The sequence below is a fragment of the Syzygium oleosum genome, unplaced genomic scaffold, assembly GCF_021117445.2.
Source record: "Syzygium oleosum isolate NSW1041296 unplaced genomic scaffold, Sole_v2.1 Sole_v2.01, whole genome shotgun sequence".
Taxonomy (NCBI): domain Eukaryota; kingdom Viridiplantae; phylum Streptophyta; class Magnoliopsida; order Myrtales; family Myrtaceae; genus Syzygium; species Syzygium oleosum.
The window spans coordinates 31,494,757-31,566,597 of NW_026607485.1; the positions used below are offsets into that span (position 1 = coordinate 31,494,757).

The 71,841-nt window shown below is 39.8% G+C and overlaps 6 protein-coding genes, 1 long non-coding RNA gene and 1 pseudogene across 7 annotated transcripts; 2 read left to right on the forward strand and 6 right to left on the reverse strand.

The window, feature by feature from the left end:
* The first annotated feature begins 6,598 nt into the window (after positions 1-6,598).
* LOC115662136 (TMV resistance protein N-like) lies at positions 6,599-12,060 on the forward strand. The gene is made up of 3 exons (XM_030584318.2): positions 6,599-7,268; positions 10,778-11,266; positions 11,744-12,060. The coding sequence occupies exons 1-3, from the start codon at positions 6,799-6,801 to the stop codon at positions 11,817-11,819; spliced, it is 1,035 nt and encodes a 344-aa protein (XP_030440178.2). The 5' UTR covers positions 6,599-6,798; the 3' UTR covers positions 11,820-12,060.
* Positions 12,061-19,323: 7,263 nt separating this feature from the next.
* Positions 19,324-19,824, reverse strand: LOC115662138 (TMV resistance protein N-like). Its single transcript, XM_030584319.1, has one exon. The coding sequence runs from the start codon at positions 19,822-19,824 to the stop codon at positions 19,324-19,326; it is 501 nt and encodes a 166-aa protein (XP_030440179.1).
* A 9,931-nt stretch (positions 19,825-29,755) lies between these two features.
* Positions 29,756-35,096, reverse strand: LOC115662139 (disease resistance protein Roq1-like). The gene is made up of 6 exons (XM_056308870.1): positions 35,083-35,096; positions 34,690-34,997; positions 33,781-34,037; positions 33,057-33,684; positions 31,123-31,189; positions 29,756-29,993 (listed from the first exon to the last, which is right to left on the reverse strand). The coding sequence occupies exons 1-6, from the start codon at positions 35,094-35,096 to the stop codon at positions 29,756-29,758; spliced, it is 1,512 nt and encodes a 503-aa protein (XP_056164845.1).
* A 4,436-nt stretch (positions 35,097-39,532) lies between these two features.
* LOC115665053 (disease resistance protein RUN1-like) lies at positions 39,533-51,814 on the reverse strand (annotated as a pseudogene).
* On the forward strand, positions 42,687-42,994 carry LOC130140951 (uncharacterized). The gene is made up of 2 exons (XR_008818916.1): positions 42,687-42,849; positions 42,907-42,994. It is a non-coding gene; the product is annotated as an uncharacterized LOC130140951 (long non-coding RNA).
* Positions 51,815-60,337: 8,523 nt separating the features above from the next.
* LOC130137478 (uncharacterized) lies at positions 60,338-61,233 on the reverse strand (the record flags this gene model as incomplete). Its single annotated transcript, XM_056308878.1, has 2 exons — positions 60,338-60,698; positions 60,946-61,233. Coding segments are annotated over 2 exons (423 nt in total), but the record flags the coding sequence as incomplete, so codon positions are not given.
* A 1,228-nt stretch (positions 61,234-62,461) lies between these two features.
* LOC115692561 (TMV resistance protein N-like) lies at positions 62,462-70,780 on the reverse strand. The gene is made up of 5 exons (XM_056321436.1): positions 69,677-70,780; positions 69,313-69,588; positions 65,295-66,104; positions 64,172-64,777; positions 62,462-63,142 (listed from the first exon to the last, which is right to left on the reverse strand). Exons 1-5 carry the CDS (start codon positions 70,658-70,660, stop codon positions 62,582-62,584), a joined length of 3,237 nt encoding a protein of 1,078 aa, XP_056177411.1. The 5' UTR covers positions 70,661-70,780; the 3' UTR covers positions 62,462-62,581.
* A 146-nt stretch (positions 70,781-70,926) lies between these two features.
* On the reverse strand, positions 70,927-71,636 carry LOC115692562 (TMV resistance protein N-like). Its single transcript, XM_056321435.1, has one exon. It carries the CDS (start codon positions 71,563-71,565, stop codon positions 70,927-70,929), a length of 639 nt encoding a protein of 212 aa, XP_056177410.1. The 5' UTR covers positions 71,566-71,636.
* Positions 71,637-71,841: the final 205 nt, after the last annotated feature.

Here is a 71,841-nt window from a genome sequence, read left to right on the forward strand (position 1 = left end):
GGAAGAGGACAACAGTGTGTGTTTCTGGATCATCTCGGACTTTTTTCACTTCTTCAAGAAAGAGTCGTTTCCAATAAACAGGAGGGTAAAACCATTTGAGGACAGTTAAAAGGTTTTTCTCGTGTTCATTTAGTTGAACGTAATCAGCCAGAAGCAAGTTGGTCAATTGGAGAATAAATTTTCTGGTGAGAAACTCAATAGCTATTACGTATTTGTTGGTTAGATACCATAATAGCCATTTAAGTTTGTCAGGAAAATCATTTTTTCTCCAAAGTAATGGGTGGATGAAAGGGTACCTCGAGTGTAATCCAGAGGAGTCAAGAATAGATCCTCCATGGTGGCGAAAAAGGTCTGTGTGGCATTGCCACATGAGATTGTCAAGATTTTCAATGAGCTTATCCTTTTGAATTTGCTCAATTATCTCTTGAGGATATTCCAAGCTTGGCCAATCTCGAAACCGTTCAATCTTGTACTTGTCTGCCCGGAACGGGAAGGAATGCCTGAGAATATACATGTTGATTTCTGCCGATGCTTTTGGTCTGGAGAGAAAATCTGCAAGCACATTTTTCTTTCCTGCAATGTGTTTGGTTTCGAAAGAGTATTTTGAAAACCATTCAGCCCATCTAAGTAGCTGAGGATGAGGGATCTGCTTCTGCTTGAATTTGGTCATTTGGGGAAAAGAAGCCATATCCAGTTCTACCAGAAAATGGTGGCCAATAAGATGGAATTCAAACTTTTTTATTCCATTCTTTACTGCCAAAATTTCCTTGAAGATAGAATGATAATGCATTTCTGCCTGAGAAAACTTGTCACTTTTGTAAGCGCAAAGATGTCGCTTACCATGAAGTTCTTCGAACAATATGGCCGCCCAATATTCAAAACTGGCATCAGTCTGCAAGATTCTCTTGCCTGTGGATGGGATTTGCAGAGGGGGAAGATCTTGCATAATTTCTTTGAGTTCCGCAACTGCTTTGGTTTGTACCTTTTCCCATGGCACTGGATGCTTTTTTAACATCAGTTGCAAAGGAATTAACAACCTTGCAATATTCGGTACAAAATCTCTAAGATAATTGATTATTCCGAGAAATTGTTGAACTTGCTGGGTCGTAAAATTCTTTTCAGGAAATTTTAGTAATTCCTTGGCGATGTGCGGTCCCGGATAATATGTACCTTTGTTAAGGTGCATGCCTAGGAATTCAACTTCTGTCTGGGCGATGGTCATCTTTTTCTGAGAAAGCATGATGCCATGTTTCTTCACAATTTCTGCAAACTGCTCGAGAAGTCGACAGTGAGATTCTTCGTCTGGGCTGTAGAGCAATATGTCATCAATATAGACAGCTGCACTGGATAAGATTGGCTGGAATATGCTACACATAGTCTTCTGGAATAAGGAAGGAGCAACCTTGAGACCAAATGGAAGAACTCGCCATTGAAAGTGTTGGTTGGGGATACAGAATCCCGTCTTTGGTCTATCATCAGGATGAATGCCCAATTGCCAAAATCCGGCTTTAAGATCAAACTTTGAGTAAATATGGGCTTTAGTGATTCCCGCAAAAAGGGAATTTCGAGAAGGCAAAGGGAATTTGTCGTCTTGGAGGAAAAGATTGAGAGGCTGGTAGTTGATCACCAATCTCATTTTTCCTCGATTTTGCTCAGCACGTTTATTGTCATAGAAAGCTTCACAAGCCCATTGAGAATTTGAAGTTTCAATAAGGCCTTGTTGTAACAATTCTGAGCATTCTTTTTGAGCAAGAGTCAAATGCTTTGGATTAATTCTCGAATGACTTGCCTTTGTAGGATTTACATCCTCATTTTTCTTGAAGGGGAGTCGAACATAGAATTCTGGATTTTTCCATAAAGGATGAGAACATTTTTGAGAGAATTCAGAATGATTTTCTGAGCATGATTCCAACAGTTTCTGCATGATTGGATCTAACGAGCTCATTTGAATGGAAAAGAGTCTTTGGATATTGACGAATTCAGAGAATTGGTCTTTATACCTAAGTCCTTTTCCAGGAACGATTCTCAAGTCTGGAAGTTGAGTCATGATATCCCACCCAATAATCAAGTCTTTATTGGGAAGACTAGATCCAAGAATTCTGGTGGTAATGGAACACTGGGGGAAAAACTGAATGGACACAGGTGTGGTGCAAACATTTGTAGAAAAAGCGTCTCCTGAAGCAGAGTTGAAATGCCGAACACAGGAAGTCCAATATTCTTCAGGGAGAACTTTAGTGTCTAGGATTGAAGCACTAGCGCCAGTATCTATGAGGGCAATGACTGAAATTAGTTTGGCGAACTTTGAGAGATAGATTTTGACTGGGAAGTGGGGACAATGAAGTTGACTAGAATGTATACTAGGGTCCAGATTTTCTAGTTGTGATGATAGATGGAAAAGTTCTTCAGGTTCTAAATCAGAGTCTGTTTCACTGGTGGTGAAATAAGGAATGATGCAAAGTGTTTGGTCAGTGGGATTTTCATCGACAGAGAACAGGGATTCGATATCATCATTGTCAAGAGAGATTCCTGTCTCGAGTTCGATATTATGAATGAGATGATTCTGACCTTTTTTTGCCTGGGGGCAATTTTTGGCAAAGTGGCCCTTCTTGTTGCAAATGAAGCAACGATTTGGTTTCTTGCGTCCAGTGAATTTCTTCATTTCCGCAGGAATCGCCATTTCTTCCTTCTCCTGAAGTGCTTGTTTCTTTTCACTCGATACTTTTTGAAGTGCTTGTTTTTCTTTGAATATTCTCCGTAGGAACTGTCACAATCTTTCTTCGAACATTTGATCTTCAAATATTGTTTGGAGCAAGCACCATCAAGTTCACGATTGTCTCTGATGTAGTTCTTCATCATCTGTCTTCGGAGGCAAAGTTCATCAAGACAAAGATGAATTTCTTGTTGCAGTTCTCCAAAGGGAATATCAACAATTCTTCTTTGCTTGTTAAGAAAAGATCTCTCAACCTGTTGGGAGAGTTCTTTAGGAATGGAGGCTAAGAAGACTTGTTTCAGATTTGAATCAGCTCCTAGACCATAAAAGAGTTTAAGCATTTCTCTGTAATGGTGATCTAGGTGCCTTTTTTGAAGAGAACAACATTTTCTTTCAAAATATTCTCTTCTTTTGAGCTCAAAAAGATCAGCAGGTTTTCCTATGAAATATAGGTAAATGATTCTAATGGCTTGGGAAAAGTCTTGCAGAAGAAGAAAAGTCATCTGATCTGTTTCAGAAGTTGATTGCCACCAATGTTTAAGGCTTCCAGTAAACCTTGTAGCAAATTCTAGAAGAACATCGTATTTGCTTTCGACAGTAAGAGCTCTGGTGTTCAACCAAGCATGGAATTCATCCAATCTTTCTGGCCATTTGGAATAAGGAGTGTCATCAAGAGTGAAAAACTGTTTGGATGGGGAAATAGGAATATGGGATGGGTTATTGATTTGGATAACCTCTAGTTCAGATGGATTTGGTTCCATTTCTTGTTCTGGTGGATCAGCCATGAAAATCGGAGGAGTAGTTGGTGGTGCTTGGAAAGATTCAACGGAAGGAATTGGGAAAGTAGATGAAGAGGAATAGGATAGGGAGTCAGATTCTGAATCTGAGTTTAGCAAATTTGATACCTTTGCTACTTGAGAAGCGCACTCTGGTAGATGTTGGTCTGAATCAGCTTTTGGATTTTGTTGTTGATCTTTGCTTAAATCCCTCAGGAAGGATTCCAAGGGGTTTGAGATCATCATCTGCTGGTCAGAACTCTTTTCAGGTTCTCCAGAGGACTCAACAACAGGTTTTTCTTTCATTCTTTCCTTTCGGAGCTTCTCCATTTCTCGAATGCGATTGCGCATTTCTGTCATATCACTTATGTCTCGTTGAGTAGAAGTTTCGGCTACAAGAGCAGCTGCAGCAAAAACTGGGGAGTTTTGCGGTGGTGGAAGAGAGTATCCGATTCTCGGAATAGAGAAAAAGTTAGTAGGCTTAAATTTTCCTTCTTCAAGGAGAACTGATTTGCCTTCTGAGTTTCTCTATTTCATTCTTTGGACTTTCAAGATAATGGTAGCCAAGATGCTGGCCTGATTCCAGAGCATGAAGTCTTTTCTGGAAATCCACAAGCATCTTTTTTATGGACTCGTCGTATCTTCGGATGTCTTGTTGCACATCAATAATTTTGGAGTCAAGTGTCTTGAAAGCCTGATTTTGTGCTAGGAGAGTTTTCGACTGCCAATTTAGAACAGCCTCAGTAGCAGGCGTTCTTTGTGGCCTTCCACGTTCATCAACATCAATGGGAGAACGAATTTTTGGAGCATGAAGGTATCGTCGTTGCGGATCAGTGAATTCTTCAGTAGCAGGAAAAGAAAGCTGAGACTTTTCAACAGGATTTAAAGGAGGAAAGTCAGCTTCATTAAACATGGAGATAAATGGAAGTTGTCCGGTAATTGGGTTTTCAGGAAAGACTGAAATTTCAAGTGGATAAGAATTTTTCTTTACCCATTTATAAATGGGCTTGTAGAAAGGGGAAACAACAGATTTTTTATATGGGGGTAAAACTGAAGGTGATGGTGGTGATGATGGGAATGATGGGGATGATGAGGTTGATGAGGGTGATGGTGGTCCGTATGATACCATAAACTGGTATCCACTATTTTCTCCAAAAGTATCAATGGTAGGGTCTCCATCCAAATATCTTTGGTAGAAGCTGTCCTTGGCCTTCCTAGCTTTTCGCTTAGGCCTGGTAGTTGGATCTACTTCATCTGGGGAGTTTGTGCATGAAGAACACTAGCAAAAAGGATCCCAGAAGCAATGACCATAAGGATCTTTGTAGTGATGGACAAGATGCCCGTCACTTTTGAAGTATTGGATTAGCTTTTTTGGGTCTGGTTCCTCAGGAACTGGATTAGGAACACAGGGTTCTATCATAAAGATAGTAGGAAAGATGGAAGGAGTTTCTTCCTTCTCTTTGCGGAATTTGATGGTTACAGTACCATCTCTTTATCTGACAAATTCGGAGTCTGAGGACTGGAGAGGTTGGCTAATTTGGTGGAGCTTTTCATAATTTATTATCCAAGATTCAGGAAGAAGCTTGGCTAACTTTTTTTTTGGGATCTGCCGAGGAACATGAATGCAAGAGGCCTGATCATTTTGCATGGAGATGAACAGTGCATCTTCATTTCCATGTTGGAAATTCAGATCTAGAGCATGATTTTGGACTCTATACATCATTTGGTAATGAAGAGTTGCAGCAATAGAATCGGCAGTTTGAGGAGCTCTAGTAAGCTGAAGTTGTACTTTCAAGAAGGAAAGTAGCTGGGGATCGGAAAGGGCAATATTAAAATTTGGATAAAGGGTTACAAAAACTGTTCCAGCATTTAAAGTGGTTTGGACAAGCACTGCAATACTGGGCGCTTTGGTATTCTAGGAACCTGGTATCCAAAAGAGCCATTCTTGCTACTGACAGGCAAACCTGTTTCTCCCATGAAAGGTAAAAGCAAGACGGACTGCGCCATAGTGAATATGCGAATACCCCTGTTGGATCCACTGTTTGGGAAATTCAGGAGGAATTTGAAGAGTAACAAAGTACTCCTTTTCAGAGGCAGGGATTGGATGTTGGTCAAATTTGGAAGACTGGACATATTCCTTAACCTCTTTCGCAGTCTGACGGATGAGATGTCGTATAGACCTGATGGGGGAAAAAGATGTAGTAGGTTTGGCAAAAGCTGAGTATGGATTCATGAGAGGAAGTTGCGTTTCGGAAATCTTGGTGTCATCACTAAGAGAGACTTCATAGAGATAGTCTATCGTAGAAGCATGTGAAGTACGAAACTCGGTTAAAGATGAAGAAGAAGACAATGGAGTGAGAGAAGCGGTAAGAGCAATTGGAGTTGTATCTGGATCGGTCATGATGAGGAGAAAGGATTCTTCGCAGCACTGAACAATCACCAACTAAGCGCATGGAACGAACCAAGCTAGACATAAAACCATGCTCTGATACCAATGAGGGGACCTCCACCTGGATCTCCGGAGCCGGAGCCACATGGGGCACCTCGGACGGCACGATCTCGAGGATCTCCTTTGAGATAGGGGCGTGGTGGCCAGCGCATCGAGGTCGGCGCGGTGCTTGGCGACGCCCTTCCCGCCGTCGTGCTGGTGGGAGGTGAGGGAGAAGGAGAGGAGGAAGAGTGCGACGATAATGAGGAAGCCGTGAAATATACCGACCGACCCACAGTAGGAGGATGAAGATGGAGGTCGGCTTGAACAGCTTGGTGTTCACGAACGACAAGTTGTAGACCGGCATCTTCGTATTGACTCTTCGCAAGAAAAAAATTGGGCCTTTCGGCGAACAGAGGCATGGGTGGTTTCGATCGCGAAGAGGAAGGGAGAGAGAGAGAGAGAGAGAGCAACATCGTGAACAGAACAGTGCAAAGAAGATGAGGGAGAAAGAGAGGAGAGAGGGAGTGTCCGTGTGTCTAATAGAGAGAGGAGACGAGGGAAAAAGTAACGGAGAGACAGAGGAGTCAAAAGGTGAGCCTGAATTGTCAGATGTCGACTTTTGAATGATGTGCTGTACAGGTAACGTGGAGTATTAAACTCACCCAATATTTTTTCCTGATCTATGGCTTAAGTATGGTGAGAGTAGAGAGAGACAATAATATTATTAAAAGACTTAACAATACTCTTTGTTGACCTGCGAGATAAAAAAGAAAGAAAAAAGTTCATGTATGAAATGGTGAACAAAACTTCCTCTAACAAAATACCAAACCTTGGGCAACTCCCTGCTCATTGTTAACCTCCTCTGTTTCCCGATTATAATAATGGCTTCTTCTTCCAAGCCTAGAACGAGCCAAGTGTTCGTGTGTTTCAGAGGCTCCGACCTCCGCTATGGCTTCCTTACACATCTCTACGCAGCTCTGGACCAGACCGGAATGTTCATTTACAAAGAGATTGATGATTCCAGGAAGGGAGGGAAGATATCTGCCGCTATTTTTAAGGCAATCGCGGAGTCAGAGTTCGCGATCATCATTTTCTCTGAGAACTTTGCTTCCTCGAGATGGTGTTTGCTTGAGCTGACGGAAATCATGAGCCGGAAGAACTGGACGCAGCTGGTCGTGTTGCCGGTGTTTTTCAAAGTGAAACCAAGCGACGTGAGACGCGTGGAAGGGATTTATGGGAGAGATATGAGGATGCATCAGGAAAGGTCGACGACGGATCGGGAGAGTGTCCGTATGTGGAAGTGTGCTCTCCATGAAGCCGGTAGCTTGATGGGGTGGCACTTGGATGGCGGGTACGTAGTAATTTTGCCCCTAACTCTGATTCTCTCGCGCGAACACACTCTCATTAGACACACAGCACAGAGCACACTTAAGCATACGAAACAGAGCACCATGTGCGAGCGTTCGTCCTCTCCAGGCCTCCGCTGATCCTCGACACGCCGCCGCCCGAGTGGTCACGTCCCCACGCCGCCCCAGCCGCTTCACCTCAGCCCTCCGTCTCTTCCCAGATCGGCTGTCCCTACCCTCCGGCGACTGGGACGGCAGAGACTTCCCTCTGTCACGGACGGAGGGACAAAAGCAGAGAACGAGAGGCGCGACAACGGCTGGCGGCGGGCATTACTAGGGTTTGAGTTTAGGGTAAAGTGAGTAGTGGCCAACGGGTAGGCCTGGGCCCCAGGCCCTGGCTAGCCCAGGCCCATTTTCGTTTTTTTATAGTAAATCTACAAATTAGATTCTACAAAAATATATAAAAAAAATCCACGAAACCCAAAATTTTGAAATGTGCGAATCGAGATAGTTGTTAGAAGAAAAATTGCACAAAAATTCAAATAGAATAAGTTTCCCTTATATCAACGACAGTACATACTACATAAAAAACTGAAGTACCATAATCCATGTCTATATCTTATATCTACTATAGATAGTTATAATTGAAGCTGAAAGAATATTCACTCTCGTGTTCACCACGTGGGAGGTAACTTTGCTTGTCATTATCGCTTGGCAAGACACGTGGTCTAATTCTTTCATTTGGCCCATGTTTGACTAATTTTAGCTTTAGTTTTTGATTTGTCATATATCTTGAAATATATTTTTAAAAAATATATTTGCTTGAAAAAAAAAACTCATGATAGTTATATTATCAACTTAATTTAGAAATTTTGTTTATGCTGATTTGAGATACGAAAAAATTGACGAAAATAAATATCTGAAATAAAATTTTAATTAACATATATTTAGTTTAGACTATGGAAAATATAACTCATTATCAATAACATAGATAGTGCAAGTTATTGTGAATATAAATCATGATATCAAACTATATATAAGCATTTAGACAATACAAATAAATCCGAGATAAACTACTCCTAATTGGAAATACAGATGATTTCACGATGTGATTTAACTTCATTTGGTATTAGCTTAATGAACTATTGCAATGAAATTAGATAAATAAAAATTAAAAAGAAATATATATATTAATGAGCACGGAAATCTAGCAAAATGAAAAAGATACTTATTAAGTTGTTTCTAAATAAATGTATATTTTATTTTCTTACATGATCAAATTCAATTAACAAATAAACTCGCTTTATTTACCGATGATAATAAAATTAATTAAAGATAAATTTAAAAGATAAAAATTATTAAAGTAAAATAGTAATATGAAAATAATAAAATAAATGTTCGCAATAAAAAGTAAGCATAATATAAAGTAAACTGTAATATTAACTGATAAAATTATAATTAATTCACTTGATTTAATTATTTAATATAAAGAACAATTACAGCGTAACTTATTCATAGTTAGGTTGCATTCACATAATTTGATCCTTCCAAAATAAACTCGAAGTAAAATTGAAATAATGAAAAATAACAAAGTATAGCAACTTAATTCAAACAAGAATGGAAAATTACTAAGTTGAAGCGATTTTAAATATGTGCTATTATAGTTCCTGTTACTTTAATATTATATATAATTTGGTATACATATTTTTGGGAATGAGTTATCTATTGCTTTTTAGTTTATGTATTTATTCCTACTTTTGACATCCATTTATCATAAGCTAGCGAATCATCTCAATAAGTGTAAAAAAAATAGTTTCGAGTTTTAACTTAATATTGAGGAAAAAAATCATTTTTTATAGATATTACAAAGCTTCTCATATTGCATAAACAAATATGTATTTTCGAGTTATGATTCTCATGATTCAGTACATAAAGATAACTCTAATGAGATAACTTCTTAATTTAATCATTAAAAAAATTACACATCAAGACAATTTAATGTATCCTAAAAGGGCCCGTTACTTTAAATTTTTAAATTACTCAAATATGACTAATTAACTATCAAAATAATTGCTATCACTTTTATAATTCATGATGATAATATCTATCACATTATAACTGGTGAGAACAAACTTTGAATGAAGAGTTGCAATAATTTTTATAATGATCTTTAGGAGGAGTTTCAATGTTACATTGGTTTCCACAATTCTTGCAGAAATTATTACAATAAAGTGTATTTCACGTATACATGAGATTAAAGCATCAATAAAAATGTTACCCATCACCACAAAAAGCTAATAGCACATATTTCACATTTAAATGGATACTATAAAATGATAAAAATGGATATTAGCAATCAACAAGAAGAAGTTACTTACTGGTGATTTCAAAAAGCTTCTAAAAGGAAAATATGTGCCCACTGCTCAAGGTGCAGCTTCGCAAGAAAGACGAGACAAATAAATATTAGATGGGAATCTAATCATTCCATCTGCACTTGGTAAGGCTAAGTCCAAGTAAAAAGCATCTTGTTGGCCTGTTTGGACAAAAATAACGAAAGTTCAAAGCAGACTATCCAGTTCAAAGTCCAAGCTGATACCACTTTCCATTCTTGACCGCATCTCCAACACGGAAATAATCTCCGTAATCTATTTACCTTTGAACTTTCATGTATTGGACTTTTACATAATCCAATTTGGATCCGGTTCATATAACAACCTCAAATTCGAAACATATTTTAACATTTTTTGTACCTGGGTTTTGAATATTTGACCTAATAATCAGAGTTGCCAGTTGGTTCACCGCAATAACCATTTCTGAATCAGATTATACTTTGTAAGTAGGTTTGTTGCCAAACATATCATCCACCCTCTATACATGATTTTCGTCTTCAAGGATTTCTCCTCTAATTTTTTCTTTTTGGCTCAATCAAAAGACTTGTATGAACTTCAACTTGTCTTTTCAACCGACCAGGTCCTTCTTTTGGCAAGTCTTTCCATGGATGATACCAAGGCCTCTTCCGTTTCCCTCTGTCATTCGAAAATGAGAAAAAAGGACTCGGAATTGAAGAAATTTCCTTATCCTTGGTTTTCTCTTTTATAGCCTTTGTGGTACCCCGTGAAGGGTTAACCAGTTTCTTTATATTCGCCGCTTCTTTTGTTCTTGGATAGTTGGCTACATTATGTCGGCTGTTTGCTTTGGTCGTTCTTTCCTTTGGTCGTTCTTTTCTTCTTTTTAGTAATATTTCGTTTTCCTTATGCATGCTGAACAAATGTCTCGTGCTACTCATTAACAGGACGCAGTAGACAAATATGATGCCTGTGACAACTCTGCATTTCTTTCCACACTAACATCACAGCCTATGTGGAGCGGCAATATGAAATTGCCTCCTAAAATTTGTGGTCTTGGTCATTTTTGTGATCTGTTCTCCTTAGACCGAATTGTTATTGCTTGCTTCATTTAATTCGACAGCTTGGGCAGCTTATATTATCCACGTCTCTGTTGTTAGTAATTTCAGATGTGAGGCCGAATTAATCACAAACATCGTCAGAGAGATCTCTGCAATGACAAGGTTCGATGTGTTCCTAAGCTTCAGGGGTAAGGATGTCCGGGACTTCGTTAATAGCCTGTACGGGGCCTTGGTCCAGAAGCGCAGAAAACCTTTCATGGACAGTGAGAACTTATTGATGGCCCAGGATTTCCCACCAGCACTGAAGGACGCCATTGAACAATCTAACATGTACGTGGTCGTTTTCTCAGAAAACTACGCTGAATCTTGGTGGTGTCTGAAGGAGTTGGTGCAGATCCTAAGGAGGACAAACAAAAGAGAACAGCGGATGCTGCCGATATTTTATAAGGTGGAACTGGAGGAAGTGAGGGAACAGAAACAGTGTTATGGGAAAGCATTGGCTGAGCATGAGATCCAGTATGGGAAGCGCTCGGTCAAGAAATGGAGGGAGGCTCTCTCTGAAGCTGCCAATGTGAAGGGAATCCATCTGCATGATGGGTAAGATTTCAAACTCTTTCACCTTCTCCTAGAAATAATTTCTACTGTCTGGGGGAGAAAGTGTTGAGACTTGCGTAGCTTAATGCCCAAGGAAAGGTCCCAGCATCGACCTAGTCAACCTACCCTATGACATTGATTTCTGCCTTGTTTTTTTGGGTATAAGTAAAGGGAAACCGTATTGCAGTATTGTTATACTGTGAAGTCGTTAATATGAACTGAAGAGCATACATTGAAACTTCAATTTCGTTGCTCTGCTCAATATGCTTGGTTCATTCTCCGATTTGAAGCGACCAATATATTTCTTTTGGCCATCCAATAAATTTTACTGCTACAAAAGCCAATTTTTATTAGAAAAGACTGAACTAAATCAGAAACTTTTGGCCCAGTGAATATGCTCCTCTTACCGGATTATGCTGTTCACTTCTTGCTCTATATTTCATGATAAATGATATGTCTCTCGCTCTTTTGTTTTGACAGGAGTAAAGATGATTGGATCCCTCGCATTGTTGAAGAGATAGGGAAAATGATGGCAGAGATCAGAATAACGCAATGATGAAGATACTCAAAAAGTCAGTTTGGTCAGACAGAATAATAATTTCACTAGAGAGATTGGTGTGTGTGACATTGCTGCTTCATCTGAAAGTCACGAATATGGTGGAAGTTGTCTTTCAGTGTACAAGATTTTTAGCTGCTTAAAACTGTTGTTGAAACTTGGGAATTAACATCGACATGGTAAGACACTTCGCTGTGAAATCTATGTAAGTGATATGTCTAATTAATGTTGAAGAAGCGGGAGGGGGGAATGGAGCTTTGTGATCATGTGGTCAACCATAAAGCTCCATGCTATCTACTTTTTTTTTCTCCGTTAATGAAGTAAGGTTTTGTTAATGGCACAAAAGCAGGGGAGCAACCTGCTACAAGCTCAAAACATTACAGTGCAAAGAAGCCTCCAGTTATGACATAAGACTTCGTACCTATCCAATAGAGGAAACCACTAATCATCCCCGTATGGACCTTTGGATCTTTGAGACAATTAGATCAACACTTTCCTAAAGATATTGATTATATTAGATTGAGACAAATTTATTGTCTCAGACTTTGAGAGTATGAAGTATTGGCATTCTTAATTGGATTAGGTCTATGTAACAAATTTCACAGAGCAACTTCGAAGACCAAGGCCATTCGACAAGCATTCACTTAATTTTGGATGAATGCGCTCTGCATCACAAATCATAAAGAGAGGGAAAAATAAGTTCCTCAGCCATGTAAATAGCATGATGCGAAACCTGTATTTTATAGTTTTTTGAATTTTATTGAAGGAGCAAATATTTAAATATTTCTAGAAGAGACGAAAAAAGGGAAAAACAAAAGGCATGGGAATCCAAATCCCCCTAGTTCGCTGCCTCTAGAATCACCTCCTCAACAAGCTGTGACCAATCCGAACAGGCATGTTTTGCAAGCCAACACTCATATAATAGTTGGTGCAAGTGGAACCCATGGTCTCGCCATAATTAAGACCATCCTATCTTCTTTGTTAAGTTGATCAGCTTTCCTCTACATCTATTTCAGTTGGAATATCTTGTTCCTTGGTGTTTACTGAACTGTCTACCTCTGAGTCTCTTTCCCTGAGAATCCAATTATTTTCTATCGGCTGACGGTGCTGGAGCATGACCTCAGATTATCCTCCCGTTGCTGGCATATCAGACGGAATCAACACTTCTTTTAAGCTCCCTTTAATGCTCTGAGAGAAACTTGGATATGGCTTTAATCATTTCACAAAAGCTTCTCAACTTCATACAACCTACTGTGCGGGAGATATTCAAGACACACGTGATCGGATTCCAACAAAATTAAGCTACTCCCATGCCAAATCATCCTTGATCATCAACCAATATGTTGAAAATATGTGAAAGACTTGCCAAAAGAGCAAACCGGTCGGTTGAAAAGACAATTGAATTACATTCAAGTGTTTTGATTTGAGTCCAAAAAAACTTGTTAGAAAATAAATAATAAGTATTTACTTTATTTTGCTTGATTTCCGTTCTCTTTAATTAATATTTATTTCTAATTGTTCTTTAACTAATTTCATTTTAATTATTCAATTAAGCTAATACCAAATAAATTTAAATCACATTATGAACTAATCTATATTTCCAATTAGGAGTAAGTTATCTATGATTTATTTGTACTGTCTACCTACTTATATATAGTTTGATATCATGATTTATATTCACAATAACTTGCATTATCTATGTTATTGATATAATGAGTTATATTTCTCATGCTTTAAACTAAATATATGTTAGATAAAAGTTTATTTCGAGATATTTATTTTCATATATTTTTTGGAATTTCAAATCAGCCTGAATAAAATTTTCAAATTAAATTGATAATTTTACTGTCATGATTTTTTTTCAAACCAACATGTATCTACTAAAAATGCATTTCAAGATATACGACAAGCCACTAACTAATGCTAATTAGTCGAGCATGGGCCAAGTGAAACAATTGTACCATGTATCTTGCCAGGTGACAATAATAGAGCAAAGCTACCTACCACGTGGCACATGAGTGAATATTTTTTCGGCTTCAATTATAACTATACATATAGTAGATATAGGATAGGATATAGATATGAATGGTATATGTCAGCTTTTTATACATAAATGTACTGTCTTTGATATTGGAGAAACTTATTCTACTTGAATTTTGTGCAATTTTTCTTCTAACAAATATGTCAATTCGTACATTCAAAATTTTGGGTTTTGTGGATTTTATATATTTTGGTAGAATTTTTTTTTTGGTCGGTATTTTGGTAGAACTTAGTTTGTAAATTACTTGGAAAAACCAAAAAAGGGCCTGGGCTAGCCCGCCTCTCCATTGGCCACTCACCCCCCTCTCTTCTCCCCTCCGCCTTTGCTCCGCCGTCATCGCGTTCCCCCAACATCACGTTGTTGAGCGTCAGAGGCACGGCAACAATATTGATTTGATGAAAGGAATTTTTGAAGGTGAAACAATCGCAATTCGCTTCTTTCTATTGCATATCTCAATTACAAGAGAAATAGATTATATATAGACCATAGTTTGATTCGAAATAGGAAACCTATTCTAATTAGGAAATCTAATTGACTTAGGAAACTTTCCTAAAATATAACTAGAAACAATATCTCACAATATCTATCAAAATATGGAAATACGAACAGACTCAAAAAGGAAACAAGTACTAACAAATTTGGTTTAATTTCTAACACTCCCCCCTAAACCAAATTCTCTTCCATCGATCATTCCAAGCAGGCTCTTGAACTTTCGAAAAGCATCGATCTTGAGAGGTTTAGTAAAAATATCTGCTACTTGATCTCCGGTCTTCACATGCAATACTTCAACTTTATTCTCTTTAACCTGTTCTCGGATGAAGTAATATCGAACATCGATATGTTTACTTCGTTCATGAAAAACTGGATTTTTCGCCAAAGCAATAGCAGAAACATTATCAACAAAAATCTCCGTTGCTTTCTTCTGCTCCATAAGAATATCTTTGAGTAGTCTTCTCAACCATATTGCATGACAAACGCATGAAGATGCAGCTACATATTCAGCTTCACATGTCGATAGAGTAACACTTGATTGCTTCTTTGATGACCACGTGAAAGCAGTGTCGCACAAGAAAAATACAAATCTCGTGGTACTTTTTCGATCGTCGATATCTCCACCATAATCACTATCCGAATAAGCTCTAAGTTTGAAAGATTCAGAGCAATAATAGTGTAAACCATGAGAAATAGTACCTTTGATGTACCGAAGTATTCTCTTTGCAGCTTTAAGATGAGATGATTTCGGCTTCTCCATGTATCGACTAACAATTCCAACACTATACATAATATCCAGTCTCGTGCATGTCAAGTATCTCAAACTTCCAATCAAGCTTCTATAATATGTCGAATCAACATCGGCACCATCATCAAACTTCGAAAGCTTGGTTCCACACTCCATTGGTGTATTGACTGGCATACAGTTCTTCATGTTGAATTTTTCAAGGATATTTTCTGCATATCCTTTTTGGGAAATAAAAATCCCATCGGTACTTTGCTTCACTTCGATACCAAGGAAATAATTCATGAAACCATTATCGGTCATCTCAAATTCTTTCACCATCGATGCCTTAAAAGCATCAATCATCGCCGAATTATTTCCTGTAAAAACAAGATCATCAACATATAAACAGGCGAGTAGAATATCACCTTTTTCTTGCTTCAAATAGAGTGCATGCTCGTATGGACATTGAGAGAATCCATTCGCCTTGAAATATGCATCAATTCTGGAATTCCATGCTCTCGGTGCTTGTTTAAGCCCATATAGAGCTTTCTTCAACCTTAGCACTTTGTCTTCATAACCTTTCACAACAAACCCCTCGGGTTGTTCGACATAAATTTCTTCTTCAAGGATGCCATTCAAGAATGCTGATTTGACATCCATTTGATAAATCCGCCAATTATTTTGAGCAGCAATGGAAATAATCAATCTAATCGTTTCCATGCGGATGACAGGGGCAAAAACTTCATCATAGTCGATTCCGGCTTTTTGCTTGTACCCCTTCGTTACTAATCTAGCTTTGTACCTTGTTACTTCACCTTTCTCATTCTTCTTGGCCTTGTACACCCATTTAACACCAATTGATTTATTGTCCTTCGGAAGATTAGCAAGCTCCCATGTTTGATTTTTCTCGATGGCTTCAATTTCTTCGTTCATGGCTTTCCTCCACTTTTCTTCTTTGGCCGCATCATCATAAGCAAGTGGTTCATAATCTGCAAGAAGACATATAAGATGAAGCTCTTCGGTGGCTTCGTAAATTTCAGACAATCTTCTTGATCTTGGCACTAGCGGTTCATCGACACTATTTGAAGAGGATGGTGTTGATGAACTTGAATAAGATGTTGGAGAAGAAGGTGAAGGTTGATCTTTCAACTCCGTTTGATCGGAATCATCACGAATATTCGCTTCTTCTTTTAGATTTTCTTCCCACATTCCATCTTCATCGAACTTGACATCTCTACTTACATACACTTTCAAAGTGTTAGGGTCAAATAATCGATAGGCTTTGGATGATGAGTCATACCCAATAAAGATGAGCTTTTTGCTCTTGTCTTCAAGTTTCGATCTTTTTTGATCCGGGACATGAGCATATGCAATGCTTCCAAAAATTCTCAAGTGCGAAACACTTTGTGTTCTCCCGGTCCATGCCTCTTGTGGAGTTACGCCTTCAAGTCCATATGTTGGACATCTATTTTGAAGATAGACGGCACACGAAACAGCTTCTGCCCAAAGTTCCTTGGACAAATTTTTGCTCTTCAACATGCTTCGAACCATATCAAGAATGGTTCTATTTTTCCGTTCAGCCACACCGTTTTGTTGAGGAGAATACGAGGCCGTCAAGAAACGCCGAATACCATGATTTTCACAGAATTTGTTGAATATGGCTGAGGTGAATTCTCCATCACGATTAGTCCTCAAAGCCTTGATAAAATAGCCGCTTTCCTTTTCAGCCAGGTTCTTGAATTGTTTGAAAATATCAAACACTTATGTCTTTTCTTTCAAAAAATACACCCAAGTTTTCCGAGTAAAATCATCAATAAAAGTAACAAAATATCGATGATTACCATATGAGTGAGGATTGATCGGGCCACACAAATCAGAATGAATCAACTCAAGCGGCTTCTTCGCTCGATAAGTCGCCTCCTTCGGAAAGCTAGTTCTGGAATGCTTGCCGATAACACACCCTTCACATAATTGATCGGGATGATCAATATGTGGTAAGCCATAAACCATCTTCTTGCGAGAAAGCCAATTGAGTCCGCCAAAATTGAGATGGCCAAACCTCAAATGCCACAACCATGAAGGATCATCTACGCACGTCTTTAGACATCGAGACATCTCACACTTTATATTAAGAATAAACATCCTGTTCTTCGACATCTTCACATTTGCTATCAATTTATTATTCCGATCTCTCAACATAAGATTAAGATCTCTCATATAAACAGTATAACCTTTCTCCAGAAGTTGTCCCAAACTCAATATATTGCTTGACATTTTTGGAACATAATAAACATTGGTAATAAACTGACGTGCACCATTCTTTAAGCGAATCAAAATTGTACCTTTCCCTTCAACAAGAATTTTAGAGTTATCACCGAATGAGACACTCCCTTTAATTGTCTCATCTAACTCGGCAAACATGTCATTTCTCCCGCACATGTGATTGCTTGCGCCGGTATCCAAATACCATGTATCGCTTAGACCTTCTTCATATTCTTTGAATGCCAATAAGAGAACTTGATCAGCATCATTCACCAAGTTCGCCTTTTCGTCTACTCTACTACTTTCTTTGTTCCAGCAATTAGAAGCATAATGGCCAAGTTTATTGCAATGATAACATCGGATTTTAGATTTATCATACCATTGGCTTGTCGAGTTCTTTCCTCTTCCACGAACACCTCTTTGGTACCGGTATCCTCCATCACTTCGAGCGGGATCTCCTCTCGTCGTCCGCGACCTCTTCCTCGAAAGTGACCTCGGCCACGACCTCGATCATGATCTTGATTTGTCCCGTGATTTTGTACGGGATCTCTTCTTTGCTCCTTTTCATCTCGTATGGTCAACTGCGTTTGGAGAACTTCCTCCACCGGTTCAATCTTTTTCTTTCTAAACCTTTCTTCATGGGCTTGTAATGAACCCATAAGTTCATCGACCGTCATGGCATCCAAGTCTTTGGATTCTTCGATTGCAACCGCAATATAATCATACTTCTTGTCTAAGGACCGAAGTATTTTCTCAACAACACGAACATCGGAAACTTCTTCTCCGTTTCTTTTCATCTGATTAACAATTGCCAAAATTCTCGTGAAATAATCAGCAATCAATTCAGATTCTTTCATACGAATTACCTCGAATTCGCCTCTCAAGGTTTGAAGGTGAATCTTCTGAACTTTCTGAACTCCTTGATGTGTGTTTTGAAGAATCTCTCATGCCTCTTTAGCGGTAGTGGCGTTCGAAACTTTTTCGAACATGGAATCATCTAACGCTTGATAGATGATCGACGGGGCATATTGATCTTTCGTTCGAGCCTTCTCCAAGGCATTCCTCTGATTCTGGTTCAACGTGGCTTCATCCTCTGGCTCATCATAGCCAGTGTTAACAAATTCCCACACACCGTAGGCGCCGAGTAGAGCTTTCATTCTAGCAGCCCAGTTACCATAATTTTCTTTGGTAAGACGAGGGTATTGAAGAGGAAGCTGATTGTTCGTTGAGGCCATGATCACGAACCGTAAGCTCTGATACCAATTTGTTGAGCGTCAGAGGTGCGGCAACAATATTGATTTGATGAAAGGGATTTTTGAAGGTGAAATAATCGCTATTCGCGTCTTTCTATTGCATATCTCAATTACAAGAAAAATAGACTATATACAGACCATAGTTTGATTCGAAATAGGAAACCTCTTTCTAGGAAACCTATTCTAATTAGGAAATCTAATTGACTTAGGAAACTTTCCTAAAATATAACTAGAAATAATATCTCACAATATCTATCAAAATATGGAAATACGAACAGACTCAAAAAGGAAACAAGTACTAACAAATTTGGTTTAATTTCTAACACACGTCCCCGCCACCGTGGCTTGCCTGTCACCGTCTCCTGTCCCAGCCGTTGTCGCGCCGTCAAGTCTCAACCTTCGTAACCAGCCTCAGGCGACCATCGCCCGAGGGTAGCGACCGCCGATCGGGCTTGAGACCCCAGATCTGGCTTCACCACCCTTGATTCGTCTCCAAAAGCCGCTTAACATGGAGAGGCAGAGAGGGGCTGAGGTGACGCCGCTGGGGCGGCGTGGGGACGGAAGCACTCAGGCGGCGGCGTGTCGATAATTTGCGGAGGATTGGTGGGAACGAACGGCTCGAACTCGGTGCTCTGTTTCGTGTGCTGCTAAAGTGTGCTCTGTGCTGTTTGAACGTCTGATGAGAGTGTGTTCGCGAGAGAGAGAGAGAGTTAGGGGCCTAATTACTACTTACTCATAACCCAAGCGCCATCCGAACAGGTCGCCGGCGTAATAAAGAGCCGCCTTCCATCTCTTCACTGTCTCCGAATCCTTCCCCAACTTGGACTCATGCACCTCTACAGCTTTCTCGAAATGCCAACGTCTCAAATCTCCTGGTTCCACTTTGTAAAATACCGGCAACACAATCAAATCCTTCGGTTCCTTGCACTTCTGTTCCTTGCACTCTATGATTTTTGCCAGCACTTTCAAACAGCACCACGAGAGAGCGTACTCCTCAGAGAAAACAATGCTTGCGATGCGGGATTCCTCGATGGCCTTCGCAATAGTGGTCGACATATCCTCTCCCATCCATGATTCTTCGGTGTCAATGTCGTTGTAAGTGAATATTCCTGCCTGGTCTAATGCTGTGCAGAGATGTCCGATGAAGTTGTGGCGGACGTCCTCGTATCTGAAACTCAGGAAGACGCGGAAACTCATTCTGGGCTTAGAAGAAGAAGAAGAAGAAGCCATCGAATAGAGGAGGTTAACAAGGAAGTGATTATTAATCACTGATTACTGGCTTGTTTGTTTTTTGGTCAGAATGGTTTATGGATGTGGCCGATGCGTACACGGCGAGAGTTGACCCTAGCATCTGAGATGACGTGGTATCCTCTAATTCCGTGTTCTGCCCTTCCATTTAAATTCTGTAGCAGATATTCCATTTATGCCGAGATGGTCTGGAACTTCACGACACGGGAGCAGCTATTTTTTTTTTGGTCTCGTTCTCTCTCTTTTTTCTTTTTTTGGATCACCTATCTTATTTCTATTTTTTTTTTTGTTCTGTCTTATTTCTATTTTCCAAATCACTATATATATGCTTACGTGCTATGCGCAGGTTTTGAAACCCACGGGAGCAGCTATTTTTTTTTTTTGGTCGAAACACGGGAGCAGCTATTCAAGTGCAAGAATTCGAGATGTTTTGACTTCAATGTAGTAGGACAAGTCTTGATGCTTAAACGAGATTCACGATCGAAATCAACAAACTTGTCCATATGCCCAATGGATTCATCATGGATTTCAAGTAAACGAACACATCCATGTAGCATCAAACTATCAACATTTACAATCATCGAAAGGTAGGGACTCTTCTTGAGAAACCTGCTTTCACCAAACTTTAACATATTTCAAATTTCTAGGATTCTGCAAAACGTTAAAAATGAAAATCCAATAGTTAGTTTCCCATTGGCTTATTATATTATTAAGCCTATCAATACTGATGACATACCTTGAATTTTTTTCTTTTTTGGTCGAAAGGACATACCTTGAATTCACTCCCTAATTCTAGAACAAGACTGTACAGCATGTGAAGTCCCACGATCTTCTCTGCATTGCAAAATGTCGGCAAGATTGTTGATAGCTATCCAAGCCATTCAAACCATCTCAAATCTGGAGCGAGACATTGCTCGGCTACATCAGGAAATCATGCATTTCGAAGGATGAGCAATCTCAGCCCCTTCAAATTTGCTGAAGAAGCAGGTCTAATGTACAAATCTTCTTCTGGATTATACTCCCACAGTCCGATTTCTTTGATTGTATTTGATGCCTGTAAAAGAGAGATACGGCAGTCCAAGATTACCAAAAAATCACACACCATAATGTCTTCAATAGATTTCACTGGTTCATTATAGTTGCAACTGTGAGAATGAGCTGTAAAATATATTTATGATTGTAATTAGCTAGAATCAAGGATTATAGTTAGCTAGTTTAGAGGATATATTTTTTAAGATTCTTTCTTTTCTTTGTATATATATACGCTTCTAGGTCATTGTAAACTTGATAAGAAGAAATACATAAAAGTGAGGAACATGGTTTTCTTCCTCGAAATATCATTGTGTTAACATGGTATTAGAGCCAAGGGTTTACTCTTTGTGAGTACTGTACGTGAATCCTCGATTACGGCGGTCCCGCAGAATGATTGTTTGAGTACTGTACGTGAATATATATTTTTTTCTTTTTCGCTCGCTTTCTCTATTGCGCCGTTCGGCGTGCGTCCTACTCGATCTTCTTCATCTTTGTCACGATTGTTTTTGGATCCATGGAGGATCAGAACCCTACCGGAGCGGTGATTCCCCATCAGAACCAAGGGGGGAATTCGACCACGGAAGCCTTTTTGGAGAATCTGACTGCCAGATTAACTCAGATTCTCACTCAGAACCAGACGCACCCTCCTCCTCCATCACCAACACCGCAGAATGATTCGGCTTCATCTCAAATTGCAATTAAACTGGATGGAGCCAACTATGGATTATGGTCTCAGGTTGTCGAGATGTACATCACTGGTAAAGACAAACTGGGATATATCAATGGAGACCTTCCTCAGCCACTGCCTACAGATCCTGGCTTTCGGAGGTGGAAAACAGAAGACTCGACTGTGAAAGGATGGCTTATCAACTCCATGGATTCGGCGTTGATTGGCAATTTCATTCGCTTCCCAACAGCGAAATCTGTCTGGGATGCAATTGCAACGACTTTCTTTGACGGAACGGATGCCTCTCAGGTTTATGACTTGAAGAGGCGTGTTGCTCGGATGCGACAAGGAGGAGGACCAATTGAGGCGTACTACAACAACCTTCAAGGCTTGTGGAGAGAAATCGACTTTCGCCGTCCGAACCCAATGCGGTATCCTGAAGATATTGAAAGATACAATATGGCTATACAGGAAGATCGGGTATACATATTTCTTGATGGGTTGGACGACCGTCTTGACAAGGTTAGAGCGAGATGTTTTGCGAGATGCGGCCGTTTCCTACTGTTGAAGAAGCCTACGCGCGTGTCCGTCGAGAAGACATGAGACAAAGCGTAATGCGACCAACGGCGACACGGTCCATGATTCGGCAGCCATGGTATCTCGGGGAATAGGACGAATGTCAAAACAAATCAAGAACCGCTGTTGCAAATAGCGAAGCCAGGAGTTACGCAGGAAGGGGGAAAGCCTAGCTCGGCACTACGCCAGAAAATTTCTCCGGGGGGAGGTTGCTCGAATTGTGGTAATTCTAAGCATACCAGGGAGACGTGCTTTAAGCTTCATGGGTATCCAGATTGGTGGAAAGAGTTGAAAGCTCGAAAGCAAGCAGAAGGAAAAGGGAAAGCTTCTTTAGCAACTGCTGAGCCTCAATTGTCACTGATACCTCACGTTGATCCTCAGAATTTGATGTCAGGAGGTAACCATGGAAGTGCTTTGGTTAGTTCTAATCAGATTGATTGCAATCACTGGGTTATTGATTCGGGAGCTACTGATCACATGACATTTACTCCTGATGACTTTGTTCATACTTCAAAACCAAAACGTGACAGTATCTCAAATGCTAATGGATACACCTATCCGGTGACTGGGGCTGGAGTTGTTGCGATTTCTCCTGCTTTTTCTCTTCCTAACACCTTGCTTGTCCCTTCATTATTGACCAAATTGATTTCGGTAGGACAAGTTACTGAAGATTTGAATTGTGCTGTTATAATGTATCCCCACTTTTGTTTGTTTCGGGATATTCTCACGAAGGAGATAATTGGGCGTGGTACTAAGAGAGGGGGGCTGTATTATATGGATGACTTCAGTTCCGGGAGTGCAAATCATGCTAGCAGTACATCCATCAGTAGAGAAAAACAGATTTGGCTTTGGCATCGACGGTTGGGACATCCGTCATTTGGTTATTTGAAGCGATTATTTCCTGAATTGTTTTTGAATTTGAAGGATTTAAATTTGCAATGTCAGACTTGTATATTGGCTAAGAGTCATAGAGTTCCTTTTCCTATAAGTTTGAATAAAAGTGAAGCTCCTTTTTCTTTGATACATTCAGATGTTTGGGGTCCATCTCCTATTACTGCTGTTTCGGGTTGTAGGTGGTTTGTGATATTTGTTGACGACTGTACTAGAATGACATGGCTTTTCTTGATGAAAAGTAAGAATGAGGTAGCCAAGATATTTAGAAATTTTCATACTATGTTACAGACCCAATTTAGTGGACAGATCAAAGTTCTAAGAAGTGATAATGGTGGGGAGTACATGAATGAATACCTTAAGGAGTATTTTCAACAACATGGCATGATTCATGAGTCATCTTGCTCTCAAACACCTCAGCAGAATGGTGTGGCAGAGAGAAAGAATAGACATATCCTTGAGACAGCTCGAGCTCTGTTGATTGAAAGTCATGTGCCTCAGAGATTTTGGGACAATAGTGTGACTACAGCTGTCCATCTCCTCAATCGGATGCCGTCTAAAGTGTTAAACTTTCAAACACCACTACGAGACTTTGTCCACATATGTGCCTTTACCTTGATCCGACCATACCTCCTCGGGTGTTTGGGTGTGTTGCATTTGTTCATATCCCAAAGAATCGCGAACGAAACTTGATCCTTGTGCACTACGATGTCTGTTCTTGGGGTATGGTACACACCAGAAGGGATATCGTTGCTATGACCCTTCTACCCGGCGAACCTATGTGACTATGGATGTCTCGTTTGTGGAAGCTGAATCTTTTTATCCGAGTTCCCATTCTTCCTTTCAGGGGGAGATACAGATAGAAAGGGCGAATTGGTGGGAGTTTCCTGGTAGTATATTATCTGGAGGAGTGGAGAAAGTATCGTCTGAAGGGGCGGAAGAGCATGGTAGTATATTATTTGGAGGGGTGGAGAAAGCATCGTCTGAGGGGACGGAAGAGGTATCGTCTGGGGGTGTGGAGAAGACATCGTATGAGGCGGTGGTATCGTCTGAGGAAGTAGAAGAGGTATCATCTGAGGGTGGCCAACTTCTACAGGAGCAAAATCATGAAGAACAGCTTCCCTCTTCTCCAGTACCCGACTCAACTCCTGAGAATATTCCTGAGGTAACCTCTCCTACTCCTTCTTGTATCTTTGATGAGCTTAATACTTCTGTGGGATATAAATTACCTGCTAGACACAATCGAGGTAAGCCTCCAAATAGATATTCGCCGGATGCTGAAGAGAAGAGATGTACATATCCTATTGCAAATTATGTGTCAACCAAAAGGTTGTCAGGCCCAGTAAAGGCATTTATATCGAACGTGTCCGCAGTTTGTATTCCAGAAGGGGTACAGGATGCTCTGAAAGATCCCAAGTGGGTTCAAGCAATGGAGGAGGAGATGGCTGCATTGAAAAAAAATGAGACCTGGAAGCTAGTAGATTTACCCAAGGGAAAGAAGACTGTGGGATGTAAGTGGGTCTTTTCTGTGAAGTACAAAGCAGATGGATCGATTGAGAGGTACAAGGCAAGACTAGTAGCAAAGGGGTATACGCAAGCTTACGGAATTGACTATCAAGAGACATTTTCTCCGGTTGCTAAACTTAATACTGTTCGGGTCTTGTTGTCTCTTGCTGCTAATTTAGACTGGCCACTACACCAGTATGATGTCAAGAATGCATTTCTTCACGGTAATCTCGAAGAAGAGATTTATATGGATGTTCCGCAAGGTTATTCTTCATCCTCACAGCCTGAGGCGGTGTGTAAGTTAGAGAGATCATTGTATGGTCTGAAGCAGTCTCCACGAGCATGGTTTGGCCGGTTCACTTTGGCGATGAAGAGGTATGGATATTCCCAAAGTGACTCAGATCACACATTGTTTCTAAAACGACATCAAGGGAAGGTTACAATGTTGATTATCTATGTTGATGATGATTATCACTGGAGATGATTTGATAGAAATATCTAAGCTTCAAGAGAAACTTTCTGAGGAGTTTGAGATGAAAAATCTTGGGGGGTTGAAATACTTCCTAGGAATTGAAGTAGCGAGGTCGACAGGGGGAATATTTCTCTCACAAAGAAAGTATGTGCTAGATTTATTGGCAGAGGTGGGAATGTTGGATTGCAAACCTACAGACACACCAATTGTTCAGAACCATAGACTTGGGGAGTATCCAGATCAAGTGCCAACAAATAAAGAAAGATATCAAAGGTTAGTTGGCAAACTAATTTATCTGTCGCATACTCGTCCTGATATTGCATATGCGGTGAGTATTGTTAGCCAGTTTATGCATGCCCCAAGTGAAGATCATATGAATGCAGTGTTGCGTATACTTCGCTACTTGAAGTCTTCTCCAGGACGCGGTTTGAGGTTCTTAAAAAGGGGTCATCTTGAAATCGAAGGATTTACTGACGCGGACTGGGCCGGGAGTGTTCATGACCGAAGATCAACTTCAGGATACTTCACTTTTGTGGGAGGAAACTTAGTTACTTGGAGAAGCAAGAAACAGAAAGTAGTAGCATTATCAAGTGCAGAGGCTGAATTTAGAGGGATGGCCAAAGGGGTGTGTGAGCTCCTATGGCTTAAGAAGTTAATGTCAGAGATTGGGTTCGCTCCTAAAGCCGAGATGAAGTTGTTCAGTGATAACAAAGCAGCAATTGATATCTCTCATAATCCAGTTCAACATGACCGTACCAAGCATGTTGAAGTGGACCGTCATTTTATCAAGCAAAACTTGGACGCCAAAGTGATTCGATTTCCATTTGTACGATCTGAAGATCAGTTGGCAGATATTCTGACGAAGGCTGTATCAAGCAGGATCTTCTACAGCTCACTTGACAAGTTGGGTGTCACGCCCCGCACCCTACGAGCGCGCGGTCATCCCTCGATGGTCGATCATTGAACGCGACGTCCCAGGACGCGTCGCCGACCCAAACGAAACACCCAACAATAAAAGCAAGCGGAAGCGAAACTAATTAACCCAGACAATAAACAATGACAAAGGGATAGTACGAAACATAATTGCATACCATCATAAGGTAGTCACTATACAAAACGATAACTCGGGCTACCAATATAGAACCACGGTTTTCAAAAGGGGGCGGTGGTTGACAAACTTATCTCCTCTACAAAAGGTACTCAAAAGACAGGGTAAATGATCTATTCTTCAATCCCTGTGGTGCTCTGGCGGCGTCTCCGAATCGATTACGGTCGCGGATCTGAAATGGTTATATAATAACCGTGAGAACGAGTCTCAATAAGCAACCCCCTAAACCCCACGTAGGCCAATGCGTACCCAGACGAGTCATACATGCAATCTACCCCATAACATATAAAATTAGCATAATTGTACTTACCTCGTCATCAAGTCCATGCCAACTCTACACGTTAGTCGTCACGTGATAAGGCAATAATATTAATTAAATAACACATCACAAGTCGCTCAAACACCAACCACGCTTTCACTCAATCACTCCAACTAATTCAACCAGTCAATTCAATCACACTCAATTCGCATGCGTGGCCGAGCAACTTTCTCACGACCTCCCAGGTCCTTTCACACGGCCCGCGTCAACACGCCTCAGGCCAGCCCTCAGATCAAGCCGGGCTCAGTCCCGCGTAACCACGCCTCAGGACATTTCTCTCGACCCGCGTAACCACGCCTCGGGTCCTTACTTGCCTTTCTAGCCACACCCGCGTAACCACGCCTCGGGTTGGCGGCCACTCGAGATCAAGCCGGGCTCGGTCCCGCGTAACCACGCCTCAGGACGTTTCTCTCGACCCGCGTAACCACGCCTCAGGTCCGTACTTGCCTTTCTAGCCACACCCGCGTAACCACGCCTCAGGTTGGCAGCCCTCAGATCAAGCCGGGCTCAGTCCCGCGTAACCACGCCTCAGGACGTTTCTCTCGACCCGCGTAACCACGCCTCAGGTCCGTACTTGCCTTTCTAGCCACACCCGCGTAACCACGCCTCAGGTTGGCAGCCCTCAGATCAAGCCGGGCTTCGTCCCTCACTGGACATTTCACACTTTCCCACGACCCGCGCTACTGCGCCTCAGGTCAGCCCTCAGATCAAGCCGGGCTTTTCTCATGCACATGCACCACAATACAAAATTCACCATGCTCTTAGTCATATAAATCAACTTCAATCACCACCCTTTCACCAATGTCAATCTAGCACGCCACATCAGTCAACTCAATTCATGCTCCCCACATCAGTCCACCGACCCGACATTCATGTCGGCACATTCAATTAATTCAATTCACCCACAAGCGCCACAACCATTCAGTCAAGCATATCTATCTCAGTCAATTACTAAATTAGCCGCACAACCATCGCCACAATAATTCACCAATTAAACACAATCAGTCTAATTAGCCCATACCTAATTAAATTCCTAAGCCGGTACTAAATTTCACCCTAAACAAGTCTAAAAATACCCAAAGTACTAGGTAAGATTTAGGAAGTCACTTACCTAAGTTTGGCCCGGGAAAAGTCGGCTCGGGCCCAAAATGGCCCGGGTGAACAGTACCGGACTGGGCGCGGGCACGGGCCAACGGGCGCGGTGGCCGGCCAAGGCGGGCACAATGGCCGATCGGCGTGCCTGGCGCGCGGGCGCGATGGCCGAACGGCGTGCCAAGGGGCGCACGGGCGAACGGACGGGCGACGCGCCTAGTCGGATGGGCAACGCGCCTGGTCGGATGGGCACGGCGCCGGGCGAGCTCGGCCACGGCGCTCGGCCACGGGCACAGCCCTCGGCCACGGGCACACGCACGGGCACGGGCGCGGGAACGGGCACGGCGACGGGCGCGCGGCTTGGTCGCGTGGGCGACGAGCCGGCTACGGCGGCCGGGCTGGCTCGGGCGGCGACCGCGGCGACGGCGACGCGGCGGCGACCGGCGGCGACGGCGACGCGGCGGCGACGAGCTGAACAGGGGAGAAAGAGAGTGAGCCGGGGGGTGAGGGTGAGGGAGAGAGAGAGGGATCGGGGCTGAGGGGGAGAGATGGCGGATGGGGGCGGTGAGCCGGCCGGCGAGCCGGGCGATGGAGGAGCCGGCCGGCGAGCAAGCAACGACTGGGACGGGCTGGAGCGACAAGGCGGTGACTCGCAGCAGCGGCGGTGGACGGCACGGAACGGACGAGCTCGGGATCGGCGAGCTCCCAGGTGCGCGAACAAACGAGCGGCGAAGGCGACGGGCTGAGCTCCCGCGACGGCGAGCCGGGACGGCAGAGCGGAGCAAGGCGGCCGGCTGGGCAGCGACGGGCCGAGACGGGCGGTGGCGGCGAGCCGAGCTCACGCGTTCGGGAGGAGGAGAAGGCAGGGTCGGGCGAGGCTACCGGGCGACACGGCTGCGCGACGACGGCGCGGGGAGGACGGCGGCATCGGCGGGCGGGTGGGGTGGCGTTGGACGGAGGCGGAACGGCGGTCGAACAGCGGTCGGCGGCGAGGCACGGCGGAGCAGAATCCGGTCGGGGGAAAAAGAAGCCAACGAGGAAGAAGAAGCGGAGAAGAGAGAAAGAAAGGAAAAGAAAAGAAAAAGAAAGAGGAGAGAGAGAGTTGCATGGGGAAGGGGGGGGGAAACGTGCGCATGGCAGGGGGTGGGACGTGCGCGGAGGGGACGTGCTCAGCGCGGCAGAGGGAGGAGAGAGAGAGAGAGAGAGAGAGAGAGAGAGAGAGAGAGAGAGAGAGAGAGAGAGAGAGAGAGAGAGAGAGAGAGAGAGAGACGTGCGCGGAGGGGACGTTGCAGGGGGGTGGGTGGCGCGGCGCAGAGGAGAAAGGAGAGAGAAAGAAAAGCTAATATTTATCCTTGAGCGCGAACCAACGGACACGGTTCAAACTAAATATTATTCTAACTGTCGCGATTCAAACCCGGAAAAAGATCTAACTGTCCCCGAAAAATCCCAAACAATAATATAAGACAACGGGCCAAAATAAAATAACTCGAAACACACTACGAGGGAGGTCTACCTAGCCAAATTCGCACCCGGTCCAAAAATCCACTTTCTCACTATTCCTAATCACCTCGACGCTGGCCACAATAATATCGACACCGTCCAATTTATTTCGTCCCGAAACTCTCGAAAATCGACTGCCAAGGTCAGGGTCTAAATAACGGCCAAATTCGATCGAATGCGATTCTAGCGAAATCTCAAGGTTTAAAAATAATAACCGGGAGTGATCAGTTCCCGGGCGAGATTTTTACTATAAGCGCACTGACGAAATACCCGTTTTATAAATCCCAAAAATGGGCCAAAATTCGGAATGTCACATTGGGCATTCACGACATCTATGCACCAACTTGAGGGGGAGTGTGAGAATGAGCTGTAAAATATATTTATGATTGTAATTAGCTAGAATCAAGGATTATAGTTAGCTAGTTTAGAGGATATATTTTTTAAGATTCTTTCTTTTCTTTGTATATATATACGCTTCTAGGTCATTGTAAACTTGATAAGAAGAAATACAGAAAAGTGAGGAACGTGGTTTTCTTCCTCGAAATATCATTGTGTTAACAGCAACATGTTAGACGTTCGCAATGTTTAGACACACCGCTATTACCGTATCTGATGCCAGTACTTCACGAATATCATCTTAGACCACAACCTGCTGCATTCATGGCTCCTCAGGGCATTCTGGATAGACAAAATCTTTGGCCACTAGTTGAAGCAAGTCATGCATTTGCATCATCCTATTTTCAATGCCTATCAAAGACCTCTCGACTCAACGAGTACTTGCACATCAATGCTTGGTTCGAAGCCACATGCATCAAGAACTTTGTTCATGTTATCTTGATCCTTCCCTACAAAGAAACAACCAATATTGAGAGAAACTTCCTTCTGTAGATCATCTAGGGCCTCAAAGCTTATCTTCAGGACACTATTGATCGATTCATTTGGATGCTCTGCAAGTTTATTTAATGCGCTCTTCTGCTGCTCTTTGCTTCTGCCATACAAAAAAGAACCCAAGACCACAAGCGCTTGAGGAAGCCCAGTCGCATACCTCAAAACGTCATGCACCATAACCCTTACTCATCTCCATTTTCTCATTGCTTCTAATAGCATGACAACAAAGGAGCTCAAGAGATTCGGTGCGATTTAAAGGTTTGACCTCATATATTTCGTTTACAGCGAGAGAAGTTAGCAAGTGTTTCTTGTTGTATTGATAAACTATAACAGTAAATAATTGGGTTACTTAAATCCCTATTTAATAATTTTGAGTTATTCTAAACACAATTGATTGTTGAAAATGCAAGTTTGGAATATAAGAAGTGAAACTATCCTGCTACTCCTGACCGCAAGGAAATAGCTACCCTTTAGCCTCCTCAAGGAATAACTATTTCTGATTTTGAAAGGATAACCATGTCTAATCTATTTCCGAACCAAATAAAGAGAAAACAGTTTTATCAGGAATAGATCAGAAATATAATAGTTGTTCTTACGAACCAAACTTGCAGCAAAGGATTGGATCTTGAACCTAGGGATGAGATGGAGAAAACGTGATACTTACTAATTACCACTTGGACACCATCTTAGAAGACCACAAAAAAAGAGAAGATACCCAAAAGTAGTACAAAAATGAGAATAATCGCAATGTCGGTAACATAAGTGTTGCTGACAACAGTCTGACGGTTAATTGAATTAGGGATATATTCTGCACAGATTATCTTTTTTGGCGAAAATACTTTATTTAGGAAATGAGAAGACATAACTATCAAGAGTGAAATGAAGTAGCCATATTTGTTACAATTGTAGAACCAACAAATGTAGATTTGAGCATACCCCCCATTAACAACCCATCCAGAGATAGAGAAACACAGACCCAGTACAGGCTCAATCAAACGCTTCCTACAAAATACTTCTACTTCAAGAACATCAGAATGCGCCCTTTTTGCGAGTCATGTCCCTTAACCTTTCTCAATTTAAGTTGCACGTGCCAACACTAGGATGGCATGCCAACTAAGATAATCAACAGATTACAATAAGTATGAAAGATGCTCCAACTTCATGATGGGATTCTACCCACGAATGCAACTTGCAAATGCAATTGAAGGAATCAACGTTGCTCTAGACACCTCTTACTTTCAAGATCTTTCTTCCGATCCTTCATAGAATATCCTCTTATATAAGTAATCCCACACCCTGTCACAAAAACAAAACAAGACAAAAAAATGGCAAATAGAAGGGCAATGATTTAGATGCACAGCGAAATACCATTCTGAAAAATAGAAAGGCATTTCAATACGATACAGAGCGTTTGAAGGTATACACATCATGAATTTATTGAAAAGCAGAGAGATTTCACACAATTGATACTTGTGAAATAAAACATATGGAACTTGTCAGCCTCATACTTGCTCAAACTTCCATCAAGACAGAACATCTGAAATCCCTGCAGAAGAGTAAAATTAACACCTGCTGCCTTAATTTGGTTAAAAACAAACTTAGAGATACATCTGAGAAACTTGGAAAAGCTCACCTACAGCTCACCTACACATCAAATTCATTACTTCTATAATCTTGTATTTTAAGCACTCTGACTAGCATAAAAGGGGAAAACTGAAAGAGAGTAATGTACACATAAATATGAAAGAGAGAGTAAAGAGCTAGAATGCTCAGTCTGCTTGTGTTTTGACACTGGTTCTTTATTTTGTGATGCAACAAGCAATCTGGAAGAAATTATAGGATCCCCAAGAGTGAAGCGCAAAGAGCAATAAAAATGAAGCAGGTTTTAAAGCACAAAATCGTAGTGACTCAAATAATACTTACATTGAGGCCAAAAAACAAGACCTACATAACTTATTTCAATATCCCTGTATATCTCAGCATTTAAATAATTCCCAACTGCCTCAAGCTAAATTTGGCTGCAAAGAGTTTAAAATTTGTGACTGCTAAATAATATGCAGGGTTTATGTGTATACTTTTGGACATCTGCAATGTAATCCCTCGCAATTTAATTTCCATAATTTAGCATTAGTACTAGCCAAATCAACAAATGTCCTACCCATCCATCTTTCATGACAAACCTAGATGAAGTTGCTTGATGTGACAGCCACTGTGGTCGTCACATATGACAATTCCATTAGAAACCCATCAGTAAATGGACAAAACGGCCACTCTCGCCAGGAAACAACACAAGTACTGAAATTGTTGAAATTGAAGGGCAAGGAATCATTTAGCAAATGTGACAGATTACAGTAAGCATTGAATCAAATATTCAAAGTTGACTGCAATCCAGAGGTGGACCTTTGTTCAATGATTCAAGAATATCTCTGATAATTGAGATTGTCTTTAAGGCTTGAGGCACTTCCTAGGGGCAATTCATGTTGGCATAGAACCCTTAGTTCATCCTCCACTTGCTTGCATATAAGGCCAAACCCACACCTTCTCAGTGTTGCTTCCGATACTTCAAATGAAACTTGGAAAAGACTCCACTCAATCTACAGCATCTCATCCAGTTCATCAAATGAACAGAGAGGAAAATAATTAAACCACAAGTGATCAGACTGTAACGAAGAGAAAGTTCTTGTATCATAGTTATTTTGAATATGATTCCCCAATACTCGAACCTCACATGAAGCGCTAGCCTCATATGCCTCCAATTCAAAAGCAACACACAAAGCCAATCCAAGGATTTCTGCATGCAAATGTTGGGGTACCCAGAAAGAGATAGGATGCTCTTGACTTTGGATAAACCAACATGGAATGTCTCTTCCAGGAAGTATAGTATCCATGTAGTGACCCATCTCATGAACATCCTGCTATAGCAAATCTATAAAATTAGAATCACACCAGCTCATGCATGTGGTGGCAGAGAGCGAGAGAGAGACCTCAAGTGATAAAATCTTAGCCAGGTCGATACCTTCATGAACCAATCCATGACATGAATCTAAGCGAACGTACACTGACATGGAGGACTGAATGCACCGAATAGGCAACTTTAGGAATCTGGATAATGCAAGGGTGCAAATATTTGGTGGAAGCTCTAGGATCTCCTTTAGCTACTTACAATCATATAATTTGAGGACCATCAACTCCTCAAACTTGCTAATGCATGTAGGAAGACTAACTAAGTTATTTCCTGAGAGATCCAAGATGTTTAAAGTAGAGAAGCCGGTAAGACTCTGAAGGAATTCAGCCTCTGACAAATTGCAGCCACTAAGCTTCAAGGAGACCAGATTTGGAAATCCACGTCTACCATTAGGGAGATTGGAACTCTCACTGTTCTCTGGAAACAAACCAAACATTGAACAATTTTCAAGAGAAAGGTGCTCTAGACTTTGCATCTTGTAAATGCTACAAGGAAGACTGATAAGACATTTGCATGAATTCAAAAGCAAAACCTTAACAGAGATTAGTTTTTCAATTGATGTAGGAAGTTCTTTTATAGAAGTTTGAGACATATAAAGTTTTCTTAAGCTCTCCATCTCCTCAATATCAGGAAACTTATCGAGCTTAGAGCAGCCAGTTACATCAAGTGTTCGAAGATATTTCAGCTTCAGTTTGCTTGGAAGCTCCTTGAGGTTTGAGCACCTTCTTAAGTTCAATGTCTCCAAATTTGGTACCTCTGAGAAGTCTGGAACACTAATCTGGGACTTACAGCGGCTGAAATTTAGGAACTTCAAATTTCTAAAATGCTGCAAATTAAAAAGAACAGCTGAATAAGATTTCGATCAAAACTTTGCTAAAGGCACCTAAAATGATAATCATCAAAAAAAGCATGTATGATGTACCTTCAAGTTCCCTCCTAATTCTTTAATTCGGCTGTTATGCACATCAAGCCAAACAAGTTTCTTTGGACCAGCACTAAATTTCAGAGTTGATAAAGGATATTCGGGCCATTCAAGCCACCTTAAATCGTTAGAAAGACATATGGGACCTCCACTGATTTGTGCATTCAGAACTATGAGCAATTTCAGTCTCCTCATATGTGTCAAAGCATTGGGACTGATGTCTAGCTCTTCTTGTGTTGGCAAGTCCAGCACTATGCCTTTAACAGCATTGGTTCCCCATCAAGGAAAAATAAATAATCATTGTTACCCAACCCCATTAGGTAATAGCGTGCAAAGTAATGAAGATAAGATTATCAATGGTTTCATGAGAAGCTCTCACTGTGTCCTCCAACAATACTTCAAAAACATCATCATAGCACCATAATCTACTCCGTTTCCCAGGGTCATCTGGACACTGTTGTTTAACAATATCCTGACCCAACAGCTCAATCAAGTCATGCATTTGTACTGTTCTCTGATTCTCAATGGTTATTAAAGATCTCTCCATTAGAGTTTGAATCCCAATTAATGTCTTTAAACCACAACTATCAAGAACTCTCGTTACTTAATCACTGTCCCTCCCCTTAAAGAAACAAGCAACGTCAAGAAAAATGTCCTTCTCATTGTCCTCCAGCGAATCAAAACTTATCTTCATAACACTGTTTATATCTTTATTAGGACTTTCAGCAAGTTTACCCAATGTACTCTCCCATTGCCCTCTGCTTCTACCACATAAAAACAGACCCAACAACACAATCGCTAAGGGAAGGCCATTTGCATAGCCCAAAATATCATCTATGAGATCCCTGCTTATGTCTTTTATCTAGTTTCTTGGAGAAGCATATGAACTGAGAAGTTCAAAAGCTTCACCTTGATCTAATGCTTTGACTTCATCTACTTGATCTATCCAGTGAGAAGTTAGTACATGTTTATCTCTTGTCGTAATAATGATCCTGCTCCCTTTTCCAAACCATTCACATTCTCTAGCTAATGCATTTGACTGGTCCCCATGATCCACATCATCAGGCACAAGCAGAATCTTCCTACAACAAAGTCTATCTCGTATCAAATTAACACCTCCATCCACACTGAAGACCACTAAATTTTCTTTCCACAATATCTCGTATAAGAGTGCTTTCTGCAAATGAACAAGGCCATCAGGTTTACTGGAAGTTTCTCTAACATTTGCAAGAAAGCTACACCCACCAAACTAACTAGCGATACTGTTATAGACAGCTTTAGTGATAGTGGTCTTCCCTATACCTCCAGTGCCCCATATTCCTATCATCCGAACGTCATCCAAGTCTGTACTTAACAACGAATTTACTTTCTCTACCCGGCAACCTACACCTACAGAATACTTGGCAACACTCAAGGGTACTCGCCCTACTATAGTGGAGATCTCTTTGACGATGCTCTTGATGAACTTGGTCTTATCTCTGCCAAAACAAAGTAGCAAAGGGGAATGGGAATGAATGGCAATCTACGAACCATTGAACTAACTAAAACTAACACGAAGTAAACAATCACTATGCAACATTCCAAAACATGACTCTAACGCACTAATCGATGCCATCATGTGTCAATCAGATTAGAAAATTTCATATTCATTGACAGTGTCGAACAGGAATATTGTGATTACCCATGGACATAATGCCAACCGGACAAATTGGCAGCTTCAATTAGGGCTTGCCTCCACTTCTTCACCTTCTCAGAACCCTTTCCCAATTTCTCCTCGTGCCTGGCCAATGCCTTGCCATAACTCTCTCTCTCTTTGCCCTCGTATCTCCCTCGGCTCCACTTTGTAGAACACGGGCAACACCAGCTGTCCCTTGAGCCTCTTACATTCCATTACCTTCGCCCAGCTCGTCCAAGGCACCACCCAGACGAAGCGTAGTTCTCGGAGAAGACGAGCACGGCGATTCGTGAGCGCGGGCCTCAAGTCCTCGCTGTCGATGGAGGCGTTGATGCCTAAATGAAGCAGAGCCCCGTCGAGTTGAGGGAGGAAGCCGCGGCGAACGTCCTCGCCTCTGAAGCTGAAGAAGACGTCGAACGGCCATTTTGCTTCGGAAGTTGAAGAAGTATCAGTCTGAACGTATTAGGGATACTACTGCACACCTTCTTCTTCTTCTTCTTCTTCTGTTTTTTCTTTTGAATTTTTTTCGTGGTTTTTTTTTTTGGTCGAATTTTTTTTTCATGGTTTAAGAACTGAAAATAAAAACCTTTTAAAAGAGAAAAGAATACTTTGAGAATCGGAATTTCAATGCCATTACAAAATTTGGGAGAAAATTGTAAAATGTTTCGTTTTTAGATAATGCGATTGTAAAAATTTCAACACCAAAATTTTTAAGAAATTTAACAAGTATAAGGTTTAAGAAACTTTTTTGATTTAATATTACTACCATGCTAGTGATGAAGCTGGAGTTAACATCATACAAATTACTAAAAATAAGAGGTGATAGTGCATGATTTCATACATTGTCGGCGTATGAAAGATATTACGTATGGATTAGTGTGAAGTATTGATTAGTTCATGAAGAAGTCCGCAAGAATTGATTAGATAAAGGATTGATTAGTTCGTGAAGAAGCCTGCATGAATTGATCCTTCTTTGGGAAGTTAAAACACTTGGTCTATTTATATTCTATCTAATAATGGTCAATACATACTCACATAATGAGCGATATCGTTGAGTTTCCATTTGTGTGAAAGGCAGTTTTTGGGCGAAAATGTCTTCCACGCAAAGTAGTGGAAGTATGAATTCTTTTGTTCGTGGGTATGTCAATCGCCATATCACATTGAAGCAATTTGTCAAGCAAGACAATAATGCCTTGAGGGATAAGGTGGAAAAGAAAAAACTTAGGAGGACTAATTCTTTTAACTGCAAAATCCCCCTCATAATACATTCTGGCATTGACAAACAATTTCAAGGTGTCTACACCAATGGCAAGTTTGAGAGAATTTCAGGAAGAGATGAAGATGAAAATCCCCCTCATAATAAATTGAAGTTGGAGCTTCCTTGCTTCTGGATGTAAGGGTGGAGGAGGATGAGCCTTGTATTGCTGTTGTTGACATTCTTCATTTTGAGAGAGAGAGAGAGAGAGTCACCCTCTTGTTGTAATCTTGAAGATTTTGAACTTAAAATGAGGCAGAAACCTCATTGATGCTTTAAAGGAGTAAAAAGGAGTCGTACTAAAAATGGAATTTGAAAGAAATGAATCGCCATCATAACATATATCATATGATAGAAGATATTAGATAGGCTCATTCTATTACTATCAAAACATGTTGTATTCGATGCATCGTTCTTTTTTCTCTTTCAAGTTTTTATTTTGTGCTCTCGCGTCGTGCTATACTTATAAAACTATTTTTCTGAATAGCGAATGAGCAAAATCTCATGAGAATAAATTCACGCAATAATATTAAACTATTCCTTCATCAATCTTTGAAAATTAATCATATGCTTTGATCAACGCTAGGGTGTGATTTGATTGGTCGCTCTTTCTTGTCGATGAAATTTAACAGGGCATGAACTTCATTCAACGCTATGTGAAGTGGACCCAACAACAGATTACAAGCCAAGAGTCTCTGTTGCTTCTTCACGCGGGCTTCGCTTCTTAAGGAACCTCCCCAATTGCCCACAAACAATTTCTTGTTAATAAATATTGTTCCCAATTTGAATTCTGAGGTGGACATGTCAACTATAGCGGGCTCTATCTTGGTAGGAGCGGCATATGCTCGCAACATTCTTATAATCATATTTAGTACTTTTTTGTTTCACAAAAATTAATAATTTGAAACATATTTTCCTATAAACTACCGCTTGTATCATGTACAAAAATAAATGAATGAAAAATATTATCATCGTCCATGAAAAATGTTTAGACATAAATTATTTTTACAATAATAATAATATTTTTTATTGACTAATTATTTCATGCGATACAGGCGATCTCTTTTAGGATAACATTTTTCGACTTATTAATTTTTCGCGAAATAAACGGAGTCTTTATTTACGGTCATTCCTAATAATTTAAATTTTGAGTAAGAAATCCTTAACGTATCTTGTGAAAACTTCTATACGAGATGTGGCCATATTGTATTTTTTCTGTGACATGATTGGCTTATGGCCAAGGGCAATGCTCGTAGTGTACCCCGTACTGTCCCCTTACCCGATGGACAACACGTGTCCAGCTTATGATGCGATCCAATGGCCACGCAACTCCTCCTACTTTACCTCCGTCCAGCTTACGACTTACTAACTTGAATAGTAAGATTTTACTTCCAATAGCAAATTTCTAGACAGCTTTGACGACTTACTGTTGAATTTGGCTTTCTTAAATTCCTCAAAATTATTGGTAACATATTACAGTAAAAGTGGGCCTACATTGGCAAGTTACTTAATCCGACGATGATTTACTAACTTCGATTTTATCTGTAATGGCAAATTCCTTACTTTAGTGATAACTAACTAGTTTGTAAGCGGACTATGTTGGTAAGTTGCTGATTTCACTGCTAAGTTTATTGTAACGACCTGGGTCCCACTTGCAAGATATTATCCGCTTTGGACACTAAGTCCTCACGGTTTTGTTCCTCCGAGGGCAGCCCATACTATCCTCAGAAAAGGCCGGCGACCACTCCCCGCCCTCGTCGGACCGGGTCGTTACATTCTCCCCCCTTTTGGGCACAGCGTCCCTGCTGTGGCCCCACACGCGGTCGGGAGTCGGCTTTGATGCCATTTGTAACGACCTGGGTCCCACTTGCAAGATATTGTCCGTTTTGGACACTAAGTCCTCACGGTTTTGTTCCTCCGAGGACAGCCCATACTACCCTCAAAAAAGGCCTCTTGCAAGTTAAGGCTTCCCAAGCCCTTATAAACTAGCCCAGGACTCCCTCCCTAGGCGATGTGGGACAGGAGACATGCCCCCCTCTTGCCATCCTAGAAGCCTGCCAGGAGCCGCTCCTTGTCCAGGCCCTCTGGCCCTGGCGACCACTCCCCGCCCTCGTCGGACCGGGTCGTTACATGCCCAGGTCGTTACAAATGGTATCAGAGCCGACTCCCGACCGCGTGTGGGGCCACAGCGAGGACGCTGTGCTCGAAGGAGGGGAGAATGTAACGACCCGGTCCGACGAGGGCGGGGAGTGGTCGCTGGGGCCAGAGGGCCTGGACAAGGAGCGGCTCCTGGCAGGCTTCTAGGATGGCAATGGGGGGCATGTCTCTTGTCCCACATCGCTTAGGGGGGGAGTCTTGGACTAGTTTATAAGGCTTGGACTAGTTTATAAGGCTTGGGTTCTCTATTCTGTGTAACGCGTTTTAAAGCCGTGAGGGTCAGTAGGCCCAAAGCGGACAATATTACACAGTGTAGACCCCGGGTCCTTACATTTATGCTTCGAGCAGTAACTATCTACATAATAAGTAGATGATTTGCTTTTCACTTAAAGTCGGTAAATTCCCTACTTTGGCAATCACTTGCTCCCTTAAGAAAACGGAACTATGTGGTAAATACATTTGCCGTTAAATTTTTGCTTTGAGTGGTAAATATATGAAAAAAGTTGATAATAAATCATTCCATTTCACGTCCGTAAGTTGCTAACATTTTCGGTAAATTATTATGAGCATATCTGACCACTAGGTCGCCAGCTATTTAATTTTACCAACGGGGTTTAATATCTACGAGATGTATTAGAAAATTACCATGCTCGGAACAGTGTTCCTGGTAGCCAGTAGGTGCAGTTGGGATAAAAATGATCTGTAGTGTTCAATTAAAAGTGCCGACTTCTCAAGATTATTACAAGAATACGCTAACGCCACTGAAATCGGTAAACGACATGCAGCAAAGCATGTTGTGCAGAACATGACATTTATTAGTGAGATCATGATCCGATCGACAAGGAAATATGGAAAACAAACACCCTGGCTATGAATGTTGGTTGCCAACTGCCAAGTCACCCTCTATCCATTCACATATCAAGAAACATGTGCGACCCCTAATTTGTTTCGCTGGCTTGATGATTGCTTCCTTGGGAGTTGTAAGCCAACACTACTCCACTCGCCTCTTCCCATTTAATCTGTTTCACTGTCACTGCCTTCCAGTCCGATAATACGGTCAGCGCTGCGACAGTATCGCAAGTATCTTTTATGCGAATTGCTCAGGTAAGGCGAAGTGTCAATATCCTCCGAATCAGATTCCTCAAATAGTGAAGCTGGAATCACTAATTGGTTCTCCTCAAGCACAACCTTCAAATCATCCTCTAGTCGCTCGCATCTTAGCATATATCCCAACTTTTTCACGGTTCCACCCGATACTCGAACCGTAAGGCTAAATTGTAAATAGCTCTCCTCGAATTGATCGAAATCAATTGCTCCCCCCAGCACCCCCCACAGCATATTTGGTTGGAGACACTGGATCCACATGTGATCTGAATCAAAGAAACCAAGAGTTCCTGATAGCGCATTCCGCCTTCGGCCGTGAACATGTGGCACGATGTCGAAAGATATTTGCTTTTTTCCATCTTCTACATTGAAAACAACACAGAGAGCCAATCCTATGAATTTGTCGTACAAGTCCTGTGAAGCCATGAAAGATATTGTACCGTCTTCAACAAGCACGAACTTCTCCGGTATCTCTCCTCCAGGGCGAATATTTCGTAAGCCAGGATCAATCTGGGAATAGCGATGCTTCTGCTGTATGGCTAAATTGTTAGAAGTACTCAATTTTGTAATTAGTTCAAGATGAAGAATTTGATTTTGAACATATTCCCAGTAATTCAACCAAAGCTAGAGTTCTATAATAATTAGACGTATTGATCCTTGCTTGCGTTATATACATTACTCACGCAATAAAAATCATTCCCTAGCAAGTGTGGTAGCCACCACTAATATTACATTGACATCTCCCTACAATGTAGCTCATACTGTACGAGTGTACTATATAGGAAGTGAAAACGATGGAAAATAGAACAGCATATCCAAGAAATTAATCATCCTAGTCAGACCCGGCAGTCTAATGTTCATTATTATGTGTTCACTTTAGACATCGCTGATTTTTCAGTACAAACTGATCTAATTGAATTCCAACTTACTTAATGCAACAAACTTAACATTATTAGGATAAATAAAAGAAAAAATTTCTACTCTCATTTATATCAATGGAAAATCGAAAAGGAAAAACTTCTGCTCAAACTTTATATAGAAGGAACATCTTAAATCCGATACTCTCAATTAAGTAAACTAAAGCAAATTGTCCCAGGTAATCCCCATGTGCCGCACCTAGCAAGGTTGTGCGATGGTTCCTTATCACAATAGCAACTCGTGTACCTTTTCTTCTTCGAGCTTAGTAGATGAAACTAAGTTGTGATGCTCAAACATAGGAATGTCGATTAGGCTCAGCAATTATCCGATGTTAAAGTTCGTGAAAATCCAACCAGATTTGATTCTCAAAAGAGAGGCTCTTGGGCTTTTACGCCTTTTCATTTTGTCTCGCCCCATTATTTTGATTATTGTTTTGATAACTTCGATTTGATCGATTGATGCTGCTTGTCTTCTTTTTCTTTTTATATCAAAGTGAGATTTTGGCAATCCAGGGATGAATTATTTGCTTAGAACTTTTATCCGTTATACTAGAAAATGATGTTAGACTTATTAAAATTGACTCACAAAATGTGTATATTAAGTAATTTATTCTTTTTTTATATAAGTATTTTAATTGAGCTTGTTTGTGTGTTGTTTAATGGCGATACATTTCAGCCTCCGGTGACCACGGCGGTCCTGAAGCTGGAATTGCACTGCACGGGGTGCATTGAAAAGATTTACCAAATTGCCTAAAAAATCAACGTAGATTCGATTATTATAATCTCGTTTTCAGTTACCTTAACATGACAGTAACGTTTTCATGGTTAAAAATTTAACATTCTTTTTTCACAGTTGTGAGATTATAATTGTTTTGGATTTGATCGTAGAAGTGCAAAGCACCTAAGAGTGAACAGAGATATGCTCACCCTAAAGACATAGACAAATAATATTGGCTTAATATTATAGCGCACGAATTCATTGCAAAAAAAAATTTAAACTTAATCCAACTCTACAAACAGAAAACACCCGAGAGTGAAAAAATTCTCACGTCGAATTATTGAGTTATTGTCGTTGTGCAGTTTTATTTTGATCCATAGAGTTGATCCAGTACTATTAGTTGTGTCGGTTGTTATGATCAACTGTAATAGCAAGAATTACGTGTCTAGTGTTTGTTAGATTTTCTTAGATTTTAGCATTTATTTTTTAATATAGGAATTATGAACATTGTGTCATTGTGAGATTTTATTTAGCTTTATATATTTATAGAATCACTTTATATCAGATTTGTTTGTGTGTCTAGAATTTTCAGCTTTTGCATTATACAAACACAGTGCGCCCAACACACACATATATAGAGAGAGAGATACCTCAATTGAGAAGTCAGCAATGTTCAATCCTTGGTAGACTAATTCGCTTGAACTATCTTCCTTGGTGCTCGTTTGACTATCTTGTAAATCTTCTGTTTCACTTGGATGTTCTTCCTCTAAGCTTGTTTGACTATCTTCATACCCAACTTCGTAGAGTAATGCTGGATCCAGCAACTGATTGTCTTGAAGTAAAACCTCCAAATCATTCTCTAGTGGCTTACATAATAGTCGGAATCCACAGTTTTTCACAGTTACTCTACTATCTGGATATTTTCCTAAACTAAGGCCAAGGTGGAAATGAATCATGTCATTAGCACCAAAATCGTCCACTCTCCACAGGCTCTTTGGTTCCCAAAGATGAAGACACAAATGATCTGAAATAATAGATAAATCGCGGAAAGTCACACGTCCACAGTCACACTTCCTGCCATTAACGAATCCCTCAGCTAACAACCCGAAACACCCCACTTCTTTCGAACAAACCACAACACAGCAAGCTACGCTTAGGATCTTCTTACACAAGTCCTTTGAAGTCACGAAAGATATATAACCCTCTTTATTAGGGATCAACCACTTTGGCATCTCTCCTCCAGGTAGAAAAATTTGGTAATTGCTGTGACGAAGTGGCGAATACGTTGGCATCTCTCTAGGTAGAATAATTTGGTATTTGCTGTGATGAAAATTCTGTCACAGATGTAGACTGTTAGATAGTTTTTTCTTGAAATTGGCACCCAAAAAGAGGAGTTTCGATGAGTTAAGTGGGTAGTCCTAGAGTTTTTAGATATAGTTAGCAATATCATTACAAATATTTTTTACACTTAATTGGTGGAAACGGGACATGTATTGTTGAAGATTTTGTAACTGGATGAACGTGTATTGTTAAAGTTTTTCACTGGGTGATCCTTGTAATACAGCAGTGAACTACAGCTCTATAAATAAAGAGAATATCTTTAGCGTTGCCTTATAGCAACCTCCACCACATATTCATGTAGATCTATATGCCTGCTTTTTTTAATTAGCCCACCAGTGCAAGATTTTCCAGCCTTTTGCAATACACAAACACTCACTGCAGCAAACACGTACACGACTCCATATTAATCTGAGAGAGAGAGAGAGAGAGAGAGAGAGAGAGAGAGAGAGAGAGAGTGTGTCTAACCTTAGGCTTGAACCAATCATTCACGCAATATCCATTACGGACCAATTCATGACATGATCGAAACTCAACGTCCTTAACTTCGCATATGTTGGAGGGAATTCTACTCAGAGATTCGCAATTAGCTGCAATTACTCTACTCATTTTCCCCGGAATATTGGGGATCTCTTGTAGTTGTTGGCAATTAGAAACATCCAACCATTCCAAGTTATATAGTTTCTCGCATGTAGGAATGTTACGAAAATTATTTCCCCGCAAAAACAATTCTCTTAAGCGGGGAAAACAGGAAACATTCTCCAGGAACTCTACTTCTGACAAATTGCATCTACCGAGACTTAAACAATGTAACTTTGGAAATCCTGTCTTCGTATGGGGATCACTCAAAGCCTCCACCTTTGGAAACTTTATTAGTTTTGAGCAGCCATAAAAATGTAGCTGACAAAGATTTTGCAACCTGTAAATACTAGACGGAATGAATGCCAGTTTCTTGCATTTTTGTAAACTCATATGCCTTAAAGAGATAAGATTTCCTATGGATGCAGGAAGTTCCTCAATTGAAGTCTCGTCTAATAAAAGCATTTGCAAACTTTTGTTTTTATCTGGAATCTCAGGGAATCTTCGCAATTTAGAGCACCTACTTAACTCCAACCACCGTAACTTGCCGTGATACGCAACTGATTTGTGGGCATGCTTCAAGTTTTTGCACCCACGAAGATTTAATCTCTCGAGATTTGGAGTACAGTTGAGATCCGGCATACTCAGCAGCAACTGGCATTCGCTCATGTTAAGGAACTTCAAGTTTACAAGGCCCTGCAAGAATAATAAAACCAACTTACATGGACATTCCAGACGAACAAAGAAAAAAAGTGAGATATATATATTTGATCCAAAATCTGGCTTTGAGTTTTTGAATAAAAAGCACTTGATCATCATCATTCAAGCCACGTGTGATCAGAATTCAGTTGATCATATGGTATAGATTGAGCACTCCCTCTCCTTTTTTAAATATTAGTTTAGTAAGCGATCCTTGTAAATTTGCCAAAAGGGAAGTAAAAAAGAATAATACTCATAATATCACCAGGCACTAGAGCGGCGTGGCCACTTCCAAAACATATACGGGCAGAAAAAAAGACACGCAATTCAGAGAGAGACAGAGAGAGAGCCCATAACCTCCACTGGGCGCACGTGAGCCACGGTCAATCCTTGGCCAACTAATTCATCACATGAATTTAAGCTAACACCTGGAATCTTATTTAGAGATTGGCAACCACCCGCTTGTAGATCCCGTAGAGGCGGTGGAAGGTCGGGAATCTCTTCTAGTCATCTCTTATTAGGAAGTGGTAGTTGGTCGATCGTTTTTTTTTTTTAAATTTTAAAAATGGCATATTTTGTACGCCTAAATGGTCACATATATTATATATATAACAAAAAAAATGAAAAATAGTAGAATCCAAGACAGGGAAAATTACCAAAACAGTCATAAACCTATTGCAATTGTACCAATTCAGTCCTAAACATTTTGTATTTGTGTCAATTCAATCCATCCAGCCAATTTTAGTCAGTCGATGCTGATGTGGATAATTTTTAATATATTTATATATTTTTTGATTTTTTTTCTCTCTTTCTTGGTGGCGAGGTTGGACCTCGCCATGGCCATCGCAGGTGACCTTACCGGCCCTAGCCTCTGGCTCGTCTGGCAACCAGCCAAGGGAAGAGGAAAAGAAAAAAAAAAGAAAGAAAGAGAAAATTTTGAAAAAAAAAATTGAAAAATATTATTAAAAATTATCCACGTCAGCGCCGGCTGTGCCACATTAGCGCAGGCCGACTAAAATTGATCAGATAGACTGAATTAGCACAAATGCAAAAGGTTTAGGATTGATTTGGTAATTTTCCCAATCCAAGCCGTCTTGCTTAGTTTTTGTTTTTTAGCTACATATATGTCGGTGTAGTTTACGAGCTCAAGGTTTACTATATCAGCATTAATACAACCACTACAATTATACCTTGCATTTGTGTGTGTGTGTATATATATGTGTGTATCGATAGTGTACATGCATTGATGGATTTTGAAATCTTGATCTAGTGGATCTCATGTGCAAGTTTTTAAACCCCTATGGTGCACATCCATTGAATATATGATGAGTCTTTTTGCGCCTTCTTTCAATTAAGTTTTAACTACTTTTTCTCAAGATGCCTTTACCAATGAGTTGTCATTCCTTAATGGTTTGGACATTCTCAGTATGGTAAATTCTCAATGAACTCTCTAAAATTATAGCCCATTGTTCTAAAGGACGAAGAGAATATTAAGTGAAAGGGAGTTTAAGGAATAAGAATTGAAATGTTATATATGAAGTTGTATTCGAAGGCGCATCTCGCAAAAGATAAAGGTGGTGAGTTTTTTCATAGGACAAGTGAAGAATGTCAATTAAACTTTATAAATTGAGACAAACCTGCTCAACACTTTCACTATCGCATGTGCATTGTGATTGATAATGTTGCTATTAGTAGGAAGGGGATTCCGGGACAGTTTTTGTATGGTAAAAAATTTGTAAATAACTGTCACGGAGCCTTGATAGTTTACATGTTATTGAGTTTTATATTGGTGAATTATGCGCCTAGATGGTATTCCAAAAACAACCCCCTTCTAATAGTGATGTCAAGTTTATGAATCACTTTTTGCATTCATTATGGTGAAAAATGGGGACTCAACCTTAGTTTAGTTCTGCTAGCGATCCTCAAATCGATGGATAAGCGGAGGCTATTAATAGAATTTTGGGCAATTTATTAAGGATTTTTATTGGAAAACATGTTAAACATTGGGTTTTGTTATTGGTTCAAGATGAATCTGCCGATAATAATTCGGCCAGTCAAACTACTGGAAAATGCCCATTTGAAGTTGTGTCTCAAAAGCATCTTTTAAGCCCTTTGGATCTTACACCACTGCCCACTAAGCGTCAATTTAGTGGATATGCTGATGAAAGAGCTCAGGAAATCAAGGGGATACATGAGGAAGTGAGGAAGGAAAGAGTTAAGGAAATCAAGCAGTTACAAAAGCGAGCTTCGTGGAGAGTGTAATTTTATGAAGTTGGCCCTGAGGACGAGTCTTTTCCAACAGAGGGAGATTGGTATTGCAAGTACTTCGGATCCGTATTGGAAGATTTCAAGATCCTCTCGTGATTTGAATAGTAGGTAAATAATATGTGCTCTTGATTTGTAAGTTTGTTTACAATATTTTAAGGAATGATTTGATCTCGATCAAAATTTTGATAATCTTGTTGCTTAATTGAATTTCGTATTTTAGGTAGATTATCTTTTATAAACTTGGATGTTATATTCAAAGGTATCCTAACCGCCTAGCTATAAACACCCTCTTGATCCCTCATTGTAAACACAGTTTATTTATTAAATGAAGTTTTATTCCTGGGTGTAATCCCTTATTATTTTTCCTTTGTCTATCTCTCTGCCCTTTCAGTGGATTCCTAGAGTTCACGAGTGATCAAGAGAGTGTCGTGTCCTTGAAGTGGCCTACAAAAGTGGCGGTTCGGCGAAGGGAGACCTATATCACCTAGTCTCGTCCTTCCTGTTCATTTTAGTGGGGTTTTCCACCTCACTAAGACGGAAAATCCTTATTTATTTATTTGTACCCTCCAACACAATCCGACGTCAGTGGGACCGACAAGCATGGTACAAATATTGAAGGACAATAAAGTTGTTTAATATGAAGCATGAAAAGAGAATAACGACATCATAAGTGTTACAACTTTCGTATAGTGCTTATTTGAATATCATAATTTTGTTTTCGACCACTTGAGTGTCATAATTTCTAAAAAAACGTTCATTTAAGTGCCATAACTTTCAATCGATCACTTAAGTATCAATTGTTTTTTTTTAAATGTCACCCAAGTACCGAAAATCCGACATAGTATAACACTTGTAATGAATTTTTCTAAAAAGTCATGTCATTCAAGTGATTGGAAAAAAAAAAAGTTATGGCACTCAAGTGAGCGCTATACATAAGTTATTGCATTTAAGTAATCGAAAAAAAAATTATGATATTTAAGTGAGCGTCATATGAAAGGTCCCCTCGTATAGCTGTATAGCTTAAGCACATTCTACGTTCAAATATTAAATTACATACCAAGAAGTTTTTGTTTCAATTTTCAGCTTAAAATAATGTTCGTTTGAGCTCACTTTTGTTTTTTATTTTATGTTTACGGAAAACTTCTACTTTTCATCCCTGTGCTTTCTCTACCTTTTTAATTAAGGCTTTATACTTTAATTTCTTCTAATCAAGGCCACCAGACTAACTCCGCAATATAACGTGGATGAAATATTGCACATTTGTCGGCGCTCATAGAATTAGCTTAAAACCGAAGCTGGTCAAACATGTTATGGTATCTACCACCATTCACTATTTATGAGGGGTGACCACATATGCAATATTCAATCTATGTCATATTCCGACATCTCTGACGGCCACGTCGATTGAATTTGACCAAATTTGATGCTAGTGAGACTTGATTAAATAATTTGTGTAAATAGAATGACTTAGTTAGACAAATTAAACACACATGGACGTGATTAGGAAAGCAGTTAAAGTACAAGGATAAAAATTGAAATCTTTGCTATACGTATTTCGACTATAAATCAACAAGTTGTTAGTTATAAGGCAGACACTTTAGAAATGGAAGATTTTAACTGCATTGGTTTTATGTACTAGAATGACAGCCGAAATTTGATGCTTTAATATGTTTAAAGAATATAGTAATTCTAGATGTTTTCTGCTGGACAATTACAAATATCATTTGATTTAATACATACAGGAATCAGTAATGAAAAAAGGACCAAGTAAATGCGCACCTTAAAATGTTTCGGCACTTCCTTGATGTTGCTATTCCGCATATCAAGTACAACTAACTTAATTGGACCATAGCCAAATTCTGGAATCAAGGCACAATTATGCCATTCCAACCACCTTAACTGATTAGGGAGATGGATAGAACCTTGGAAAGAACTATCTACATTATGCAGGATGAGCAACCTCAACTTTCGCATGTTCATGAAAGCATTAGGACAAATATACGTCTCTTTTGGCTTTGGTAGCTTCAAAACTATGGCTTTTATCGCATCTGTTTCCTGTATATTTATTCGAATATATTTAGGTTACTTTGTAACTGTAGTAAACAAGGTTATTTGAATAGGCATAAATTCTTATTCACTAATAAGTCTTACCGTGTCTCTTGATAGAACATCAAGAACATCATCATAGAGCCATAACCTCTGCGTTTGCCAAGATCATCACGACATTCTTCTTTAACAATATGCATGCCCATCAATTGTATCAAGTCATGCATTTGTAAGGTCCCGCTCTCTTCACTTATCAAGGAGCGCTCAATGAGAATTTGTATCCCAATAATCGTGTCAAAATCACAACTATCAAGAACTTTCTCTATGTACTTTCTCGTCAGCCCTTTGAAGAAACAAGCAATGTCGAGAAAAATCTCCTTTTCATGGTCCTCCAATCCATCATAACTTACCTTTAGCACATCAGTGATTTTTTTATTGGTACTTTTGGCAAGTTTTTGCAGGGTACTTTCCCATTCATTTTCTCCTCTACCACACAAGAAAGAACCCAACACCTCAAGAGCCAAAGGAAGGCCTTTGGCATATTGTAAAACACTATCAACAAGATTGCTCCTTATTTCTATTTTCTGATTTCTTTGAAAAGCATGCTTTCTAAAAAGTTCAAGAGCTTCAACATTCTCGAGAGCTTTAACTTCATAGATATGATCTACCCCAGGAGAAGTTAACAGATGCTTATCTCTTGTTGTGATAATTATCCTACTTCCTTTAGCGAACCACTCACAATCTCTGGCTAAAGCATTTACCTGGCATTCGTCATCCACATCATCAAGGACAATAAGAACTTTCTTACTACAAAGTCTACCTTGAATCAACTGACTTCCTCCACCAACATTGAAGACCCTTAATTTCTTCCCTAGTAGCAGCTCCGATAGCAATTTTTCTTGCAAATGAACCAAATCATTTGAATTTTTAGAATTTTCTCTAACATGTTCCAAGAAACTAGAACTTTGAAACTCTCTAAAAATTGCGTTATAAATGGCTTTAGCAAGGGTTGTCTTCCCTACACCTCCTTGTCCCCATAATCCTACCATAAGAACATCATCCTTGGATTGTAGATTTAACATTGTTTTAAGCTCTTGTACTCGAGAATCTATCCCAACCGGATACGTGGCTACATCTAATGGCGTCCGATTTAGTTGAGTTGAGATCTCCTGTACAATATGATGTATAAGCCCCGCTTCGTATCTAACAAGGGAAAATTAGTTGGAGCTGCCTTTAGAGCAATCTAAAGAAACAAATAAGTATTCCAAGAGAATCGCTTAGTAAAAAACTAGCACACAATATATTGGAGATGAATGGACAAATATGTTTAACTAGCAAGATGCCCATGTCTGCGGGTCTAAGATTATATTTTTCGTGTTACTGGTGCATGTTAATTATATTTTGCATTATTAATAATTCAAGTTAATTATTGGATTACTAAACGTAAATGACGATCGAAATAATCTTGATCTCTTCACAAAGTTCATTGAAACTGTCTTGTCTTCCCTTTAATTTTCCAAATGCCTACCCATTTATCTGGTATATACCTTTGCGAAGCAATATCTGTGATAAAACTTACCAACGTGAAGTCTATGTTAGCATTATCAACGGGGTAAATCCAAATAAAAGTCAAGTACTTTATCCTTTGGAATGATTTTAGGCCCACTTCGAAAGTGGACAAATAAAGACACGTTCTTCGGCCGTTTGGACAAATACGGCCCACCGCCGCCGTACATGTCACCTTCGCGTGTCCTAACGGTTGTCGCACCTCTTTCTCTATTTTTGTCACGTCTCGGCCGTCGTCGCCAGCCTCAAGGGACCATCGCCTGCGGCTAGCTAGCGACCGTCGATCTGGGCTCGGCACCTCAGATCTGGGGTCGCGAGCCTAGATTCGTGTAAGCCGCTTGACGTAGAGAGACAGAGAGGGGCCGAGGTGACGCGGCTGGGGTGGCGTGGGGACGTGAGCACTTGGGCGGCAGCGTGTCGGGAATCAGCAGAGGCTCGGAGAAGACGAGCTCGCACATGGCGTTGTGGTTCTGCTGCGCAAGTGTGTTATGTGCCGTGCGAGTGTCCGATGAGAGCGTGTTCTTGTGCCAGAGAGATTTAAGGGCAAAATTTCCCCTAACTTTATCGGATCCCAAACCTCAGAGAAGATAAAAGTATGAGAAGTTGTAGACTAATTGAAGTAGTAGAAGTGTTCTCACGTACCCATCAGTAAAATGCCACCCCGACAAGCTACCAGCGCCAAAGAGGGCTTTCTTCCATCTGTTTACTTTCTCTGAATCCTTTCCGAACTTGATCTCATGCTTAGTCATAGCTTCTTTGTAACTCTCTCTTGGTGTTCTCACTTCGCAGGGATCTACCTTGTAAAATATCGGAAAGACCACAAGGTCTCTTTGCTCCTTGCACTCCATGATTTTCGCCACCTCTTCCAAACACCATGGCGAGGAAGCGAAGTCCTTGGAGAAAACGATGATTGCGATGCGCGATTCCTCAATCGCCTTCATAAGCGCCGGTGATATTTGCTCTCCTTTCCTCAGTTCCTCGCTGTCGATAAAAGTGGAAAAACCATTCTGGTCTAGAGCCGTATGGAGATGACTGAGGAAGTTTTTCCGAACATCGGTGCCTCTGAAACTCAGGAAGACATCGTAATTCCTCTTACGTTTCGAAGAAGAAGAAGAAGAAGCAGCCATTAGAATTTGGTAAAACGAGGCAGGTGCTGGTGTGTTTGCTTGGAATTTTGGAAAATGAAGGTGCTGAAGGATGAACCGAGATCTTAAATGGTAAGCTACTCAGTTGGCTCCCCAGCAAAATACTTGGCTGTGGCTTCCTGGAAATGGCATTCGCAACCAATGAGATTTGTTCCCCATTGGACCTTCTCGGTATTTTCTTTATAACCAGAGGCAGGACTTTCTTTTTTTGTGGGTCAACAAAGAATATCATATTAATTTTCAGTTTTGTGGGGAAAAAGCAGATGAGAGGGATGAGGAAGGAAATTGGAGAGAAGGAGGCACTGGGGCCCGGAGGGCTCTACAGGCAAATGTCGCTAGCGTGATTTTTTGCACACTACTATTTTGGTAGCTAAAAGTCGCATGATTTTTTTTATATGCCTTTTATGATTTGCTTACTAGAGATAAATTAAATCTGTATACAATGGGAATGAAGAAAATCCAAAATTTGAGTGCGGGCCTATCGGGTAACACGAGAGGATAGCTTTGAAGTGTAAATCAATTGTAATATCCTACACAAGATGTATTAGTCATGCAAGTATGAAGATACTTGCGTTGATTTCACAAAAGGATTTCGATCTGAGTATGTCGTCATCAATAATCACATTTTCTATGTATTAGGCATTCTTGTTACAAATTGGATAAGGATTGCCCTTTTGTTTCATTGCTCAAGCATGAAAATAGATCAAATTTTTTGTTCAAATGATAGTAATGTGGATGGTTCTAATTTATACATTCAAAGAGATGAAATTTTTTCTAGAAGAACACCTTTTAATGATTAAATGGAGCTGGTTATATAGGCTAAGTCTGCGGGATCACAACCCTCAAATCACTATCTTGTTTTGCGGAAGCAAGCGATCAAACAGTAAAATTGACAGAACAAGAAAATAAATCAAACACCAGATTTACGTAGTTCGATCGTAGTAACTTACGTCTACGGGTAAAGCAACATAGAATTTCATTATAGATCAATCGATACAATTTGTGATTACAACCATGTTCCATTGACATCATCTTAAAGTGCACAATTACACCGATATTTTAATTTCATGATATGATTACTTTTCAATAACTCACGCCAGTGTTTAGCCCGAATAATTTCTCATAAAATAATTTCTCAATCTCACGAAAAAATTATACATAAATCTTATCATAAGATTTAATCGCTATAGACACTTGAACTTTTGATGTAATTTCATGAATAAAACCACAATCCACTTCCAAACACTCAGAGAACGGCGCTTCAAGAAGATTTTCACTATGCATCACGAACGGAGCAACCCACGATCGAATATATATATATAGGGATAGTGGCCTATGTCACTACAAGTCCTCACATATTTAGAGCACATCAAGTACGTTTGAGTCCTAAAACTTACAAAAAATTCATTTGAGTCCTAAAACTTGTCAAAATGGTTCATTTAAAAAAGGGCATGAACTAAGGCTTACTGTAAAACCAGTGGACATTATAACAGAAAATATCCTACATGGCTAAATTTTTCCATTCACATGTTGTTCTATTCAATTGGGATCTCCATGGGACACTCACGTGGCCGAGATAAAAATCGAAGAATAGAAAAACTGAAAAAAAACCAAAAAGTGGAAAAAAAGAAAAAAAGGAAAAATAAAAATTCAAAAAAATATTAAAATATTATTTAATTTGTCCACCGCGTCGGCCAGCCCGCGTCGGGGCTGACGCAGGCCGGCAGGGCGCGCCAACGCCAAAAATTCCCGGTCAAAAGCTAACCGGGGGAAGCGACTAAATTCGGAATACAAAAATAAAAGGTTTAGGACTGAATTGGCACCAATTTAAAAGGTTTAGGAGCTTAATTGGCACCCAAAAAGGTTTAGGACTAAATTGGCACCAATGCAAAAGGTTTAGGACTGAATTGGCACCAAAAAAAGGTTTAGGACTAAATTGGCACTAATGCAAAAGGTTTAGGACTTTTTTGGCACTTTTCCCATGCATCAGGCATTCTAGTTACAAATTGGATAAGGATTACCCTTTTCTTTCATTGCTCGAGCATGAAAATAAATTAAGTTTTTTGTTCAGTTAAAAGTAATACGGTTGGTTCTAATTTATACATTCAAAGAAATGAAAAATTTTATAGAAGAACACCTATTAATGATTAAATGGAGCTGGTTATACAGGCTAAGTCTGCGGGATCACAACCCTCAAATCACTATTTTGTTTTACGGAAGCAAGCGATCAAACAATAAAATTGACAAAACAAGAAAATAAATCGGACATCAGATTTACATAGTTCGATCGTAGTAACCTACGTCCACGGGTAGAGTAACATAATAACACCAGCTATGACCAAAATTTACAGAGACATAACCATACTCACGTCACTCAAACACTCCCAATATTTTTAAGCCCCAATTACACCCAATAACTCACGCAATATTTATTCTTAATAATTCCTCGCGAAATAATTTCTCAATCTCACGAAAAAATTATACATAAATTTTATCATAAGATTTAATCGTTATAGACACTTGAACCCTTGATGTAATTTCACGAATAAAAACACGAACCCACTTCCAAACACTCAGAGAACGGCGCTTCAAGAAGATTTTCACTATGCATCACGAACGGAGCAACCCACGATCAGAATATATATATATATGAGCCCAGGTGACCGAGATATTGGTCTTCAAGTCCATTGGACTTTCCAATCTTGATCGTGACTTTCACAAGTAATAAGGCAAGAATATTTTTTTATTCTTTCTCTGCACCACCACTGCGACAGGATGAACCAAAGAGGAGAAAAATATAATATTCGGTCAACCTAACTTTCCTCTTTTGATTTGTTTTTATTTGATCGACTCAGTGGCAAAGAAAATTATGTGCCCATTTGTTTTTTACTTTCCACAACAAGATCCATATATTCCTTTTACGTAACCGTTTACCACCTCGCTTCGTCCCAGATTTTATTCACGGACTCAGATTCGAGACATATTTTAACATCTTGTTGCTTGCAATATCAGACTAATTCCCCAATTCTTCACAATTCCTTGGGATGCTCTAAAGCTACCGTGCAAATGACTTGAATCTTTTCCCAAAACCTCGGTTACCTCCCGCAGCGCACCGTGCTGGAGATACTTGAGCCAGAAATGATGCCCTGTTATGATGAATTCAAGCGCCTTGTGTGCCAAGTCATACTCTCTCCATTCACATATCTTTAAATCTCACGAGAGATTGAACTGAAAGCCATCTGCTACTCCAACAACAACACAGTTCTAATAATAGGAATTCCTCATACATGTCCTGGGGTATAAGGAAACACTAATTTGTTTTGCTAGCTTAATGACTGCTTCCTTAAGAGTTGCAAGCCAACACTACTACACCCGCCTCTTCCCATTTAATCTTCTTCACTTTCACTGGATTCCAGTTCCTCTATAGGTAGGTGACATTTCCTTAGGATTCTCTTAAACCAGTTGATCTATCAAAATCCTCAGAGAGTGCAGCTGGATCCACAAATTGATTGTCTTCAAGCACAACCTTGAAATCATCATCTAGTTGCCCGCACCTTAGCACATAGTCCAACTTTTTCACGGTTCCACCCAATACTCTAATTCTAAGGCTAAATCGTAAATAACTCTCATTAAACTGACCAAAATCAACTCCTCCCTCCAACAGTCCCCACAACACATTTGGTTCGAGATATTGAATCCACATGTGATCCGATTCAAATGGATGAAGAGTTCCTGATAGCACGTTCCACCTTTGGTTGTTAACATGTGGCACAATGTAGAAAGATATTTCCTTTTCTCCATCTTCTACACCGAAAACAACACAAAGAGCCAATCCTAGGAACTTGTCATATAAGTCTTGTGAAGCCATGAAAGATATGGTGCCGTCTTCAACAAGGACGAATTGCTCTGGCATCTCTCCTCTAGGGAGAACATTTCGGTAAGCAGGAGAAATTTGGGAATAACGATACTTCTGTCATATGGGCAAATTGTTAGAAGTACCCTAGTTTGTAATTAGTGCAAGTAGAAAAGTTTGATTTGAGCATTCTCCTTGTAATTCAACCAAAGCTAGATTTTTATAATAATTAGACATATTGATCCTTGCTTGAGAGAGAGAGAGAGAGAGAGAGAGAGAGAGAGAGAGAGAGAGAGACCTCAATTGAGAAGTCAGCCATGTTGAGCCCTTTGTGGATGAACATGTTTGAACTATCTCCCTCTGTGCTCCTTTGACTTCCATCCAAAACCTCGTAGAGTTGAGTCAATCAAACACAGTGTCATCATAAGTTGTTTCGATTCCATATGGCGTCCAATGTGCGATGCCATAGCAAAACGACAAGAAGCCTACCGTGCCATGACCATTCAATGCATGCGAATGTGATGAGGCTATATTATAAACAAAAAAGTTAAAAAAGCACAGCAACATGATTAGGGAAATTACAAGTCGATAGGCCTTGGCAAACAGTATGTAAACACATAATAAAACCCAAAAATCGGCATAGACTCATGGGTAGAAACTAGAAAGAGCGAATAAATTCTGAGGGCATATTAATAATAATAATAATAGAGAGGGATGGAATTGGATGGACAAAGAGAAGGGGACAGTCAAATGGCACAAGGGGACGCTGCCAAAAAATTAGCGTGACCCTCGCTGCCCTCTCAGCCTTCTTGTCTTTACTTCTTTCCAATAGCCCCCACCGTCAACCAATGAGATTTTGTTCAACGTTGGAGCTTCTCGGTATCTTCTTTATAGTCAGAGGCATGGCTTTCTTTTTCGCGGGTCAACAAAGAAAATTATATTAACTTTCAGCTTTGCGGGCAAAGCGAATGGGAGGGATGAGGGAATTGGGGAGAAGGAGGCGATGGGGCCCGCCAGGCTCAACAAGCTCGGCTAGGGCTTCTGCGCCGTGGAAGACAAGCAGATGCCGCCGGTCAACATCAGATAAAATTTTTACTATCATAATATCACACGATCCTGATTTGAGGTCAGTCTTCTGATTAATTCATTGATTTAGTGGCTTCTGGAAAATGGCTTCCATCTCCTTAATCTCTTCAGTCCTTTGTTTTTCTGTGGGGGCACCATGTGCACCAATATTGTAGGTTTGATGGTCAAAGATTTTCTGTATCGAACGCAACAATCTTTCCTTAATCAAGAGCCACTTGTCTGTTCTCTTCTAGCCCTTAGTGTCGAGCATCTTTTGGCATGGTGCTGATTGAAGAGAGATGGGATTTTCAAGTTTGGTTTTTTTTTTTAATTATATGTGTTCCAGAAGTTAGCGTGAAAAGTGGAATTGAATATTGATTGGGGGTGGTGTTTGTGTGGACGTGGTGGAGCCGGTCGCCGGATCGGCCAGGGAACAAGATAGGAAAAAAAAAAGAAGAGAAAAAAAATGAAAAAATAAAAATAATTCGGAAAAAAATAAAAATATATTTAAAAATTGCCACATTAGTGTCGGCCGAACAACCGACATCAGCTGGCGTCCACGTTAGCACTGGCCAGCCAAAATTGGCTGGATGGACTGAATTGTCACAAATACAAAAGGTTTAGGATTGAATTGTACACAAAAAAATGTTTAGGACTGAATTGGCATAATTACAATAGGTTTAAGACTGTTTTGGTAATTTTCCCCATAAAATAAATTTATGTAACCATAATTTCATACGGTCTTGATTGGAGCACAGATTTCTAATGAATTGATTTGATTGGCTTTGGGGCAAGAAAGCCTTTTCAAAGTGTTGAAAAATCGGAATGAGGTTAGACATCGTTTTGATAATCTAGTCCAAACGTTCAATAATGATGCCGTGTTCCTCGGAGAAGCTAAAAGCCAAACCGACTCAATCAAACATAATGTCGTCCATTCGTCTTTTATCTAAACCCCCACCCACTTTGTCTCTCGACATCGACATTGCATTCTAATGAAAAGAGAAGACTTTTATTTGTTCACACGTGTTTCCACAGATACGAAGTCTTCTTCTGCTCTCATCTCTCCCTATCCGGGCACCCTCAAAGGAAAGGCGTGGACATTGAATTCTAATAAAAAGAAAACATCTTTAGTTCGCCCTTTTTCTTTTGCTTATATGGAAAATAAAGTATTTCATCTCATTAAAAAAGGTTGGCTACTCCATTGGCGCCCAATAGAATACTTCGTTGTGGCTTCCAGGAAATGTCATTCGCAACCAATGAGATATTTTTCTTTCTTTGCTTTCTTTTTTTTTGCAAATTATATAATAAATAACAATTCATGGCTACTTGAAAGATAGATCAATTATTAACCCTCACGCACTTTTGCTTCAAGAGTTGATCGATTATTTTTTTCATTTTTTTCAGTGGCCAAAAAGTGAAATCTTACGAGGCACGTCGAACAATTGAATTCTCGTCTCACCCAAATCTATGACTAATGTAGGGAATGAAATTACGATTTGTCATGCCACCTTTCGGTTGCAAGGATACCCACTTCGGAAAATAGGAAAATAACATAGGATTAATTAAGGAAATGAAGTGTTATGTTAATGGGCAAAGCAGATGAGAGAGGGATTAGGGAATTGCAGAGAAGGAGGCGGTGAGGCCTACCAAGCTTGACAAGCTCAGCTTGAGCTCCGCTGCTGGAGAGCAAGGGTACTGTAGCTCCAAGAACAATGAGCAGATGCAGCCGACGAGGGTCACGACAAGCATGATCTTGATCTTGGTGTGAAGTAAAGCTGATCAGGAATGCCGACGACGCCTACTCGAGCCTCATTGGCCTCACATGATCCTCGATTGCCTTTTGGTAAGCACATAATAAATAATTCAATGAAATATTGCTAATTCATTACACCGGCTGGTACTAAAGTTTCTGGTTTTTTTCTTTAACTATTTGTGTTTCAGCAGTTAGCGTGAAAAGTGAAAGTAATCGCGACTCACGAGAGATCAATTGAGCTTCTTTGAAGTCATCGGAAAAAAAAGAAAAGAAAAGGAAATACAGACGATGGAGACTTGAGGAAGACAAAGAGGTTTGATACAAGACGTGATCTTCAACTATACTGATTTGCTTTTTTTTCTATTATTTTTAGAGACTCAGCGTTTACCAAGGGACGTATCAAATGCCCGCACAATCCACTGCGTCAACCTTCACCTCACTTTGTACACCACGAGATAGTAAATTTTTAGTAACTCTAGTACCGTTAAAATAAAATTAGGCTGTTTAGGATCTCAATGGCTATGAAAAGTTCGAGAACTAATGAAGCATTATAAAACCAAAATACCTTCTTATCTAACTTCTTCTTCTTTTTTATTTTGTGAAAAACGAAACATATAGATTATCTCATTTAGTAAAGCTAGTGGACGGATAATCTTCATACATCATCTATTCACTCCGCTCATAAAATAACTACTGAATCGGTTTTCCAAGAATATGGCATTATCAGAGTCATGGAAGGTATCAATCAAACACACCCCGTGACATGAAGCAAGCTTGCTCTCTCATATTTTCATGTTGATCAAGCCAAAATATATATATTAATATTGAGAATTTTCGGATTTATGAGCTGAGTAAGAATTAAGTCTATGCACCAAAAACCCGCAAGGAAAATTCGAAGTTGCTATCACCAAATTTAGGTCTAGTACACTGCTCTTCATGATATCATAAGAAAAGGTAGAAACTATATATAATGCTTTTTGATTGATATTTTTGAGCCATAATTCACTCTGTAATGTTTGCACCCAACAATTCTCTTGGCATATCAGTAATTTGATGGCGAAGCTTGCATCAATTACGGATTTCGCATTGGAATTTAGCGAGCAGACATGTAACAAGTTCTTCTAGAGCCAGCTCAATTTGGTATTTAGATTCGGCAAGTTCCTTCGGCTCAGGAATCATAACTCTGATTGAATACCATATGGGGTCGGAAAGCAAGTACATAGCCGCATACCACAGATCTGCTTGAGGAATCATTATTCATTGTGAAAGATATCGAGCATGAGATACGTGAACGGATGACATCTTGCATGTGCATCGAATATGGACCGACATTTGTGTACAATGCGAACAAAATGCCACGCGGGACAAAGTGTTACATTGTAGAAGCTGCCATGGTTAGGATAAAGTGCTACATGTTGGGAGCCACCTCTTGAACCGATGGTGGCTAACTTTAGAATCCTATTATAGTGCGACCACTTGTGTACATCGGCGTGTTTAGCTATATGATATTGTTGTAGCAAATTCGCTCGATGTAAGTTGATCTGGTTGTCAAGCGGTTGGGAAAACAAATAACAAGCTTACTTTCTGATTCTAGCCTGGCTCTAAAGCGATCAATTTTTTATGTGCGTGTATGCGTGCCAGCTCCCGAAAGCAATGCACAAAATGATTTGATGGAAATCGATCTAAACGACAAGTACAGTAAATTGCTCAGAAATTAAAATGGAAGTACTGTGAATTATTTAAAGGTGCACTGCAAGGAATAAAGGAATCAAAGCAAAGAACACTAGACTCAAAGGAAAGAGTCGAATGAAATTAACTGAAAACGAGATTACTAGGACATAAACATTGCTGGAATTGAAATTAATCACGGTTGTACAAAATGACGCTCGAATGGAAACATTGACATGAAACGTTACAACAATACTCAAAGGGAAATCAGCAGTAATTTCGGCAGGTTTTCGGCGTAATTCGAACATATCTTCTTCCTCTGCATTTCTTCTATTTATAAGTCTTAAATTCCCTTCGATTGTTACTAGGTCGATGTCCATTTCTTAACTTGACTGCTTTCATATATCCATGATTTCTTAACTTAACTGCTTTCATGTATCCATGATTTCTCAATTTAACTAAACTTCCAATCCCTTAGCATTTCTCGTCAACAACTTTGTCACGTTCAAGCTTGGTGAAGTTTTATAACCGTTCCCGCTTCTTTTGAATTCGAAGTAGGTCGAAGACTCTCTTTCTCAAACTTTGGTGGAAGGGTCTTTCATGAGCATAAAAACGAGATTGAACTTGATATAGCTTGGCTGTGATTTTTTCACCACCAGTGTATTGTGACTTATCGTTACTATTAGATGACAATTCGGTCCCACAACCAAAGTAAAAAGTAAACCGAAGCACCGAGGGAAAGAGAACTCTCTTGCCATCAAAGGATGAAGCATCAATTCGCAATATATATGATCAGCATGTCGAACAACAACATCCAAATCCACTCTATGCGATCTCAGATTGATCAACGAGGAAAAAAATTCATCATTATCATCTCTGAGGCAAAACGTCGAACAGGTGGTGATCATGAAGGGTGAGATGTTCTACAAATAGGAATTCCTATCAATTGGCGAGGAATATAAACATGAGAAATCCCGCTAAAAAACTGCTAGAGAGGAATCGACGAATCCGAGACCAAATAACAGACAACAGTTGAGAGAACAATTCGAAGCTCTCGGCAAAAGGCAATACAGAACAATCGTATGATCGAGTCTCCATGAATCGACCGCATCCTACCTTGGGGGAGATCCGAATGGTTACCTGCTAATATATGAAAGACACTGAAAGACTTGGAGAATCTCACGAAGACGAAGCTAGGCGATGAAGCAATTCAGCTGCCACTGGCTTCGACCGCGGGCGTAGACACTGGATTTGGTCCAGAGCGCTGAAGATGAGAGAGAGAGATAGTTTTCTCGGTCTGTACGTGTTTGTTCTTGCTTCGCTCGGTTCCTCAGCTCTCGCGCACGCACCAAAGCTTCAGTGAGTGTATCGTGGTGGTCGTCGTGAAATTTTCCTGCCAGAGTGTGAAATCGTTAGCTTAGAAGGAATCTCCGATGCGTTAGACGAGAGAGGAAGAGCAGGAGAGAAGTTCGATTGGTGGTGATGAGCGTCCATGCTCTGTTCTGTCACGGCCGAGGCTGCGGTGACCGGCGAGGGAGATTTGATGGTGGCTGTTACTAATCGGAGAGGGTAGACGATCGATCGATGGCGGTGGAGCTGAAAGGAAGCGGCCTCTTCTACGGTGGTTATTTTTATGCATCCATCATTTTTTATTGCCCATTTATTTATTTATTTATTTTTGCACATATTACAAAAATGCATGTTCGATTTGCCGGCAAAATGAGAGTTTACCAATGATATTTCACAAGCGACCGTCCTTTTAACTAAATAAACTCTATATAAGCCAATTATAAGGTTGGCAGTTTTGTGAAATTAATTGACAGATGAGCGAGTACATGAAGTTCTGTATATTATATCACTTGAGAGTTAGCTATATATATGAGCTTCATACATTTCTTTAGCTAGCTAAATAGGTTATAAGTGGTCACAGTTATATTTTCTTGTATACTTTCTACAAGTATTGATTAATTTTGTTATCGGAAGTAGTAATGAATCGTGCTCGTCGTTACATCCTCAATCACATTCTTCATGTCGTGTATTTTACCGACTATTTCTTTCCATGATTTAATGATTTAAATAACAAAATAAGTAATCCTGACTATTATGTAACAATATAATTCAAATCAGTCATTGACATCACGTATAACTTTTACAGTAGATTTGATTATATAATTCTTTCGTTTGTTTGAGATCACATATATCCCCGACAAAGCAAGCATGTGAAAACATTTCAAATTATTTTTAATTACTAGAACATCATATAAATTTCTTAAAATTCGTAGCATTTAGTATTAAATGCTAAAAAAATTTAGGATCCAAAGCTAAAGAACAATGAAACAAGACAAGAAGTATAGCAAAATGGTACTGTCATGTTTACTACATGCAAATAATATCATTACTCTGTTAAACTTTCAAATATCACTTTCTTGCGTACACGCAACGCCGTGATATTTGCTAGTACGTAAAGATTTTAACCCCTTTTAGAAGGTCAGACAATAAATACTAGAGAATTATTTCGAATTCAAATTTACAAGATACCTGCGAATCATCTTCATTATATTAAGTTATGATTTTGTTCATCTATAGTTAGGTATGAGCATAGTGTATTCTACATATATGCATGGGGTGTCTATATAATTTTTTTTTGCAAAAGTTCGAGATGGAAATGCTCATTGGATTTGCTCAATTAATAATACAAATAACAATTCCTTTTTGGAATGGATCTTTTAATTAAATGATTTGTTTAACAACACAGATACAAAAAACTAAGGGAGGGTTTTACCCGCCCGCCCACTGGGCCACAAAAGAGAAAAAAAATAGAAACTTAAAAAAACAAAATGACTTTGAATCTTTTCGCAAAAACCTTTATATTACCTCCCGCAGCGCCCCATGCTGAAGACACATGAGCCAGACATGATGCCCTCTTCTAATGTATTGAAGCGTCTTGTGTGCCGAGTCGCCCGCTATCTCTTCCCATATATTTGAGTCTCACCCTCTACGCTTGCGAAACATTCTTGGAAGGATATCCTTTCTGTCTGATACGGTACCATGGACTCTCATCATCCTCACAGAGTGAAGCTGCATCCATTAATCGATTCTTTTCAAGCTCGACCTTCAAAGCATCCCCTAGTGGCAGGGATTGTATCACGTATCCCAACTTTTTCACGGTTCCACCCGCTACTCTAATATCAAGGCTAAATCGTAAATAACTCTCGTCAAATTGACCAAAGTCAACTGATCCCTCCAACATTCCCCACAGCGCATTTGGCCTGAGAAGTTGGAACCACACGTGATCCGTATCAAATGAACCGAGAGTTCCTGATAACCCATTCCGCCTTTGGCCATTAACACGTGGTACGATGTCGAAAGATACTTCCTTTTTTCCATCTTCTACACCGAAGACAACACAGAGATACAATCCTTGGAACTTGTTATACAAGTCTTGTGAAGCCATGAAAGATATTGTACCGTCTTCGACAATGACGAACTCCTTTGGCATCTCTCCTCCAGGGCGAACATTTCGGCAATCAGAATCAATGCTGGAATAGCGATGCTTCTGTTATATGGGTAAATTGTTAGAAGTATCCAAGTTTGTAATTAGTTCAAGAAGAAGAGTTTGATTTGAGCATATTCCTAGTAATTCCACTAAAGCTAGAGTTTTATAATAATTAGACATATTGATCCTTGCTTATGTTGGAAATCATTCCCTTGCAAGTGCTAGCCACCCCTAATATTAGATTGAATCCCCCTAAACGTAGCTCATACAATACAAGTGTACTATATGGGAAGTGAAAAATTGATGGAAAATAGAACAGCATATCCAAGAAATTAATCGTCCTCGTCAGACCCCAGTCTAATGTTCATTGTTATGTGTTCACTTTAGACATCGCCGATTCTTCAATACAAACTGTCCTAATTGAACTCCAACTTACTTGCAACGAACTTAACATTATTAAAATAAAATAAAAAAAAAACTTCTACTCACACTCAAACTAATGGAAAATTGAAAAGGAAAATCCAATGCATACCCTCTCCACAGACCAGCCTCATCCAACCACTTGCACCTTTTATGTCTGTTCTAACTTTATATAAAGGAGAATCTCAAATCTGACGCTCTATCAATAAAATTAAATCAAACTGTCCAAGTAATCCGCATGCGGCTAGCAAGGCATGTAGTGTGACGGTCCCCTATCATAATAGCAACAAACACCTAAGAGTGAAAAAGGTCTCATGTCGAATTATTGAATTATTATCGTTGTGTAGTTTTATCTTGGTCCGTGGAGTTGATCTAGTACTATTATTGGTGTTGGTTGTTATGATCAACCGTAACATCAAGAACCAAGTGTCCATTGTTCGTTAGATTTTCTAGGATTTCGACATTATTTTTCAATACAGGAATTACGAACATCAGGTCTGTCATCGCATCAATTTGAGATTTTGTTAAGCTTTATATGCATGTGTAGAATCACTTTATATTAAATTTGTTTGTTTGTCTAGAATTTTCATCTTTTGCATTACGTGCGCCCAACGTACACTCCGCATCAACACACATGCAGATACACACGCGAGAGAGAGAGAGAGATACCTCAATTGAAAAGTCAACCATGTTCAATCCTTCTTCCTCTGTGCACGTTTTACTATCTTGTAAATCTTCTGTTTCACTTGAACTTTCTTCCTCTGTGCTCGTTGGATTATCTTCATGCGAAACCTCGTAGAGTAAAGCTGGATCTAGCAACTGATCGTCTTGAAGCAAAACCTCCAAATCGTTCTTTAGTGGCTTGCATATTAGTCGGAATCCACACTTTTTCACAAATACTCTGTTACGTGGACCATAATCAGATTCAGATACTCTAATGCTAACGTGGAAATGGCTCAAGTCATTTGGACCAAAATCGTCTACTGTCCACACCTCCTTTGATTCCATATACTCAAGCCACACATGATCCAAATCAAATTGCCTGACATGCCTGTTGTGTTTCGTGCATTTGCAATTAACGGATCCTATAAGCTCAAATGGGAAAAGCGAACTTCCTTCTACTCGAAATACAACACAGAAAGCTACTCCTAAGATCTTTTTATACAAGTCCTTTGAAGCCACGAAAGATATATAACCCTCTTTATTGGGGAGCAACCACTTTGGCATCTCTCCTCCAGGTAGAATTACTCGGCAATTTTTTTGGCGATGAAATTTCTGTCATAGATGTAGACTGTTAGATAGTTTTTCAAAATTGGCACCTAAAAAGAGGAGTTTCAATGAGTTAAGTGGTAGTCCTAGAGTTTTAGATATAGTTAGCAATAGCAATACAGATATTTTTTTGTACTTAATTGGTGGAAAGAGGACATATATTGTTGAAGACTTTGGAACTGGATGAACATGTATTGTTGAAGTTTTTCATCGGGCGATCCTTGGAATTCAACAGCGAACTAGAGTTCTATAAATAAAGAGAGTATCCTTTGCGTTGCCTTATAGCAACCTCCACCACATATACATGCATAATCACTTTCTATATGTTTGCTTGCTTTAATTAGCCCACCATTCCAGGATTTTTAGCCTTTTGCAATACACGAACACTCGATGCAGCCAACATGTACATGACTCCATATTCAGAGAGAGAGAGAGAGAGAGAGAGAGAGAGAGAGAGAGAGAGAGAGAGAGAGAGAGAGAGAGAGAGAGAGAGAGAGAGAGAGAGAGAGAGAGAGAGAGTAACCTCAAGCTTGAACAAATCATTCACGGAGAACCCATTACGAACTGGTTCCTGATGTGAATATAACTCAACGATCTCAACGTCGCATATGTTGGAGGGAATTCTACTCAGAGATTCGCAGCTAGTTGCATGTAGTCTTCTCAATTTCCCAGGAATCTTGGGGATCTCTTGTAGTTGTTGGCAATACGAAACATCCAAACTTTCCAAGTTATATAGTTTCTCGCATGTAGGAAGGTTAGTAAAATTGTTTTCCCATAAATCTAATTTTTGTAAGCTGGGAAAACAGGAAAGATTTTCCAGGAACTCTACTTCTGATAGATTGCACGATCCAAGGTTCAACCATGATAACATAGGAAATCCCGTCTTTGTATGGGGTTCACCCAAATCCTCCTCCTCCTTTGGAAACTTGATTAGTTTTGAGCAGCCTTCAAGTTGCAGGATTTCAAGCTTTTGCAACCTGTAAATGCTAGACGGAAGGATTGCCAGTTTCTTGCAATCAAATAAATACATCCTCTCGAGAGAGACAAGATTTTCTATGGATGTAGGAAGTTCCATAATTGAAATCCCTTCTAGATAAACTTCTTGCAAGCTTTCGTTCTTATCTGGAATATCAGGGAATCTTTGCAATTTAGAGCAATTACCTAAATCTAACGACCTTAACTTACGAAGATATGCAACTGAATCGTGGGCACTCTCCAAGTTTTTGCACCCTTGGAGATCCAAATCCTCGAGATTTGGCATACAGGAGAGATCCGGCATAGAAACCAGCGATTGGCATTCCATCAAGTTAATGAACTTCAATTTTTCAAAGTCCTGCAAGAACAATAAAACCAACTTGCATAGACATTCCGGACGATCAAAGAAAAAAAGTGATATATATATATATTCATTTCAAAATCTGGCTCTGATTTTTTAATAAAAATCACTTGACCATAATTCAAGCCACATGTGATCAGAATTTCCTTGATCTTATGGTGTCTATAGAGCTTAGGGGTGATCGGTTCCAGGGTGGGTTGGGTCCGGACCTAGAACCTGAAACCAACCCTGTTATAATCGGTTCTTAATTTTTGGAACCTGAAACCAACCCTATTTTTCCTAGACCCTGTTTTGGAACCAATCCTGTTTTTCCGGTCCGGTTTCAGGGTCTACCCGAGAACCTTTTTTTTTTTGTTCCTTTTTTCGGTTTCATTTTTTTCTAGCAAAATAATATAGGTAGCAATGAAACAATTTAAAATAAAAGATGAATAACAAAAACCACTATCCGCCAAAAGTAACAATCCCCAAAATGAGCAATTGAAATTACAATCCATCAAAATCAACAATCCAAAAGCACTATATGGCAAGACATAGTCCAATCGCATAAATCTTTAAGAGTCACATTTCCAGGGAATTTATTCGACATGTTTAGCTCTTTATTTTGCGCCATGATGAGATAACTCCTCACTTCTGTTTCCGAATGAAATATCTTGAAAGAAAAATCAAGAGACTTAGCGGTAAGGCATCTGCTCTCACTAGAAAAATGTCTATATATCTCATCTGAATCACACAATATTTAGATGACTTTAAGGGCCGTGCTGTTTTGCTCATAGTTGTGAAACATATTCCAATATTAAACCGGAAATCGGTTCTAAAACCGGTGAAGTAGGATAACGTGATATAGGCTTTTTACTTTTTTGTACATTATCTCAAAACCGGTTCTAAAACCGGTTCTAAAACAGGTTTGGGTTGGTTTTTACTTGGAACCGGAAACCGGACCGATTCTAACCGGTTCCCAAAAAATGGAACTGGTACCCGGACTGGTTCTTGTTAGAACCGGTTCCCGGACCTGTTTTTCGGGTGGGTTGGTCCGGTTTCCGGGTAAACCCGGTCCGGTTGCACACCCCTAATAGAGCTCTCGCTCTCCTTTTTTAAATATGAGTTTAGTAAGTACTCCTTGTAAATTCGTCAAAAGAGAGGGAAGAAAAAAAGAAAAATACTCATAATTTCACCACGCACTAGAGAGAGAGAGTGTGTAACCTCTAGTGGGAGCACATAAGCGACGGTCAATCCTGTGCCAACTAATTCATCCCGTGAATTTAAGCTAACATTTGGAATCTTATGTAGACATTCGCAACCCCCCGCCTGTAGATCCCGCAAAGGCAGTGGAAGGTGGGGAATCTCTTGTAGTCATCTTTTATTAGGAAGTGATGGTTGGTGGATCGTTTTTTTTTTAAAAGGCATATTTTGTACGCCTAGATGGTTATAAATATAACAAAAAAATGAAAAGTAATGGAGTCTAAGCCCTCTTGCTTAGTTTTTGTTTTTTTAGCTACATATACGTTGGTGGAGGGTAAGAGCTCGAAGTTTACTATATCAGCATAAACACAACCACCACATTTATACCTTGCATTTGTGTACACACACACACATATACATATATATATCATATAGTGTACATGCATCAATAGACTTTGACACATTGATCTAGTGGATCTCATGTGTGATTTATCAAACCCCTAAGGGGCACATCTGTTGAATATATGATGAGTCTTTTTACACCTTCTTTCGATTAAATTTTACTACTTTATTCTTGAGACACCTTTATCAATGAGTTGTCATTCCATAATGATTTTGGTATTCTCAATATGGCAAATTCTCAATGAACTCTCAAAATTATGGCACATCGTTCCGAAGGATGAAAAGAATTTTAAATGATAGAGAGTTTAAGGAATAAGATTTGAATTGTTATTTTAGAAATTGTATTTGAAGGCGTATCTCTCAAAAGATAAAGGTGGTGAGTTTTTCCATAGGACAAGTGAAGAATGTCAACTACACTTTATAAATTGAGACAAACCTAATCAACACTTTCCCTCGCACTTGAGCATTATATATGGAAATGTTGCTATTAGTAGGAAGGGATTTGTGGGATGGCTTTTATATGGTAAAAATTTTGTAAATGGTTGTCGTGGAGCCTTGATGGTTTACATGTTATTGAGTTTTATATTGGTGAATTCTGCGCCTTGATGGTATTCCAAAAACAACCCCCTTCTTTTAGTGATGTCAAGTTTATTAGTTACTTTTGGCATTCATTATGGTGAAAAATGGGGACTCGACCTTTGTTCAGTTCTACTAGCCATCCTCACACCGATGGACAAGCTGAGACTATTGATGGAATTTTAGGCATTTTATTAAGGAGTTTTATAGAAAAACATGTTAAACAATGCAATTTGTTATTGGTTCAAGCTGAGTTTGCATATTGTAATTCGGTGAGTCAAACTTCTGAAAAATGCACAAAGTTGTGTACAGAAAGCATCTTTTATGTCCTTTGGTTCTTACACCATTACCCATTAAAATTGAGAAAAATTGAAAGGTTCAGTCAAAATCATTCGGCACGCACTCACTTCAATGATCAAGCAAATAAGTCTTTCTATACTCAATTTCAAAAGAAGTCTAGTCGGATTGTTTCTGCAATATAGTATAGAATTCTTAATAACTTTTTCAGAATCTATCATTTCAAAAACATAACAGATTAAATCCTCATTTCATGTATTTTAAAAGTTCAAGCACAGTCATTATTCAATCTCTAAATTACATCAACAATAAGTTTTTCTCCAATTTTCGGTACTCAATAGTTACCCATGCTTTAAGTTCAATGTTCTTATGATTTTCAGTACTTGAAATATCTTTTTCGATAAAAAAAAAAAGAAATATCTTCAAAATTAGATTGGACCTTTCTCTTGAATATTTTTTGTTCGAAGCAACATCAAGATTCACATAGGAAAGTGTTTAATACTCCTCTAAACGAGAATGATCCACTTATGTCGGTTCAATTAGTTGAACGACATCCTGTATTTAATGCTTTAATCTAATATAAACAATTTAATAGATGCAGATATTTCTTAAGCAAATTAACGAGCATCATCAGAATTAGTAATTGTTGCATTCGAAGTTTTCAATAATCAATGTATATTCATATTCATATGCATATAGAAGTGGATATGTAAAAGACAAGGAAGTAAACACTATTCATTTAAATGCGCACCTTAAATTGCTCCCTCACTACTTGGATGTTGCTTCTTTGCAGATCAAGTCCAACTAACTTCTTTGGACCAGAGGAAAATTGTGGAACCCAAGGACATTCAGGCCATTCAAACCATCTTAGTTCATTAGGAAGACCAATAGGACCTTGGAGAGAGGCATGCACATTAATCATGATGAGCAACCTCAACCTTTTCATGTTTGTGAAAGCATCAGGACCTATGCATATCTCTTTTGGCTCGTGTAAATCCAAAACTATGGCTTTTACCGCATTTGCTCCCTGCATTTGTCGAATTTGCATTGCGATTAATATACGAATCCAGAGAATAAAAGAATAAAATCAAAGTCTAAACCAGCATATATCTTACCATATCCCTCGACAAAACATAATGAACATCATCATAAAGCCATAACCTGCTACGTTTTCCAGGATCATCGAGACATTCTTGTTTGACAATATCCATTCCCATCATCCGAATCAAGTCATGCATACATAGGGTCCATCCATCTTCAAATATCAAGGACTTCTCAACTAGAACTTGTACCCCAATACTTGTGTCAAAGCCGCAACCATCAAGAACTTTCATGATGTCCTTTTTATTTCGCCCTTTGAAGAAACATGCAATATCAAGGAAGATCTCCTTTTCATTTTGCTCTAATCCATCATAACTTAACTTAAGAACCTTATTGATTTTTTCATTAGGACTTTTGGCAAGCTTACTCAACGCACTTTCCCACTCATGTTCTCTTCTACCACGCAAGAAAGAGCCCAATACTTCAAGTGCTAAAGGAAGTCCATTAGCATAACGCAAAGCACTATCCACAAGATCCCTCCGTATTTCTATTTTGTTGTTTCTTACAAAGGCATGCTTATTGAAAAGTTCAAGAGCTTCACAATTCTCTAGAGTTTGAACTTCATAGATGTGATCTTCATCTATTCCATGGGAAGTTAGCAAATGGCTATCTCTTGTAGTAATTATGATTCTACTTCCTTTACCAAACCACTCACAATCTCCAGCTAAAGCATTTAACTGTTCTAAGTCATTGACATAGTCGAGAACAAGGAGAATTTTTTTGCGGCAAAGTCTATGTTGCATTAAATTGATGCCTTCATCAACACTGGTCATTGCTAATCCTTTTCCAACTAATATATCGGACAACAATTTTTTTTGCACAGAAACTAAATCCTTGGAATCTCTTGAAGCTTCTTGAACATTTGCCAAGAAACATGAACCCTCAAATTGTCTAAAGATAGCATTGTAAAGGGCTTTGGCTAAAGTTGTTTTTCCTATGCCTCCTTGTCCCCATAATCCTATCATGAGAACATCATCATCGGACTTGAGATTTAACATTGATTTCAGCTTTACCACATGGAGATGTATCCCAACCGGATGCTTAGCAACATGTAAGGGTGTTCGGTCTAGCTGTGAAGAGATTTCCTCCACTATTCTCTTTATAAGCTGTGCTTCATCTCTGAGAAAAATCCAAAAAAGTAATTGACACATTGATTCAGCGGTACAAAGATATAATTAAGTTTCATCGAGGAAAAAAAAAAGAAACATCATGTGATTCAGCATATAAAAACAAAGACAAGGCAATGTGTCACATCAATTACTACTTACCCATCATTCAAGCCCCACCCAAACAAGCTACCGGCGTCAAAGAGAGCCTCCTTCCATCTCTTTACTTTTTCCGAATCCTTTCCAAAGTTGGACTCGTGCTTCGCCATAGCTCTCCCATAACTCTCTCTCCCCCCTCTCACTTCTCTTGGCTCCACTTTGTAAAACACTGGCAACACAATCAGGTCGTTATGTGCCTTGCACTCCATGATTTTCGCCATCTCTTCCAAACACCACGGCGAGGAAGCATAGTTCTTGGAGAAAACGATGATTGCAACATGCGATTCCTCGATTGCCTTCATAAGTGCCGGCGATATTTTCTGTCCTTTCTTCAGTTCCTCGTTATCGATATAAGTGAATAAACCATGCTGGTCTAGAGCCGTGTAAAGATGACTGACGAAGTTGTTGCGAACGTCGGTACCTCTGAAACTCAAGAAGACATCGTAATTCCTCTTAGGTTTTGAAGAAGAAGCAGCAGCAGCTGCCATTAGAATTTGGTGAAACAAGGCAGATGCTGGTGTGTTTGCTTGGAATTTTGGAAAATGAAGGTGCTTAAGGATGAACCGAGATCTTAAAAGGTAAGCTACTCCATTGGCTCCCCGATAAAATACTTGGCTGTGGCTTCCAGGAAATGGCATTCGCGACCAATGAGATTTTGTTCGACATTGGAGCTTCTCGGTATCTTCTGGATAGCCACAGGCATGACTTTCTTTTTCGCGGGTCAACAAAGAAAATTATAGTAACTTTCAGCTTTGCGGGCAAAGCGAATGGGAGGGACGAGGGAATTAGGGAGAAGGAGGCGATGGGGCCCGCTAGGCTCAACAAGCTCGGCTCGGGCTTCTGCGCCGTGGAAAACAAGCAGATGCCACCGGTCAATAACAGATAAATTTTTATGACCATAATTTCATCCGATC

Coding starts and splice junctions, on each gene's coding strand:
- LOC115692561 (XM_056321436.1), bottom strand. CDS start 70,660: ATGTTAAATCTCAAGTCCGATGATGATGTTCTCATGATAGGATTATGG. Junction 69,589..69,676: donor ATGTTTTGTCGAGGGATATG/GTAAGATATATG, acceptor CGACAAATGCAG/GGAGCAAATGCGGTAAAAGC. Junction 64,778..65,294: donor ATGATTTGTTCAAGCTTGAG/GTTACTCTCTCT, acceptor CATCTATGACAG/AAATTTCATCGCCAAAAAAA.
- LOC115692562 (XM_056321435.1), bottom strand. CDS start 71,565: ATGCCATTTCCTGGAAGCCACAGCCAAGTATTTTATCGGGGAGCCAAT.
- LOC115662138 (XM_030584319.1), bottom strand. CDS start 19,824: ATGGCTTCTTCTTCTTCTTCTTCTAAGCCCAGAATGAGTTTCCGCGTC.
- LOC115662136 (XM_030584318.2), top strand. CDS start 6,799: ATGGCTTCTTCTTCCAAGCCTAGAACGAGCCAAGTGTTCGTGTGTTTC. Junction 7,269..10,777: donor GGGTGGCACTTGGATGGCGG/GTACGTAGTAAT, acceptor TAGTAATTTCAG/ATGTGAGGCCGAATTAATCA. Junction 11,267..11,743: donor GGAATCCATCTGCATGATGG/GTAAGATTTCAA, acceptor TTGTTTTGACAG/GAGTAAAGATGATTGGATCC.
- LOC115662139 (XM_056308870.1), bottom strand. Junction 34,038..34,689: donor AGTCAAAGCATTAGATCAAG/GTGAAGCTTTTG, acceptor ATGCTGTTAAAG/GCATAGTGCTGGACTTGCCA. Junction 33,685..33,780: donor AATTAGGAGGGAACTTGAAG/GTACATCATACA, acceptor TTTAATTTGCAG/CATTTTAGAAATTTGAAGTT.